The sequence below is a fragment of the Peromyscus californicus genome, unplaced genomic scaffold (genome assembly GCF_007827085.1).
Source record: "Peromyscus californicus insignis strain IS unplaced genomic scaffold, ASM782708v3 Scaffold_15__1_contigs__length_86483966, whole genome shotgun sequence".
Taxonomy (NCBI): Eukaryota; Metazoa; Chordata; class Mammalia; order Rodentia; family Cricetidae; genus Peromyscus; species Peromyscus californicus.
This window is the reverse complement of record NW_026294447.1, coordinates 61,525,061-61,595,354: the sequence shown is the minus strand read 5'-3', so window position 1 is coordinate 61,595,354 and position 70,294 is coordinate 61,525,061. Positions and strand designations below refer to the sequence as shown.

Here is a 70,294-nt window from a genome sequence, read left to right as displayed (position 1 = left end):
ACAGGAATAAATGAGGCCTCCTAGATTGGGACCCAGTTCAGTAGGAGCCTGAGCAGAGAAATGGCCTCAGGACAGCAAAGACAGCCAGGCTGCCTGCCTGCTGACCTCATGGCCACTGACCCTAGCCAGACCAAGACCCAAACCACATCAGGAAGCAGGAGATTCCAGGTAGAGGGAAGCACACTGCCTCTGCCTCTGCCCTGGCATGGAGCCCTCATCTAGGCCATGGCCTTGCTGGACAGTGACTGCGAGCCCTGCCCACCTCCGTCCCCTGAGAATGGACAAACGACAGAACAAGAGACAGAATCAACTAGAGAAGTATGCTGGGACACGCACAGCAGGCTCTGCCCATGAAGAAGGCCTCTAGCCCCTTGGAACTCCCAGGGATACCAGCTCAGGACATGTGACTATTGCTCAGCAGGGTCGACCTGCCGCAGCACAGCTGGTAGCTACCCACAAAGACTGCAATGGACACCTGCCTGGACTGGCTTCCCCACAAGATCATATGGCATACAATAAACAGAGGGCAGATGCATCTATGACTCCTGGGATGAGTTGGCACCTAGTGAGTCCCGTGGCCAGACACGTCCAGGGTTAGCAGCCTGGACCAAAGTGAGTACATGTGGCTGGTGTTTCCCCTCCTGAAGGAGGTATCACATATCCCTCCAGCCTCCCTTACACCGACTGTCATCCTCCCCAACACCGTCCCACCAGGTCATTGCCCATTATCCCCACTTCTTGGTCAGGCACCCATTACTCCCCTCTGCCATGTCCAGCCTGCACCAGGGCCTTCTCTGCAGCCTTCTGGCCTCTGGCCTCCCATTCTAATGGCCCAGAACTCCTCTTTCTAGAACTGTATCTGATCCCTCGCCTTTTGCTAGCATGGAGGGTGCCAGCATCTTCTATACCTACCCAAACTCCATGAGTCCCTGAAGCCCGGGCATCCCTGGTTTTATGGTCCAGCCAGCACCCCAATAAGGAATGAGCTCAGGGTTCTCTTACCCATCTTTTGTCTTGGATGGGACACCACTTGGTGAGTCCCCAAGTGAGAGGTGATCTGCCTCATCTTCTGCCTGTCATCCACTTACATGTCTTCATTCAGCTTACATGCACACTCTTACACACATCCTTGTCCTGATTTAAAAACAAAACAAACCAAAAACAAACAAACAAACAAAACCCTCCAATAGTCTAGGAAGCATCCAAAAACATGGTTACCTGCCTCCAGGTGAGTAGCATCAAGCACTCCTCCAGGGTAGTCATCAGGAGGTGTGGACAAACCAGTACTGGGCCTAACCGATGCAAATCAGGCCCTTAATGGTTGGGCTGGACCACCAGAATGCTTGGCATTCAGCAGGTGCCCATGAACATGAAGCCATGTGGTGGTGAGATCTGCCTGCCTTGGCCAGGAGCCCCATGAATGGCTAGCAGCCAGCTTTCCCTTTCTCTGGCCAGCTCAACAGGAGAATGCAGAATCAGACCCCATAAAACTCACACCTGCTGTGCTGCTGTGCGACGCTGTATATGTGCTGCCCCACTCATGGGGCAGCTGTGTGCTAGCTGGATCAGCTCATATATTGGCCTTGGGAGACCTGGGGAGTCTCCCAACCAGGAGTCTTCAGACTGGGCCCACCTCCTCCCTGTCCTCCTGATATCCTCACCTCCCAAGGAATGCTGTCCATTTAATAGCTAAGGAGAAAGCTAGGGTGCAGGGAAGAAGGAGCAGAAGAAATCTGTCCGGAGAAGAAACAGTGACAGTTGCTTTACGATGTACCTGGGGAGAATTTGTTGACACCTCAGACAGAGATCGTACATACCCTCTTCCCCCTCTGTCCTGGGTTATCCAACAGTCGTGTGCCCACCTCCCCTACGTTTCCCAGGACAGACCTGCCCAGCAGAGTTTTGGGCCAACAGGACAAGAGATGAGGGTCCAAGCCGAGAAACAGGTTTCAGCAACTTCTCTCACACTATGTCTGAAATGGTATCACCACGGGGTAAGTGGCATGGTGAGGCCCCATGACCAGAAAGGGACCCTCCCTGCCCATTGTATGGGTTTCTGTCACCTGTGTCCCCTTTCTAGATACTGGCCTGTACAGTATGAGGGATGAACCTGAGACTGGTCCAGGTGGCCTGTCTTGCCTTTTGAGCCAACATACATCTCCAGTAGCTGCCCAGGGGGCCACACACATCCCCAAACTCCATCAGGTGAGGCCAGTTCAGTATGTCCAGAAGGAGGTCACTGTCTTGAAGTGCAAGGCCAGGTCCTCAGATGTGCCAATCTGAGTGATTATCTGTGACTTCCCAGGCCGTCCCACCACAGGGACCATAAGCCACCAGGGCCAGGCGCCTGGAACCTGCCACTGCACTGTGGCTGGACTGAGACTGTTAAGAGTGGGACTCAGATGCAGGCTAGGGTACAAGCAGAGAGCTTGGGGGCTTCCCCAGCCCTGCTGCCTCCTTCTACAGGGCTGTAATTAGAGGCCCTGGGGACCCAAAGCACCCACCGGCTGATCCCCCAACAAAGATGAGGCTGAATGTGTCCTTCTAATCCATATCCCCGTCCCTCGGGGGGTGCCCAGGTGCCTGGGCTGGGCCGGGCCTCACTAACAGACTCTAATTGGAAGGTCTGCATGGGGCGGGTCCCCAGAAGCTCTCCCTGAGGTGCTGAGGGCTGGAGCGTAGGTGGAAGAGAGGAGGGGTTGAGGGGGCCTCACTCCTACCCTGGAGTGTGGGACGCTCAGGGTCTGGGATCCTGCGTCCACCTCACCTTTGAGGCCCTGCCTTCTATGCCAGAAATCTATGCCACTATCACCACAGAGCCCATGACAGAGGGGTCAGGAGCCAATGGACTGAGCTTTACCTGCCCCGCCCCGCCCCACCCTGCCCTGAGGAGGTGTACTGTTTTCCTGTCTCATGGCTGTGACAACGTACCAGACAAAATCAACTTAAGGAAGGATTTGGACTCATGCTTGGATGGGTTAAAAGCTAGCACAACGCAGAAAACATGGTGGCCGGAGCGTGAGGCACCCAGTCAGGGCACTCTGTTGTTTTTCTCACTAGAAAAGCAGAGGGATGCACGTCACTGCTGCTTCCTTCTATTCAGTCTGCGACTCCAGCCCACGGTGCTGCCCACTGAGTGGGGCTCCCTTCCTTGGCTAACCTTTTCTGGAGATGCCATCAAGTATACCCGGAGGTGTGCCTTAATAATGCCCTAGGTGTTTCTTTTTTTTTTTTTTTTTTTGGTTTTTTGAGACAGGGTTTCTCTGTGTAGCTTTGCGCCTTTCCTGGGACTCGCTTGGTAGCCCAGGCTGGCCTCGAACTCACAGAGATCCTCCTGGCTCTGCCTCCCGAGTACTGGGATTAAAGGCGTGCGCCACCACCGCCCGGCTTCCTAGGTGTTTCTTAATCCAGTCAAGCTGGTGGTCAGAATTAGTCATCACGGAGTGTGTGTGTGTGTGTGTGTGTGTGTGTGTGTGTGTGTGTGTGTGCAGCAATTCAGTGCCATCTGTATGGAGGACCCGGCTTTGGTCCCCTTTCTGGCCCGCAGCACACCTGGCCTACCACTTGGGGAGGGGATACTGCCTATGTTACCACAAAATCCTGCGCTCCACTTTGGGGGAACCACAGAGGACATGTTGAAGGACACCTGAGGGGAGAGGCCCTCTCTTGACCCTGATACCTCCCTCCAGCCCCCATTCTGTCAGAAACCCGGAATGCTAGGGCTTTCCTTTCCCATAGGGTCCAGTGTCCTCTCTATTAAGGCCCTGGTCCGTCTCTTCTCCTGGACCCACTCCTCCTTCCCAGTGTCTGTACCCCAGGTCTCTCCCAGCCCTACATCCCAGAAGCCAGAGTTAACATTCTAAAGTGAGTCTGAGCAAACCACCGAAGACCACCTCAAATCCTTCACTCCCTCCCGCACCCCCAGCTGAGATCTCCCGCCTGCTCTACCGCTGGCCACACTGCAGAGTGTAACCCCTGCCAGCCCCAAGGGAAACTCCAGACCACTTTTGCCGGTGCCGGTGCTGGGGAGCCACCCCTACCAGATCCATCGAGAGCAGAGCTCCTCCAGGCAGATAGCTAGCACACACATGCACATAGCTTCACACACATGTACACATGGATTCAGATACCTGCTCACGAGAGCAAAGAAGGGACAGAGCCCCGGCAGGGTGCTCGGGGCAGCTCCTCACTGAAGCCCTGGACAATTCCTCCAGGGTCTCTACATGGACCAATGGCTGATCACTTAGTGTCCCAACAGGGGGTTCAATGGGCAGTATCGCTGCAATGCTCCAAGAAAGATGTCCACAGCGGTCATTTACGGTCTCAGGGTTGCCAGGGAGAGGCTGGGCAGAATGTGAGCCTGAAGCCTTAAGTGTGCCTGTTGCTAACCTGGGCAGCCCTTGCACAGTGAGACAAAGGTAACCCATTCCCCTTCGCAGGCATAATTTAGCCTCCCTTAATGTTCAAGACAACTGACAAATTAAATCTCTTTTAAATTTAATCTGTCTCTAATAGTTAGCAGAAGAAAGGGGGAGTCCTACACGGTCTTTGAATATTTAAACCTCCCTGTAAAAACCTCAGACCCCAGGAGCATGGTGCACGGAGGAACTAATACTATCGCAGGGAAGGAGGGCTCAATGCCACTTGCTTCTTCAATGCAAATGCCCTGTTTTTATCTGTGGCTTACAGGCTTGTCACAAATAGGATTAGGAAACCATTCCATGAAATGGAAGCAAACAGGACTTAATGGAAAAACCAAAAGATGGCCCAAGACCCATTTGCTTTAATGGCTTTTCTGGCCAGGAGGCTCTGCTGAATGACCTCCCAAGATATGCCCCCAGGATACCTGCCCCCCCCCCCAGACACAAGCTACAAGAGCAAAGGGACCCCGATAAGAGGGCACACTGAGATGGGAGGAGAAGGTCTAGCTGCCAATTACACAATTGATCCGTCAGTAAAATTCACTTACTGGCTTTGCTGGGAGCTTGATTACCGTCAACAACTTAATCCTTCACTCTGGAAGTCCATCCTGGGTCCAGGGGGACAGCACTGCAGTGTGGGTGCAGGAACGACCCAGCTGGGCACACTTGAGCCACCAGATGGGATGTGGACACTGCTACAGGCCAGCCACACAGCCGGGACACAGGGGCCATCGCTGGTGACATCCAATGACCCCCGCAGGTCTACTGGTCCTGGTCTCTGGCCCTAACTGCCAAAGGCAAAGCAGGCAGAGATCCCTTGAGTCTGTTACGGCAGGGCCAGGGAGCCTCGGGCCTCATTCTACCACAGCCGTGCTAGCCATGCCCTGTAGCTAGAGTTTTCCTGCCTGGCCCACAGTCAGGACAAATCTCTCTCACCTGCCAGTCCCACAGCCACTCAAACCCGATCAAGTAAACACAGAGACTTATATTGGTTACAAACTGTATGGCCGTGGCAGGCTTCTTGCTAACTGTTCTTACAGCTTAAATTAATCCATTTCTATAAATCTATACCTTGCCACGTGGCTCGTGGCTTACCGGCATCTTCACATGCGACTTGTCATCATGGCGGCTGGCAGTGTCTCTCTGACTCAGCCTTCCACTTCCCAGCTCTATTCTCCTCCTTGTCCCGCCTATACTTCCTGCCTGGCCACGGGCCAATCAGTGATTTATTTATTGACCAATCAGCAACACATTTGACATACAGACTATCCCACAGCACTTCCCCTTTTCTTTTCTTAAAAAGGAAGGTTTTAACCTTTACACATCTCCAAAGTCAGCTTGGTATATTTGGGAATTTGGGCGTAGCTTCTCTTACTACTTCCTGCTGGAGGGGGGCGCTGTATCTTATGGGGACACAAAGAATATTTTAGGATTATGGAGTAGTCCATGAGGGTGTATTGTCTGAGCCAGTTGCCTGAAACCATTCTGGATGTTGGATCATCTGGGCCATGGTGTCATCGGAGACCTTTCAGGGGGTCTTGGCTGGTCAAACCTGATGTATCTTAATCTGGAACAAATCCATAGTCTCTTGCTTTCTGTGGAAACAAAAGCAGAGTCTCCTTTCCAAAGCAACATATCCTTACATCCAAATTTTGAAGTCAAGTTACCTTTAAAATACACATTTTGGCATAACTCAACAGCTTTTGTAATCAAATGTTTTTCTTTAGCTACGAATATCAAAGAGAACATAATCCAGATTCTCTGTGTGGTAGCCATCTTTACGTGGCTTATTTTTTTATATTAGCTTGAGCCTATTGCTTTGAACTGTAGCCTTCTAAGCCTGAAACGGCACTGGCGCTGCTGGCTCCGCCCACTTCAGCTTCCCAACATGGCGGTGATACGTTTTCTGCCAGCTCTGGGAGCCATCAACTCTCAGAAATAGTGGGTCTATGCTTCTATCAAAGCAGCGTGTAGCCCAGAAACCTCCTTTTTTTGTTTTGTTTTGTACTAGCAAAGGCTAAATCCACCACACAGCTTAATGTGCCACTTGCAGAGGCCTCATTCCCACCATACTGTAGGTCGAGCATGCACGCACGCTAGGAACCTGCCAGTAGCTCAAACCGCAGGCTGACGCTCATTTGAGAGAGACAATTAGGAAGCTGTTTTTAGCTCCATTTTAGAATCTTTTCTCAGGTTTTTAGGTGGAAACTCTTGCCACCACGTTGGACGCCATTTGTAGCTAGAGTTTTTCTGCCTGGCCCACAGTCAGGACAAATCTCTGACACCCGCCAGTCCCACAGCCATTCAGACCCAACCAAATAAACACAGAGACTTATATTGGTTACAAACTGTATGGCCGTGGCAGGCTTCTTGCTAACTGTTCTTACAGCTTAAATTAATCCATTTCCATTAATCTATACCTTGCAACATGGCTCGTGGCTTACCGGCATCTTCACATGCTGTTTGTCATCATGGCAGCTGGCAGTGTCTCTCTGACTCAGCCTTCCACTTTCCAGCTCTATTCTCCTCCTTGTCCCGCCTATACTTCCTGCCTGGCCACGGGCCAATCAGTGATTTATTTATTGACCAATCAGCAACACATTTGACATACAGACCACCCCACAGCAATGCCCTGGCTCCTAGCTTGCTCTCAGGCCTCAGTTCCCATAGTGTATGTGTGTGGAGGGGTACTTTCACCAGGAGGTCACAGCCACCCCATTCCATGCCTTGCAGAACTCCGGCTTGCCCTTGGCCAGCAATGCTCCTGGGTCCTCTTTTTCTCAAGCCCTGGCCAGCTCAGCAGACCCCCAAAAGCCTCCTCAGGCAGCCTCTTTCTCTTCAGCAGTCTCAGGTTCTCAGATGTACTCCTACACTCCCTACACACTCATCTCCCTACACACTCAGCTAGGCAACCCTCCTCAGTGTGAGGCCAGAACCGACACTTGTCTGAACACCATATACACCATAGAGAAGGTAGCCATCCTTGGACCTGAGAGAAAGGCCTCAAGAGAAACCAGCTCTAAGGACCTGGAGAGATGGCTCAGCAGCTCAGAGAACTGAGAAGAAGGCTTCCAGAAGAAACCAAGCCTTCTCGCCTTGGTTTCCCTCAATGAAAGATCATGATAAGAATGTGTAAACCAGCCAGGCGGCAGTGGCGCACACCTTTAATCCCAGCACTTGGGAGGCAGAGGCAGGCGGATCTCTGTGAGTTCAAGGCCAGCCTGGTCTACAGAGAGAGATTCAGGACAGACACCAAAACTACACAGAGAAACCCTGTCTCGAAAAACAAAAACAAGAAAAAGAATGTGTAAACCAGCCCCACAAAGGCTCGACATCTAGGCTCAGGCTACCCAGCAGTGGGACTGGTTTGCTCAACAGTAGTGCTCCGGCCACACACCTCTGCCTCCTCGGTACTTGCTGCAGATAGGTGCGCAGAGGGAAGTTTTATTCTAGGTGTAAGATGGCCACCTGGGCTGGATGCTTCCTGATGTCCAGGAGGGCTCGCAGCTAGCAGAGTCATCCAGGCCTGTTCTCTCTGTCTTTAGGTAGCTGTATATGGTCAGGGGAGTAGCCACACACTGAGGCAGTGGCCTTGGGATGCACACACAGTCAAGCAGAGTTCCCACAGGGCAAGGCTGTGGGTATGGGGCAGACAGAGCCCAAGTGTGCCTATGGTCCTGGCCAACTCCCAGGTGTCTGTCACAGGCAAGAGGCAGGCCCACATTACCTCCACCCCGACTCATGAGACCACAGACACTTCTAACCCAACAGTGAGGCTGGAAGGATCAAGACAATGGAGGACAACACAGGTTTCCAGTAAGAGTAAGAACAGTAAGGAAGTCTGTGTACCCCATCACACCCCAAAACGGCCACTTGCACATCTATCCTTGCACTTAGTGTACTGGTACCCAAGTGAGGCAGCCTGCCCTGGTCCAGCCCCCTCAAGAACAGCTCCCCAGGCTGTAGCAGGAACTAACAGAGAGGTTGTGGCTCCCAGTGAGCATGTCCAGGACTGAGGCAGGATGTCAGGCAGCGGGCTGTGGCCAGCAGAAACTCCACCCCTTGGGCCTGTGAGGGCACCAGTGGGACAGCAGCTTCCTGCCCAACATGCGGCCCACTGTTTGCTATTCAATAGCCTCAAGGCTGCACCAGCTCAATGTTTATGTAATTAACAGTTCACAAACATCTCAGCCCGAGTGGCTTACAGCATCCAATGTTTTACACACATGTGCACACAATGTGTGCCCTCCCTGGGACATCCCACCCCTGAGGGCTGAGAGAGCCAGGGTAGAGAGAGCTCTCTGCCACCAAGGCTCTAGAGGGGCCCCTACACCAACCCAGCACCCTGTCCTATGGGGGTGAGGAAGCAAGCTCAGAGTGCCATCCACAAGCCTGTTGGCTGTCTCTGAAAGACCGGAGTTAGCGCCAACAGCCACACCCGTGTGGCTTTCCACACTTTGGGACACTGAATCTGTACCTAAGTTCAGAGTTCTTTGTGTCCATGAACTTCTAAGCAAAATGGGGAGGCTAGAGAATGGGCCCCACCTTCCGCCCCAACTCAGCCTCCTGCAACTGCATTCAATCATCTGCTCAGCTTCACCCCTCCATAGCTCGCTGTGAGAGCACTCCTCCCCTGCAAGGGCTATCCTCAGCTCCCCTCCCCTGCAAGGGCTATCCTCAGCTCCGAACTGCAGGAGGCCAAAGGGTTGAATCCCAGGCAGGGCCTCTGAGACCCCAGGGCTATTACGTCTGAGGACTTGTGCAGGGGGCCAGCAGATGAGCTATGGGTGGGTTCTCAGCACCTCATACACCCCCCTCAGGGCCTCAGACTAGCACAGAGTGGTCCAGGGGAGGTCCCCAGGAAAGGCCCCACGGCCCCGCCCCAGCCAGTGCCAGCAGAGCTCTGCCAAGATAGACTCATTACGGAAGCAATTCGCTCGAACAACTTTGAGCTGGAGCTGGGTGGCTCCAAGAGAAACGAACCCTCATTACCCACAATCACGGACCCTGCGCCGCTTAGTCCAACCCTAGGCCTCCAAAGAGAAGCTTCAGAGTGGTCCAGGTACCTTCAGGATGGCCAGAGGCTAGCCCTCTCGGACCTTACTTTCCTGAGTGCTGACAGTCCTTCCGGGTGCATGAAAGGCTCCTCCAGAGGGGCCAGGAGGACATGCTCCTGACGAGCTAGGTCCGTTGACCCCGACTACTCTGTGTGCCTCCCTGTCCGCCATCACCCACATCCCCACGTTAAAGGGCCATCCTCTGCCCACGGCATCCCGTCTGTCTTAGCTAGGGTTAATATATCTATGATGAAACACTGGGAACAAAAGCAAGGTTATGTGGCTCACACTTTCACATCATAGTCCATCACTGAAGGAAGTCAGGACAAGAACTCAAGCAGGGCAGGAACCTGGAGGCAGGAGCTGACGCAGAGGCCGTGGAGGGGTGCTGCTTACTGGCCTGCTCCTCATGGCTTGCTCAGCCTGCTTTCTTTCTTCTTCTTTTTCTTTTTTCTTTCTTTTTTTTTTTTTTTTTTGGTTTTCCAAGACAAGGTTTCTCTGTGTAGTTTTGGTGCCTGTCCTGGATCTTGCTCTGTAGACCAGGCTGGCCTTGAACTCACAGAGATCCACCTGGCTCTGCCTCCCGAGTGCTGGGATTAAAGGTGTACGCCACCACCGCCCAGCTCAGCCTGCCTTCTTATAGAACCCAGGACCACCAGCCCAGGAGTGGCACCACCCGGAGTGGACGGGGCCCTCCCCCTTCAATCTCTAATCAAGAAAATGCCCTATGGGCCTGCCCACAGCCTGATCTCACGGAGGCATTTTCTCAGTTGAGGTTCCTTCTTCTCTGATGCCTCTAGCGTGGGTCAAGTTGACATAAGTTGACTAGGCAGCACACCATCCTCATATCCACCTGCGCTTTGCATCTTGGGGATCGTCTCTCTGGCCTTAGACAGGTATAACTTGAGACACAGAAGCTGCAGTTGCACCCCACTTCTGGTCTTGGGGAAAGTAGCCTTAGACAGGGCCTGTGACAACTGGCCTCTTCAGTGGCCAGAGACTTTCCACCCACAGAGCTTTGCTACCCTGCTGTCAGGTCCCAGAGACCCAGGAAGTGAAGCACTTAGAGCCTGTGCCCTGGACTGTCCCCCTGCCACCAGAGGGAGCAGCGTGAGGCGTGGGCACAGAGGTCCTCCGTTCCCACAGGACAGGAAAGAGTCCCGGTTAGGATGCCTTGTGGTTGAGATCACATGTTGAGAACCAGGAACCGGATGGAGGTCCATTGAGTCCCTGGATCAGAACTTTGAGGAGCATGCTTGGCTGGATAGCAGCTCCTCACCAGGAAGCTGGATCGTCCTGTGGTTCTAACGTTAATTCTGACAGAGGTCCTGAGAGCGCAGGACGCACAGGCTTGGTTAGTTCGCAGGGGAAGTGGGGAGCAGCTGGACCTCCTGTGAGGGGGGCATGGTTCCCACAGTCGCAACTGTAGAGGCCACCGAGGAGGCCAGTCAGAGGGTCAGATGATGATTGAGGGTCTCAGGACAAACCCTCCCAAAGGTTCCTGTCCCCAGGACCTCAGCACGAGCGTGTACTGAGAGATGGGGCCTTTAAAGAAGTGACTGAGAGAGCGTTCAGGCTGGTTTTGTGTGTCAGCAGAGAGGAAGGAGCCTCAGCTGAGGAAATGCCTCCATAAAATCCAGCTGTAAGGCATTTTCTCAATTAGTGATCAGTGGGGGAGGGCCTAGCCTGTGGTGGGTGGGGCCACCCTGTGTTGATGGTCCTGGATTCTATAAGAAAACGGGCTGAGCGAGCCATGGGAAGCAAGCCAGTAAGCAGCACCCCTCCATGGCCGCTGCATCAGCTCCTCCTTCCAGGATCCTGCCCTGTTTGAGTTCCTGTCCTGACTTCCTTCAGTGGTGAACAGCAATGCGGACGTGTAAGCAGAAATTAACCCTTTCCTCCCCGTTTGCTTTTGGTCATGGTGTTTCATCACAGCAATAAAACCCTAACCAAGACAATGGGCTGGAAAGATAGTCCTTCCTTCCCTAGGCTGGCAGGGTTCAACACGACGTCCTGTGGGGCAGGGGAGCTCCAGAGACTCTGCCTTCCAGGGGGAGCCCTGGAGCTGTGGGAGCACAGGGAAGCTATGGGTCTGTCTGTGGGCCAGTGAGAGCAAGGGTTGGCTTGATTGGCATCAGGATGATGATAGAAAGGGAGAGGAGGTCACTCAGGAGGGGCACTGGGTCCTCAGCCAGTGGGAGAAACAGAGTTGTCATCATCATCATCCTTCCTCTCTGCCCGCCAGCTGGCTTTGGCCTCAGCCTCACCTTTTAGAACCAAAATCCTACTTAGTCCCTGGGACTGCCCCAGCAAAGCGCTCCCCACGCCTTGCCCAGCCTGCTTTCTTATAACACCCAGGACCACCAGCCCAGGGATGGCACTGCCCACATTGCTCCGGCCCCTCCCCCATCAGTCACTGTTTAAGAAAATGTACCACAGGTTTGCCCACGGGCCAGTCTGATGGGGGCGTTTTCTCAGCTGAGGTTCCCTCTTCCCAAATGACTCTAGCCTGTGTCAAGTTGACACAAAACTGACCAGCATACCACCCAAACCTGGCTTTTGCCAAATAGCCAATAAATTATTCAGTTTGCAAAATGCCATTATGTGTGAGTTTACTTAATTGAATAGAATAATTTATGGTAAAACCCAGGGAAAGGAAGATCGATGAGGAATGGCACAGAGGAATGATTGAGTGTCAGTGAGGCAATTTGATTTTTATCCCTCATTATAATAATGTTAAAGGGAAAACATCGGCTTGGGTCAGAATCAATATTTGCAGAGTGTCTGGACCATGAATTTTAACTGGAGGTGGCGAGGAGGTGGCTGGGCGCATCAATAATTAATGCTTTGTCTGCTGCCACAAATAACGCCTGGGTTTGGGTACAGATGCCCACTACCCACAGATTTGCTGGTGATCGTAAAAGGTAATTTAGGAATGAGTCTGTTGGTGATGCGTGTTCAACACGCCCAACATGATTCAGGACGTGGCTTCGTACAGGGTCCCCACAAATCACTGAGACAGATGAAGTGCAGCTCGGCTCCTTTCCAAAGTCTGTGTATCTGGGAGTCACGCAGCCCACCTTCTGTGCAGCCCAGGCTCCCAGCACTCTCACTGCACAGGCGACACTCCACTGTCCACCCCACGCCCCTTACCTCAAAGGGCAGTGGACAAGCAGCTCAGGGGACAGCAGGTTCCAGATACGAGACACACACAGCCACCCCCTGAGTGGAATCCTGGGCACATCAATTCTGCTTGTAAAATTCAGTCACCTCCCTGGTCATAGTGTATCCTTGGAGAATCAGAGCCCACAGGCTCTGCTGAAGGTGCCTTCTTGTCTGGTGCATTCTCCTAAGACATGCCCACCACTGGCAGGCATGCGTGCACACACCTACACGGAAGGCTGCTGACTCTGGTCCTGAAGGTCTGGGAAGCAGAGTGTCCAGGTTCCCTGAGAGTGCCTTGCTGAGCCCAAGTCCCCAGCTTCCTGAACCCTGGCATCAGAGGTATCCTGAAACCTCCAGGAAGCTCTTCCTGCCCACCGCGGTCAGCACTGGGAAACTGGGCTCTCTGAATGTAGACTTCATTCCTGGTGCAGCACAGCTGGAATCCCACGGACTCAGGAGGCTAGAGCTGGAGGGGTCTATGTTCAAGGCCATCACGGATAATTTAGTGTCAAAATAGTGAGGCTGGTGGCATGGTGTAGGACGGGCTCTTCCCATTATATCAGAAACTGAGGCAATAGGCACTTTCCCAGTTTACACTTGCAGGGTCTGAATTCTCTCAAGACCCTGTCTTTATTCTAATACCTTTTACATTGTGCTGTTGGGCCACAGGAAGAAATGTCCCACTGAAGGGGACATCTGATATACCATGATTTGGAAGAGGAAAAGGGTCATCTTATGCCCATGAAATAGGCCACCCACCTCATAAATACTCATGAAAATTCCCTTGAAACCCACCACACAGAACCCCCTGTATTATTACCAGTCATCCTTTGGTCTGTCCAGTTCAGTCTTTCCCTGGCGTGCATTAGTTAGTTTTCTTTGCTAAGTAAACTGTTCAGACTGTGTCTCTCAGCGGAATTCTTTCCTTCAAGAAGACAAAGGCCAAAGAGAAACCTTTGCCCAATAACAGAAGGCTGACTGGACGGTGGACAGGTAAGAGTACAGAAGACTGGAAGGAGGAGAGATGTCTGGACAGAGGCGCAGACGTCATGTGAGATTGAGCACCAGCCCTCAAAAGGCCAAAGACCACCCTTGTTCTTTCCAGGAAGAACGAAGATACCCAATGGATATTTATCAAACGAATGTGTGGGTACTGCTCCGTTGTGGAGCACATACTTTAGCACGCACAAGGTCTTGGGTTCAATCCTCAGCACCAAAGATGGAGGTGGGGAGAGAAAGGAGGGAAGGAAGAATTAGGGAATTGCAGCAACAGTCTCCACCCCTTGCGCCCACCACAGCCTCCTGATTGACAGCGGAGGCCCAGGCGCTGACAGTTTGTTTCTCCCAGGCTCTCTCAGCCTAGAAGGAAGCTGGAAGTGACTGTTCTGAAGTGCAGCCGCTGTCCTGTGGACTGACACATGCAGGAAGGTCCCTCACAGGGATGTCCCACCCACGCTGGGTTCTCAGCGGGGCACCTGTCAGCAGGGGTCAGGTGAGTGCCTGCTGAGGCAGGCAGGCGCTAATAAAAGCCACTGTCACCTGTCACAAAGGATGGAAACAAATAGAAAGGGCCAGAGGGAGCCAAGAGACAACAGAATGAGCTGGCCTGTTTCTAAAAGGAAATAAAATCTGCTAGAACAAGAACCTCTGGCCTGAGGCACCCTTGTGACCTGACCAAGGCCTACCCTGGCCTTGCCTCCTCTGCCTCCCTCTCTAGCCAGCTCCTTAACTGTCCATTCCCTCCTTTCCTTAAATTGGCCTCTCGCCTTGGTTAGCTCAGTCTCTCTAGGACCTACCCACTCTTGCCAACTTCCCTGCCTATAACCATCCTTTTAGTTTATCCCACCCACCCCGTGGAGGCCTTCCCGGCGAACAGTGTACAACTGACTCTTTGGGGAGACACAGTGTTGCAGAAAGCTATGTTCAAGCGTCCTTGCTAGAGAAGCTGTGTGCACACACTTCGTGGAGGACGAGAACCACACAGATTGCAAACTGCACCTGGCCTCCATACAGCCAGCCAGCCCTATGGCTACCATTCACACGATCTGACACATGAAGCCATGCAGCTTTTCCCGATGAAATCAGTTGTTAAGTGTGACGTGTAATCTACTGTTCAACTGCCCTCCCCCTGTGTAGATTTAATTCATTCAACAATAACTGCCAGTTATACAAGGCCAACCCCACAAACTTCAGCAACTTCTTTATGGGGCAGGATCAAGACGAACTATTCTGCACTATTTAGTGGCTCATGTTTGGCGACTGGCTCAACCAACCTCTGAAAGCTGAGCCACTGCATTCTGGCAGCATTAGGAGAAGTAGCCAGTTGGCTACTCTGTAGTACCTGCTTGCCACTGTAAGTGACTGGCTAGATGGATGGGATGGGTAGGTGAGTGGGTAGATGTATGGGTAGAGAAATAGATGCGAATAAGTACATATATAGATAGATGTGTGGGTGGGATGTGGGTAGATGGATGAATGGGTAGATGGGTAAAAGGACGGTAGATGAATAGTTTTGTGGATTGATGGGTGGGTGGGTGGCCTAATGGGCAGGTAGATGGCTGGATGGGTAGATGGGTAAAGGGATGGGAGATGGGTGGTTAGATGAATAAATGGAGGGGTGGGTAGATAGGTGGATGGGTGGAGGGACAGAGGATGAAACAAAGTCTCTCTCAGCACGAGACACTGCCTCCAAGTACGGAAGACGTCTCAGGCTAAGCAGGCCCTCTCGCAGGCCGCAGCCTCACACTTGACTGTTAAACCAGAACCACTGTAGCATCACAGGACCCACAGCCTCCTTCAGTCCTACACTGACTGGTATTCTACTGCTCCATCCCAACCTACCCCCCAACACACACACGGTCATCACCGTGGGACTGTGCTACCTCTGCCTGCCCCCAACACACACACGGTCATCACCGTGGGACTGTGCTACCTCTGCCTGCCCCCATCACACACACTGCCATCACCGTGGGACTGTGCTACCTCTGCCTGCCAACATCACACACGGTCATCACCGTGGGACTGTGCTACCTCTGCCTGCCCCCATCACACACACGGTCATCACCGTGGGACTGTGCTACCTCTGCCTGCCAACATCACACACGGTCATCACCGTGGGACTGTACTACCTCTGCCTGCCCCCATCACACACACGGTCATCACCGTGGGACTGTACTACCTCTGCCTGCCAACATCACACACGGTCATCACCGTGGGACTGTACTACCTCTGCCTGCCCCCAGCACACACATGGTCATCACCGTGGGACTGTGCTACCTCTGCCTGCCAACATCACACACAGTCATCACCGTGGGACTGTACTACCTCTGCCTGCCCCCATCACACACACGGTCATCACCGTGGGACTGTACTACCTCTGCCTGCCCCCAACACACACACGGTCATCACCGTGGGACTGTACTACCTCTGCCTGCCCCCATCACACACCGTCATCACCGTGGGACAGTACTACCTCTGCCTGCCCCCATCACACACACCGTCATCACCGTGGGACTGTACTACCTCTGCCTGCCCCCATCACACACACCGTCATCACCGTGGGACAGTACTACCTCTGGGATCAAAGTCTTCGATGCCTCCCTCAGCACCGCCTACTACTCAGCCATGCCAAGAAACCCCAGGAAATTCTGGCCTTTGGAGTCCACGATGTGCTAAGCATGCAGGGTCATTGTACCCAGCTGTCTGTGTCATACTCCAAGAGGCAGGGATGCCTTTTCCATTTTGTAGAAAAAATAACTTCCCAGCCAGGACAGGACCGAGGGCCCAGCCCACCGTTCACTCCAGTGCTGTGGGCCTGCTGCCAGAGGCCTGCCACCCAGGACCCATGGCACACTCCGTCCAGGACAGCAGTAAGACAGGCACCCACTCCAGGGCAGCCTGGCCTTGCTCCCACCTGAGGGCTCTTTGTTGTTCTGTGATGGCCAGAGCCAAAGCTCCGTCTCCCCTCCATCAGATTCGACCCTCTACCACCTACCCCTGATAAACGTCTGTCCTTGGCCAGAAGCCTCCCTGGCATAACTGATTTCTGGGCATATATTTGTTTCCTTAAAAGAAAAAAATGTCCTTGTGGAGCCAGCAACACGGCTCAGCAGGTAAAGTGCTGACGGCCAACCCTGCTGACCTGAGATCGATTCCCGGGACCCACACAGTGAAGGAGAGCAAATCCCCTCACGTTGTCCTTTGACGCTCACGTGTACGCAGGACCACACACATACACCAGAAGTAAATAAATAAAGCCTTTGTATATCCACAACAGGCCTAAGGCAGCCTCGCTGTGAACCCCAGGTGGGACTGCCAGACTGTTCGAGACTGGAAGCATTCGGAGCACACAAGCCAGGGATGACCAGAGGCGAACTGATATGGGTCACATGTGATGTCAAGATAAATCGACAATTGCGTCTTTGTGGGTGGAAAACTGGATTTTAAGCCAAGAGGAACCTTTGGACCCGTAGGAAGACACCCTACCACCCCAACCCACCTCCAGCCCACTGTCCCCCTCTCCCTGAGCACTGAATTCTTCCTGGACTTGCCCCTGAGCCTGGGGGTCCTGACTGAGGCAGTGGGGCTGGACATGTCAGCCCCAGAGATGAAGGTGAGGAGCCCTAGCCCTAGGGTAGGGCACATGAGTGACAAGCAGGTGAGATGTCTAGAGAGTCCAAGGGATGGAGGGCCAGGCACCCAGAAGCTTATGGAATCACAGTCCTGGGGTTCGGGGAGAAGGGAGCCATGATGCCTACAAAGGTAGTGTAGACAGAGAAGGGGCCTTGGAGCCAAACCAAAGGCCACCAAATGGACTGAAGAGTCAGGAAAAGGAACAAGGGCAGACGCTGAAGAAGGGCATCACCCTCCCCTGATGGCTGCAGAGGTCTCATCCTCGGAGATGAGCAGGGCAGTGCACTGCCTGGGTCCAGGGTACACTCCTGACATTGTGGGGGGTGGGGGCCGGCACCCCAGGGAGGCAGCACTCTCTCTGCTTCAAGCTCATTTGCAAGTCTAACTGCCCTGTGTAGCTCTGGCATTCACACCCCATATGTTAGCACCCAAAGCTGTGATGCTGACTGGGTGAACTGCTTCAGTGAATGCTCAGCTAAGGACGGACCCCTGCTTACAGCATAGGATGGAGGTGGTCTCAGCAGGGTGTCTCAGATGGGGCAAGGCTTGGGCACCAACCCACCCCAAGTGCCTCAGGCTAATGCTGGCCCAGCTCCAAGAGCTGCGGTGAGGACACAGAAAGACATAAGCAGCCAGGCCACTGGGCTGACCTCTCAGTGCTGATGAGTCTCACGGGCAGGAGCGGAGTCAGGGATAAACTGACCCAGAGTCCTTCTGTCTTCACCTTGCACAACTAGAGACACATGGGGCAGGGCCCCTGACCCTCACCTGACCTTGGAGTCATGATGATTACCCCAGTAGAGTGCCACAGGGGACCATGCCCCAGCTTCCTCACCCCAACAGGGGGCTTTCCAGGCAAGCCTGGCACTGTCTGTATTCACATGCATGTGCCCACGTGCACAGTAGTGCTCAAACAGATATCAGAGAGGCAGCTGACCCTGAGGATCCTGGCAGCGCCAGGCTGGCTAGGCCTCATAGCCAAAGGGCCCAGGCTTGCAGACCTGCCTTTCCTTTGGACCTTGGGCAGGCCCAGGCCTCTGGATCTCACTTTCCTGGACTATGAAGTAAGATGACTAATAGGAACCAGGTCTGAACAGAGAAGGACCCTGACTAAAGCCCAAGGTGATGGCAATGGAGAGCCACACAGGGTCACACAGGGCTTCCTGATCCCCACCAGGTCCTGCTGTAGGCGGGACACTGGGAGACAAGTTCAGAGAGTGTTCTGGTTTTGTTCCTATTGTTATGATAAAATCCTGTCCAAAAGCAACTTAAAGGAGAAGAAAGGTTTATTCACCTTACAATTCCAGGCACATGGCCGTCATTGAGGGGAAGTCAATACAAGTACACAAGCAGCGAGTTACATCACATCCATAGTCCCGGGCCTCGGGAAACAAACGTGCCTGCTGCCTACCGCCGCTCTTTTTTTTTTTTTTTTTTTTTTTTTTGGTTTTTCGAGACAGGGTTTCTCTGTGTAGCTTTGCGCCTTTCCTGGAACTCGCTTTGGAGACCAGGCTGGCCTCGAACTCACAGAGATCCGCCTGGCTCTGCCTCCCGAGTGCTGGGATTAAAGGCGTGCGCCACCACCGCCCGGCTCTACCGCCGCTCTTATCTAGAGCCCTCCTGTCCTATACAGTTCAGGACCCCTTTCCGACAAAATGGCACTGCCCACGTGGGCTGGCCCTTCATACATCAATTAATAATCAAGACAATCCCCCTGTGCTGGCTGGCTTTGTGTGTCAACTTGACCCAAGCTAGAGTCATCAGAGAGGAAGCAGCCTCCGCTGAGGAAATGTCTCCTTGAGATACAGCTGTAAGGCAGTTTCCTAATTGGAGGGCCCAGCCCATGGTGAGTGATGCCGTCCCTGGGCTGGTGGTCCTGGGTTCTACAAGAAGGTGGGCTGAGCAAGCCATGGGGAGCAAGCCAGTAAGCAGCACCCCTCCATGGTCTCTGCCTCTGGGATCCTGCCCTGTTTGAGTTCCTGTCCTGACTTCCTTCAGAGATGAACAGCAATGCTGAAGTGTAAGCCAAATAAACCCTTTCCTCCCCAGCTTGCTTTTTGGTCATGGTGTTTGGTCACAGCAACAGAAGCCCTAAGGCACCCCCATAGGCATGCCCACAGACCAAACCGATAGACAAATTGCTCACTTGAGTCTCTCTTCCCAGACGACAAGTTGACATTTAAAATTAACCGTAACCGTGGGTAAGCAGCCAGCCCAGGTCACACAGCCAGGGAGGCTGTGGCATCTTGCACTGTGCTCATCCGTGCTGCCCCATCCAGCCCAACTCACTAACACTCACTGTGTGCCGGGCCCCACGGAGCCCCTTCCTAAGCCTGGAGCCCTCATGGAATCCCCACTGATCAAGTGCAGCTATGTGTGTTCATCTCAGACGAACACACGGAGATGTGGCTTGTAGGAATGAGGACACAGACAGGCCAGAAAGTGAAACACACATGTGTTTCAAAAGTGCACCTGTGGGGACATGTGTTTCTGCTCCCGTGCCTGCCTGGATGTGCACCTGTGAACACCTGTGTGAACACGTGTGTGCTCTGTGCTCTCCTGCGTGTACACCTATGCATACCTGTGTGAACACGTGTGTGAACATGTATGCTCTGTGCTCTCCTGTGTGTGCACCTGTGCTTACCTGTGTGAACACGTGTGTGCTCTGTGCTCTCCTGCATGTGCACTGTACTTACGCATGTGCACGTGTGTGTTCTGTGCTCTCTTGCGTGTGCACTGTACTTACGCGTGTGCACACGTGTGTGCTCTGTGCTCTCTTGCGTGTGCGCTGTGCTTACCCGTGTGCACACAGACTGGTGAGTCTGGCCCCCTGGGAGTCATGCTCTCCCCGGCAGCCTCTTAGCCAGCACCCAGACTGACGCCTGCAGCCCTGAGATCAGCATCTTGGGAAATCACCAAACGCTGCGGCACAAGCCGCCAGGCAGGCCCTCTGGCACCCCTGTACTGGCTGAGCCTCGCCAGCAGGCTCCCACAGCCAGTGGAAAGGCCCTGGCCACACCCCAGGTCTAGTGGGTGAAGCCAAGTCTACCGTCCCCGGGACTGTCCCCTTGGCTCCTATCACACAGCTTCCAGCTCTGAAAACTGTCCTCCCCAGGCCCATCCACTGGAGAGCCTCCGTCCTGTGGAGACCTCCCGAGGCCCAGACGGTAACAGACAGGGCCTGATGGATGAACCCCATCCTCCCAGGGTGACCCCACAGCTGCCTCCCAATCCAGCTGCCCCAATCCCAACTCCCTAAGGTGGCCAGATTCATCTGTCTGTGTGCACATGCGTAAATACACACAGGTGCACACACAGGCGAGCCCAGAGCACACACGTGTTCACATAGGTGTGCACAGGTGCACACAGGAGAGCACGGAGCACACATGTGTTCACACCAGTATGCACAGGTGCACACACAGGCAGGCACAGAGCACACACATGCTCACACCGGTATGCACAGGTGCACACACAGGCAGGCACAGGGACAGAAGCATATGTCCACACAGGTGCTCTTTCTGGCCTACCTGGGGCCCGATTCCAACAAGCTACGTCACTGTGTGCTCTTCTGAAATGAGCCCACATAGTTTCCCTCCAAGGGCAAGAAAACTGCCAGTGAGAGGTGACCGGGTCCCCCAGGGCCTTGTCAGGAAGACTGGTGTGGATCGCTGCTTTCTGCCATCTGAGGTTGAATGGGCTGCCTTCCTGACTGCAAGCACACAGTAGGTCTCTGCTAGAGAGGCCATGGTAGGCAGAGGCTAGGTATTAGGGATAGGATAGAGAATCGTTTCCTGCTTCTCTCTCCCACAGAAGCTTCCAGACTCCAGGGTACATCCTCAGGCCGAGGCTAGCACCCCAACAGCATCCAAGCCTGAGGCAGAGCCTGGAACTTTCTGTCCTTGGGAATTCCCTGACTGTAGTGATATATTGTGTAACCTAATAAACTTGCCTGGGGATGGAGGACAGAGCCAGCCACTAGATTAGACATAGAGGCCAGGCAGTGGTGGTACACACCCTTAATCCTATCACTCTGGAGGCAGAGATCCATCTGGATCTCTGTGAGTTCAAGGCCACAACAGAAACAGAGTCAGGCAGTGGTGGCACACACCTTTAACCCCAGGAAGTGACATGGCTGGGCGGAGAAAGGTATATAAGGCATGAGGAAAGAGGAACTAAAGCAGCTCAGCTGAGATCCTTTCTGGGTGAGGACTCAGAGGCTTTCAGTCTGAGGAAACAGGATTGGCTGAGGAGTTGGCGAGCTGAGGTTAGCTGTGCTTTGCTCTGCTTCTCTGATCTTTCAGCGTTCACCCCCATGTCTGGCTCTGGGTATTTTTTTATTAAAAGGCCATCTTAGATGCGAGTATCACCTGGCCTCTCATTCCCAGTGCTTCTTGGAGAGTACTGGCAGAGCTAAGCCAGAGCAGCAGACTGTTTGCAGCCATGCCTGGAGAGCCACAAGAACACTGAGGTAAATGACCTGGAGAGGGGTCCTATCCTGACCCCAGACCCTTGGATCTACTGGGCTACGATGCCGACCCATAACTTGCAGAAGAGATCTGAAGCCCTGGAACATTTGGCTTTTTGGAAGCACAGTGTCTGGACCCAGATAGGCACCACAGGTGTTGGCTGTCCTTCTCCAAACAGCACAACATACTCCAAAAACCACAGACACCAGAGAAGTTGACATGAGCATCATTTCTCTCCTAGAGACTTAGAGCTGTCTCTAAGAGTGTGGAGGAACCGGACAGCACACCTCTTCTGTCCTGTGCTCAGGTGACAATATTTTCCTGGCTGCTGAAGGTGTGTCTGAGACCCAGGCTTTTGCCATAGGCTCTGCAGGTGTGTTGGCTGATCTTAGATCCAGCCCGAGGAAAGGCTGGCCCAGAAACAGTGAGGAGAGTGAGGCAGGGTAGAAGATCAGGAAAGTTACAGGAATGTGAGACTGTACCGACATTTCCCCCAAAGGTGCCGACTGAAGCCTCTCTCTACAGAGACAAGAATTCCACCACTGTTAATAACTGCTAGCTCCTCTCTCTCCTCCTAGCTGAAAACCTACAATTTTCTAGGAATCTCACCAGAAACCCCTTACAGTAAAAGGCATGTCCAAGCCCTCTTGTGCAGCCCTAACGGCTCCTGGTTTTACCTTCTCAGATAGCAATCACCCCGACACCCAAAGCCCCCCCAGAGCCACCTACAATCTTACTTATCAAAAAGAAAGCAAGGAGACAAAAATGTCCCCTAGCAGTCCTCTGAGGTGTAACTGGAGAGCCACCGAAACGGTAGATATGGTTAATGCTAAGACAATTATGACTCTCCCCTGAGGAGCCCATACCCACACTCGGTCTGATTTCCCCAAGCATCTCTTTCCTCTTACCCCTACGTTTAATATCTAAGTTTATGGATGTCTTTAGTAGCTGTGGGTCTTCCCTGAGAGGCCCACATCCATGCTCCTGTTCATTCTTTTCCCGAGCACCTCTCTTCTTTACTACAACCCCAAGGCTGCTTCATACTGGCTAGTCCTGTAATTCTCTTCAGCACTAAAACCACAAGTCCGTGTTCAGCCTGAGATGAGGTCCCTGAAAGGAAGCTCCTCAGGTTGATGAGGGTGACAGTGTGGAGCTGTGCCTCTGTCCCCTCACCACTGACAAGAGCATAGTCTCCCCACAGGCCCAAGTTACCCGGAGGGAGAAGCCATGACAGGCCCGGGGGAACTACAGACCCCTTCCATCTTCCTTGAAGCCGTGCAGGCAGCCAGCCAGCCATGCTGATAGCCAATAGGACTAAGATCTTCATAGAGCCCATGGACCTAGTCATGGAGGCTTCTGTGACCGCAAATATGCTCTGGCTGCGACAGTCACTGGGGTGCTGTATCCGGTCAAGTGTGAGCCCCAGGGGTGCCATGCCAGAGCCCTGAAGTATGTGGAGACAGGTGCACCACAAAGACCGCCTCCCACAAAAGGCGAGGCTGCACTCTGCCTCTAGGTGTTCCGCAGGAGGTGGCCGCTCGTATCTCACCAGCTCCAAAGTTGCCAGCCCAACACAGCCTACCCACCTTCACCTCCACCAGGCTCAGGTTCAGGAACCAAATCCCAGGCAGTTCCTTCTAGGAGGCTCTCGGTTCAGCCTTCATTACTTCTGCAACCATGTCTGAGGAAACCGAATCTCTGAGAGATGACCCACCCGAAACTCAAGGCTTGACCTGGGAAAGATGCAGAGATAAGGGAGCAAAGGGGGAAACTCCCTGGGGAGCCACGTTCTCTGTACGCAGGCGTGGATAGCAGAGGCCGGCACAGGCTGGAGGCAGCCATGCATGCTACAGGAGAAACTGTTCCCAGGAGAGCCACTCTACATCCACCCTTTCTATAGACAGAGGGGGCTAGAACATTGGTTCTCAACCTGTGGGCCACAGCCCCCAAGGACCAACGGAAAACCCAGATATTTACATTGCAATTCATTGCAGTAGCAGAATTACAGGTATGAAGTAGCAATGAAAATAATTGTATGGTTGGGGGTCACCACAACATGAGGAACTGTGTTAGAGGGCCACAGCACTGGGAAGGCTGAGAACCACGGGGCTAGGTGAAGAAGCCTGGGGCAGGTGACAGAGCTGGCACTGGCTCACAGAGCTGACCTCCCTGGTGTGTTGGCTATCTCGGAAGCACAGACGAGCCTCCCTACAGAACACTGTCAGCTCCTGCCGTCTCCCTGGGCCCCTAGGCTCCCTGTGTGGTCCTGAGACTCACTCCTTCATCTCCCCCGATGCCAGCCCAGAGCCAGGCTCGCACAGGCTGGACGGGGTGAGAACTCCCTGAATCCAAGTGTCAGGCTCCCGGGAAAAGTGCAAAAGGCCAGTATCTTCCTGCCTCAGCCTGGGATTAGATGGAAGCCCTGCCCAGGACTGTTCTGGGAGACACTGGGGTGAACGGTGGAGGGACGGGTTAGGCAGTCAAGCCGTAGTTCATGCCAGCTCGTCACAGTTCTCAGTGGAGCCCCTTCACCTCATAAAGATGTCCAGAGCTGGCACCAGCATAGCCAGGACCACAAATCAGTGAAGGCAGGAGCTGAGCGCCTCTGCCAGGCGGACCAGCTCTGAGACAGTCACGAGGCCACAAGAAATACAGCTCGTCATCCTCGGTGTAGAGGGAAGGAGAAATTTACTCCAACCACAGCCCTGTGTGTGATGTTGAGGACAACTCGGCTGCAGCCTGGAGCCGTTTCTTCTACAGGAAGGGAAATTAAGGCACTGGGTGGGGAGAGCCGCCAAGGACCCACAGGCCAGTGGCTGTCCTAGGCCCCACACCTAAAATCCTCAGGATTCCCTCTCTGGTCCCCATCAGCACAATGATGGGTCCCTGTGGGCTAAGGCGTTTTTCTTTCTTCCACTAACCAACCTCTTCTCCATAGCTGTGAAGGCAGGCCCCTCAGTGGGAGGAGCTGCTTTCCTGCTTCGGAAGGGCAAGGGCAAGTGGCAGCCTCGCTGGGAAGTGAGGACGGCCTGGCCACCTGCCCACCTCAGGCCTCCCGCCAGCCCAGCCTTCAGGATGCTCTAGGAAACGGCCTGGCCAACACCCGCTGATGGCAGGTGGCATCAGCAAGCCAACCACTGGCAAGAGGCCCGGCTCCCCAGGGCAGCGCACCCATTGTGGCCTGCCTCCCAGGGTGACAATGACGGCAGTGGGCAGGCGGCTACAGGGTGACTTCACCTGGAACCGCCCTGTGGGTTCTCAGGGACGTCACTGCTCTTTCTCTCAGCCCCAGGGACAGGCTGGGCTGTCCGGGCCACACTAGTAATTAAAGTGGCATCACCTTGCCCCAGAGACCAGCAGTCACCTCCCACCCCACCCCTCCTCCAACTCTGGGCCACTGAGTTCATCGTGAAGACCAAGCCTGGGACTGGGCTGCAGCCAAGAACGGCCCAGTCAAGTCTTGGACAATTCCTAGGACTCATCGGTGCGTAAACATCCCAGGGCTGGTCTGAGGCCTGGGGAGGGGTCCTGCTTTTCACCCATGGTCTCTATCCCTAGAAACTCTCCTTTCCAAGGAACCCAGACAAGAGGGACAAGGAGGGCCTACACCCAATGTCATGCCTACCTGGGTCCTCTGAGAACTTAGCTGCCCCTAGGGTCCTCATATGCCCTCAGATCTGTCATTCCTGTGGGTCCAGGGTATGATACGGAAGCCTGTAAGGATGCTGCGGGGCAGCTGGAGCTGAGGGCGTCCACCCCCAAATAAGCATGTTGAAGTCGGGATGGCCAGCGAAGTCTCAGAGCCCAGGCACGGGATGACCTCTGGGCGGCCAGCAGTGGCCCCAGTGCAACAGTCTGGGACCGAGAAATTGTACCAACTGGTTGCAAGGGCTTACGGCACCACAGCTGGGTTTCAGCTACAGATTAAGAGGTTGGACAGAACCCACAGCAGAAAGCAAACAGCTGCAAGTCCAGATTGATGTCAACAAAGAGTTGACTAAAGAGGACACACCTTCCCAGAATCCCGAACTATCCATGTGAGGGCTCCACCCTCCCAGAGGTGCAGAATTGTTGCCCTACTGTGCCATCCTTGGTGGAATGTTGGGCCGGAAGAGGAAACTGAGGCAATGAACACAAAGGCCATGTCACTGTCATTCATGGTTCAAAGGCTGCAGCAAGCATTACCATAATGGGGGACAGAATATCAGGGAAGCGATGTGGGGCATGGGGGTGCTGTGTCACCCTCAGCATTGTGCCTAAACATAAATTAATGTTAAAGATGGTTCTATCTAGCTGGGTGTGGAGGTATACAACTGGAGGTTCATGAGTTCAAAGCCAGCCTGAGCTCATCTTAAAAAGTAAATAAAATATAAAAAATAAAAACAGGATGTGGTGATTTTTATTATACCTGTAATCCCAGTACTTAGGAGGTGGAGGCAGGAGGATCAGGGATTCAAGGTCATTCTCTGCTACATAGTGAATTTAAGGCAATCCTGAGCTACTTAAGACTTTGCCTTTAAAAAAAAATCAATAAAGTGGGGGTTGGAAAGATGACCCCATGGTAGAAACACTGGCTTCTCTTCCAGAGGACCCAGAACTGTGTGTAACTCTAGTCTAGAGGAACTGGATGCCCTTTTCTGTGGGCACTGCAAGCGTGTGGTACAGACACAGGCAGGCAGAACACCCATACACATAAAAAATAAATTTAAAACACAATAAAATAAGTAAGGAAAACTTAAAAAGACAATTCAGAAACAAATACAATACAGAGCAGGGCTAAGCTGCTGTCTCTAAAGCTGGGGATTGAACCTGGGCCTCACATGCACTCAGAAGCCCCACTGAGCTCCTCCGGAGCCCCCCCTTCACTTCAATTTTAATTTTATATTATGTGGGTGGGTATTTTGCCTGGGTTTACGTCTGTACACCACGTGTGGGCCTGATGCCAGGCCTCGAGAGGGCATGGGCTCCCTGGAAATCCAACCTGGGTCCTCTGGAAGAGCAATCAGGGCTCTTAACCTCTCAGCCCACTCTCTAAGCCCGTCTTTTTACTTTTTAAATTTTGGGACGGGGTCTTACTCTGTAGTCTAGGTGGGATTTGAATGCCAGAGCCTCTTACCTCTGTCTCCCCAGTACCTGGGATGGCAGGCCTGCACTTCACCACATCTAAAGGCTGTGGGGGACACTTCAAAGGCCTTGGTAAGGAAGGCACCTGAAGAGGACCCTTGGGCTGCCCAGGGCAGAGCACTGTCCTGGAGAGAAGGGCCAGGGAGGCCCTGAACTCTCCTGCGTCTCCTGGAGGCCTCAGCCCTGAGACAACAGATGTTCTCTGCTCAGCTCCTGCGCATGGCCTCCCTGGACTCTGCAGAAGGGGAAGCCCTCTCTCTGACCTACCCTCATCTGAAGGACTGACAGACTCTGGGGCTGGGCCTCACTGTCCCTCAGTGTCCATCTCAAACTTGAGAATTTCTAAGGCCACCAGTCTGGGGTTCTGAGAGGGTCCCAGCACTGGGTAGCTCTTGGCTCCCGACCAAGACCCCACCATACCTCATCCCACCTCCACCCTACAGGAAAGCTGGCCTCTTGGCAGCTCAGGGAATTCCTTCCCAGCCCCTCCCAGCCTCCAGGGCTTCCTGTGTGGAAACAGCCTGGATCCTGCCTTGTTAAACACAATATCAGGAGGGAGAGATCTCCATGTGAGCTTCCTGTTTGCTGGGAGCAGATCCCAGGGCCTGGTCCCAGTGCTCCTGGCCCAGGAGGGGAGCAGCCAAGCGGGGGTAGGGGGGGGTGTTGGGGGGAGGCGGGGGGTGGGGGTGGGGGGGTGTCTTAACCCAGTTCAGGGCTGTGGGGTTTCTTCTAGAAAGCTCTGGCTATGGCACAGGGCCTTGTGGTTCCCCTAGGACCATGAGGTAGACTCCCTAAAGCTGGGGCCCCTTCCAGAGAGCTCAGAGTACTGTGAGCCCAAGGCAGCCAGGGCTGGCACTAGTGAGATCCCAAAGGGTCTGGCAACATGACAATGTACATGTAACTGTGACATGGGCAAAGGGAGGGACACGGTATTGGAGACAAGTGGAAACTGGCAGAGCCTGCCCTCCCCGCCACAGACCCCACTAGCGCACAGGGGCAAACCTTGGCTGTTTACTTAAGCCCTGTCACCCACAGATCCTGGCCACGGGGCCTCACGGTGCTTCCCAAGGGCAGGTAAGTTTAGGAAAGGCCCCTGGCCATCAAGCTGGGCCCTGCTGGGGCTGACTGACCCAAAGACAGGTGAGAAAGGAGCAGGCAGGCAGGGAGGGAAGACCCAAAGCACCTGCCACCCAGATCCCTGCCAACCAGGCTGGAGGCCTCTGCCGCCGTGCCCTCTGTCACCAACACCTGCCACCCTCCTCCCTGACGGCCAACGGTGTCACCAGTCCACCCTGTGTCCCCTTCCCTTGACCGCTGCTGTGGGTCACTTCTGACCTCTGTGATTGTGACCACAGGGGATGCTCACAGGAACCTCTGAGAGCCAAGTACTCCAGGATCCTTCGGTCCTAGAAAGCGCCATGGAGCCTACTCCCTGCCTCTCTACCTCACAGCAGGGCTCTGGGGTAAATATCCCTGTAGCTCCTTCTCCCTGCCCAACCCGGTTCTTGGAGAAAGGGTCCGACACACAAACATGGATGGTAGCCTCTGGAGGCAGCAGGCCTGGCCCTACACAGAGAGTTAACACCACGGTATCTCTCCAGGGGTGCAACCACGCTGCTTAGTCACTGTCCTGCCTACTTCTGTCTCCGGCCTCTTCTGAGTCCCCTACTGTGCCCTGGAAGCCCCTTGCCCCTCCTACCCACTGGGCCTTCTGTGCCAGGGTGGAGTGGTTAGGGCGAGCAGACAGGCCCCAACTTGTAGCCTGAGTCAGGCGGGCACCTTGCCTTGGGGAAGCATGTGGCCAGGTGCCAGGCCAGCTTCTGAGCCTGTGGGAGCTGATGCCTGAGCTGCCACAAGCCTGTACCCCCACATGGCCCAGGCAGGTGCCCCAGCTTCTCTGGCTTCAGGTCCCTGCTGACTACTCTGGTCTGCAATGCAGCCCTATTCCAGGCTTCCGTGCGCTGCATGCTCTCAGAAATGCTCCTTTCAGGATCTCAATCTGCCCTCATCTGAGAGATGGGAATAGGGGCTTGAGTGGCCCCTTGCCCTGGGCCTCAGTTTTCTGTCCCTAAGGAGGATATACACAGACCCATTACAGGAGGCATGGGGCAGACTGCCATCGGCTCAGATTCCACTACAGAGCTGGGTTCTGGGTGACTGCTGTGTTCCCATCCATAAAATGGGCGTAGTGGGACTCACATTGCTCCCCACGGGATTCCCAGCCCTTAATAACAGGGCTGAGGGCTTTGATGTCCCAGATGAAAGGCCACACAAGGCTCCCAGGCTGGTCTCAGGACAGTGAGTTCCTTATCCAGAAAAGCAAGTGCTCCTCCAGCCTGGACTGTGGGCAGCAGGCTTTACCTAGGAGACCGTCGATGTTTGGGCTTTGCCTATAGAGGAATCTGGCAAGGACAAGCTTGGGGCTCAAGGCTGGGGGATGCCTCCCTCTGTGGAGGAGGTTCTGGCCCACGCCTGTGATGGACAGATGGAAGTGTAGCTGAGGTGTTCCAGTGGCTACCCACCCTCACACAGTCCAGATTGCACAATCATGATGGGAGGCAGAGCCCATACCAGGGACCTGCGGGAGGCCTTTCCCAGCATCTGTGTGGGCCCTGCTTGGATGCTATGTTGCCCTGTTCTGGCAGACAGCACCTCCATGCAGAGCACATGGGCACCGGGCTGCAAGAGATAAAGTGAGCTTCTTGCCTCTCCCGTGAGAATCTCCTCTATCCCCAAATTCAACATACCCTGTGCAACACAGCCCTCCAGATCCAAGGACAAAATGCCTTGGATAACACAGGGCTGACTGAAAACAGCTTCCTCCCGAGTCTGTGTGCTGCTGGCCTCAGAACAGAGTAAGAGACATGGCATGGGCAGAACATCTTCCCGACTGGCCTGTGATCCCCAGCCCCACACACCTGCTGCAGCAGAGGAAGCAGGCAGTCCCAGGACAGCCCAGAGGCCTGACCCACAGTGGCCAGAGAACAGTGTTAGAACAACTGTTAGGGTTTCTGCAAACGGTGGAGCGCTCTCCGCCCAGAGCCTGCTTCTACCCCAGCCAGGGCGTCTGTGAGGAGACTCGTTCCTTTGTTCATTCATTTACTTTCTTCAGCAAGGGCCCCCCAGGGCTCACTGGGGCCCAGCCCTGTGCCATGCAGAAGTGTGATGATGACTCAGACCCTACCCCACCCAAGGGCCCCACTGAGGCTAGGAGATAGATATACAGAGACCACACAAGGTGTGACTTGCCACCAAGGAGGGGCCCTGGAAGCAGGGCCACCACGGAGAGGCCCCCACCAACACTGCCAGAGGCCAGAGAAGGGGGCATCCCCAGCACAGGGGGCTGCTGGGAGGGGCAGGAGTAATGAAAAGCAGAGCATCCCAGGGCTCGCAGGGTGGTGGGAGCCTGCAAGAGGACTGGGCACAGGGACAAACCACAGGAGACAGCCAATTAATGCAGTAGGTAACACGGAGTGTGAGACCACAGAGGGGACCCAGGCTAGACCGCCCTATCACAGGAGGAGCTAGCCCTGCTGGACAAGGGCTCCCAGGCTCAGCCCCTGAAAGACAAGCCGAGAACAGAGGAAAGGAACCAGAGCTTTTCTGGAGCTGTTCCCGAGTTGCGGTTTTGTCGTTTTGATTTCTCCAAATAAGACCCTCCGTGGGGAGGAGCTAGCAGCCACCACAAAAGGCTGCTTCCCTCCAGCCTGGCCCCCAAGGCTGGCTCCCAGCTTCACCCTTAGGTCTTGGGGCTTAAAGAAGAAGTATGGGTTTGAACTCAGGCTGCGGCTAGCCACCTGTTCGGCTTCATGGCAGCTCAGACAGAAACAGTGGGCAAAGCGCAAGTCCCCAGCACGGCTCCCTAAAATCCTCAGGTCCCGCGGTTGCTTCCCTCCGCCCCGCGGTCTTCTCAGCCCCACACCAGGGGCCAAGGGCTCAGGGGCACCCAGTGAACTCAGAGCCACACGAACAATCAACACATCTTTTATTCACAAATAAAAACTGTCGCAAGATGTTATCTACACATTTGTACAAAGGTCTGGACGCCTATAAAATACACAACGGTCAGGAGGCACGAACCTGCGTGCGGGCCACATCACAGGCTGGCAGGCTCACCCCCTCATCTGCATCTGAAAAGAATCACCTCCCACAGACCCCCCCCCCAACACTGCCCTCAGTGTACCCCAGAAAAAGCCTGCCCCGACAGCTGCCAAGAGCCCCCGACCTAGGAATACCTGTAGAAAACCATAAAAACTTAGACAATTTGTCTTCAAATTCCCACTGCAAATTCTGTTTTTAGGCAAAATGATACAAAAATATGAAGCTAACAGAACTTTTACAAAAACTCACACCCCGTCTTTGTTGGCGGCGGCTTGCTTCATTGTGTTTTTGTTTTTTTGCTTGTGGTTTTGGTAAGAATTCCTGCCGTGGAAGAAAGCATCGTGTGCTCATGGCCCAGCCCTCGCTTGTGGCCTCTGGTGTCCTCAGAATAGAATGGGGCCCTCAAGGAAAGGAGGGGACTCAGGCTAGCTGTCCGCACCCAGAGGACACCACTGCTGTGGACTGGCAGAGACCACTCATGTGGGCTGTTGAGGGAAAGCTGCTGGAGAAGAGAATGAACCCAATCCTAAAGGAGAGCTGGCCCGAACAAGCCCGCCCTGCTACACAAGACTGCTTAGCGGTAAGGAAGGCAAAAATCAGAAACAAACTGGCTTTAGCTTGGCCTGGGTGGCCGCAGCCACCCAGGCTGAGACTGTCTGCTGGTGTCTGGGTCCTGTCTTGAGTCCATAGCACCAAATTAGAAAAGAAGAAAAGGCCTACTCAAGGTTAAAGGCACTTGCGTGGCTGTCTGGGTGGTGACAGTCTTTCCATCCCCGTGCTCTCTCTGTCCAGTGGCTGGCCCTCCCCTCCCCCACTCTCTGTCTCCTCTCTGAGACCCCCACATCCTGCACAGACCCTGTGTCTTCAACCCTCCAACCCCCTCCACATCCTCATTCCATCCCACATCCTATCCTTGCACCCCTGCCCTGCAGGCCCCCACCTATGACCTGTGCTCAGCCTCAAACATCCACCTCCTGCGGCCCAGGTACAGCAGCGGTGGCAGCCACACCAATGTCAAAGCAGGTGACCATCATGACGTGGGCCTTGCACAGGTTAACGCACTGCTCCAGGGCAGCTGTGGCTTGCTCCAGGGCCGCCAGATACTCAGCTGATTCCGGCTCCAGCTCTGGGTCCACCTCGACTGGAGAGAGACGAGACAGGGTCAGGGCAGAAGCCAGGACAGCAGCCAAGCTCCTCAAGTCCCCCAAGGAAAAGTGTCAGCTCGGTGGATCCTCGCCCCCCTTCCGCCACCTACTGTATGGGAACAGCTGAGGGCAGAGAAGGGAGAGACTAGGGCGTAGGGTCTGGGCTCCTGCACCCGCTGGGTCTCTATCTCAGTGTCCGGCCACAGAGGGAGCGGGGCACTCACACTGCTCCAGCCAGCGCCCAGGCTCCACCATCAGCCGGCCCTGGGTCTCAGCCAGCTCCTCACAGAGGTGGTCACGTTTGGCCTGCACTTCCTGCAGCCGCTGCTGCCTGCGCTCTGCTAGCCGCAGCTTGGAGCTGATGCAGACCGGGCCCTGTTGGCAAGGGACAGGTAGAGTAGGCTCAGGTATAGATGGCAGGGACTCTCTCCAGAAGGCTTCTTGGCTCCCTGGCTTTGGCCATGGCCTCCCTCCCACTTCAGGCCCCGCATAAACACGTGGCTAGCCCTCCAAGGTATGAAGAGTAGAATCTGCAAGGGGTCCACACCAGGACTTCCTGGACTGTGGGTCCAGCGATGTGGAAACACAATAGTAGCCTCAAGAGTCCCTCCCGTCATCCACCCCGGGCAAAAGCACCAAGGACTACAAGCTCAGGGATGGTGCAGACTGCTTCCTACCTTCTCCACATCCTGAGAGGGCTGTGGACAAAAAAAAAAAAGGTAATGTCAGGGGCTGCCTGGCTGAATCTCCAGGGGCCCAGAGAGCTCATCAGATGGGCCTCCCTGACACCCCAGGACTCCCAGCCTCTGACTGACTGTAGCCTCCCTTACCTTGGCTTCCTCCTCCCTCAGAGGCAGACGGTGCCGCTGCAGGCGCTCCACGTCATCTATCTCATACACCTTGATCTCAAAAGGCTCCTTCAGAGAGCCAGCCAGGGGCGGGGGCAAGTCCACCCATTGCCCAGGAAGGCTGGGCTTGCGGCCTAAGGCAGCAGCATCGGGGAGTGGGGCCGGGATCAGCCTCCGTCGCTGTAGACCTGAAACAGAGCCAGGGGCACCTCAGGCTCTAATCATATCACCTGCACAGCCACACCAACTGCTCTCACAGCAGTAGGACTTACTGCTCTAACCGACATCTTCCCTGCCCCTCTGTCAACCGGGAGGGGGCCAGAACAGTGCTGGCAGGAGCTCTCGGGCAGCTGGGACAGTGGCCAGGGAGAGCCCAGCCCAGAGCCCAATGCCTACTGCCTAGCTTGAACCCAAACCCTTGCCATACTACTTTGCCAGGGTTAAGAACCAGTCTCTGGGGTAGAGTGGGGGTCCGGGAAGGGAATACACCGGGAGTGCTTACAAACTAGAGTGGGTCATGAACCTCTGCATGCAACCAAGCCCCAGGAGTATTTAACAAAGGGTCTGCTGCTGCTCTCATGTGCATTCACAATCTGAAGGGCTGTATGGACCCATGGCTTATAAACTACCAAGGGCTATGCACACCTGGCACTTGTAAACTATCCCAGAGACCACACAGGGTGAGGTGTCAGGGTGGAGAGCCCAGGCCCACCGCCAAGAACCAAGAAAAGAGCACCCCACAGAGCTGCAAGGAACCCGCAGGGCTGTAAAACCCAGTTTTGGGGGAGATCAGGGTCCACTAGGTCCCAGTGCACTGTCAAGGCTCTCTCAGGTCTACAAACTGTAGAGTGCTGTGCCCGGAGACTGTCACTGCTACCCACCTGTGGCCCTTTTCTTTGGGGACTTGAGGCTGCGGGAGCGGGCACCCGGGGAGGCAGTTCCGCTTTCACTCATGGAGTCAGGGGCCGAGGAGGCGCTGCCGGTGGCCTCGCTGTCGCGGATCATGCTCTCATAGCCGCTGCTGCCACCGCTGTGGTAGAAGAGCGCGGTGCGGCCCATGGCCGGGGGGAGCTCCCCACTCAACACACTGCTGTTGTCGCTGCCGTGGCCGCTGCTGTAGCGCTGGGGCCTCCTTGGTGCGGTCACTTTGCTGTAGGGGGAGGGCAGGGCGGGGCTCACAGGCTGCCGCTCCTCGGCCAGGTTCACACCGCTGTCATTGCCGCTGTCCGAGTCGGTTGAGCCCCAGGAGAGGCCGCCTCGACCAGAAGATCCACTGGCTGCCAGCTCATGGACACGGCTATGGGCGGCCCGGAATGCCTGCTTAGTGCCCATGATGGTGCCCCTGCCTGCCTTGGCCCCAATACCAGGTGCAGGCCGTGGAGCCATCCGGGGTCCTGGCACAGGGCCACTAGTTGTCTTGCCTGCCACGGGGGCCAGTGGCTTCACTGGAGCGCCCAGTGCCCGAGACGTACTAGCCCCTAGATTACGACCCTTGGCCCCACCAGCTGGAGGCTTGGATGCTCCAACACCCTTAGCTGGGCTGCTCCTACAGGCAGGAGCTGCTCCAAGTGGGGGGCTGGTGGGTGGTACACCCAACCTGGGCACAGCCCTCGGTGGCCGTCCTGGGACTTCCCTGACCTTGCCACTACCATGTGTAGGGCTCTCGTACCGCTCCAGGGACATGTGGCCAGCGGGGCGGTGTGCCGCCTCCACCTTGCCAGCTCGGGCTTTCAGGCTGGATGTGGCCTTGGAAACAGAGTAATCAGACCTGCCACTGGGCCTGGCCTCGTCTTCCCCGCGGAAGGCAGAAGTAGCCCCCGCCCGGGTCAGCCCCAAGGCCTGGGTAGGGGTGAGGGTCGTGTTCTGCTCCAGGCTAGACTTGCGCACAGGTGGAGCTGGGGGGCCGGCCCCACTAGGCCTTGGAAAGAAGGCCCCCTTGGGAGACACGCTCTTCTTACTGCTGGAGGTGGTCTTTAGGCTTCCTGAATGGACTATTGCCTCTGCTGGGGCGTCCCCACAGGATGCAGCAGGTGTGGTCACTCCCAGTGTGGTGGCTCCCCTCCGCAAAGGTGGGATCCGAGCTACAGCTTCCGGTCTCCGGGACCCTCTGGTTGTCACCTCACACCCGTCCACCACTCTCTGGGCACAAGTCAGCATTATCTGAGCCTCAGGTAGTCGAGGGGAGCCTGGAGTTGGGCTTGGAACCCCGCCTGCGGAGGCCATCTGGTGTGTGTCACAGTCCTCTGCCCGGAGTAGCCAAGGGTCCTCAAACAGGCCTCCGGGACTGCACGGACCCCGGCTGGGACGAGCACGGCTGCTGTTTGAGGTAGTCCTGGGTTTCCGGGGGAGACTGGAGTGGATGGTCTGGGCTGAGGCTGCCTCACGCGGAGACCCGGCCCAAGGCTCTCTGCTGGGTCGGGTCTGAGTTGCTGAGACTGCCTCCGCTGGGTGGAGGCCCCGGGCTGAGCCAGGATTGTCCGGTCTTCCACACTCTGAGGACCTGAACTTGCTGTCCTCCAGGGAGCTGCTCGGGGTAGGGAACTCTGGTGGACCGGGCCCTGCTGCCGAGTCAGGGCTGAAGGGAGGCTGTGGTGTGGGACCACGGCTTTCAGCCAAGCAGACACCAACGTCGCTCAGCCAGGAGCCAATGGATGAGGCTGGACTGCCACCAGGCCACGCCGTTCCCTCTAGGAGCTCCCCGGGGTCTCCTGGGCCCTCAGGCGCTTGTGAGGTATAGGCATCAAACTCGTCATTGATACTGCTGATGATGCTGACCGGTCTCGAGCCTGAGGCCAAGGCCTGCAGGGAACAGTCACTGCCCAAACTGGCCAGACTGGAGGGTCGTGTGGCCCCTGCAAGTCCCCCCAGAGGTAGTTCCTCTACCACTGTGAACACCAGCTCGTCCTCGCCATTCAGCTCCACTGGCTGCTGTAGGGTGACGGTGGTGGTCAGCAGGCCCCGCTCCAGATGGCGTCCACGAGCAGACGTGTCTGAGAGCAGTGGGGACGAGGCCATCTGCCCACTCATGCCCACGGGGGCTGTCCGCAACACACTGTCAGGGCCCTCTCCCCCAGGCTCTGTGGGGACACCTCGAGCTTCCGGTTGCCGAGGTGGTGGAGGGGCTGGACTGGGCAGCGGCCTCCTGCCGCCACCTCCTGCAGTCTTGTCTGGGGCAGGTGGCTCAGCCCGGGCACCATCGACTCTCTGCTCACCCTGTGGACCAGTCTTAGAGGGCTCTGAGGTGCTCCGGTGAGTATCTTGCCCAGGGCTGCCTCGAGGGGAGCTGGTAACCATAGGAGGGCCCACAGCCTTCCTGGGGGATGTGGCCTCGGGTAGTGAGGCTTTCCTGCCTCCTCTGGCGGGGCTGGCTTGGGCTCCGTCAGAGCCACCCTGGGGACCAGGGAATCCCTCGCTGCCATCTATGCACTCTAGGCGCTCCTGCAGCTCTGCAAATGTACTGCAGCGGAAGTGGTCGGCGTCCCGGGGTCCCTCGGAGGGCCTGCGGCGGCTCAGTGCAGGGATGATGGGCACAAAGTCAGGTGGGCCCTCATTGTCAGTCAGCTCACGGTCGGACAGTGCTGCCCCGCCAGGACCAACGTAGATGACTGTGTCACAGGACTGCTCGCTGCTGGATGAGTAGTCAGGGTCGCCGGACAGGCCAGGAGCCGAGCGGTCAGGGTCCAGGACCATGGTGCGTGGGTGGAAGGGCCGCAGGTGTGGGGGACGGCGGGCCCGGCTCTCCTCACAGGAACTCTCCCCTCCTGAGGAGCTGGATGCGTACTGGGGGCAGCACAACAGACCCTTGTGAGTAGACCCACCCCTGTCTGCACACACCCCTGGTCCCCATCTCATCTCTTCCTTGGACTCTGCCCTCTCAGCCTAGGAGTGTGGACTCTGCGAGACAGGAGCAGCTGAGCAAGGCCTGTAAGTGCTGGGAATAACACTATAGGGTACAGAACGTAAGGAGGCTTCCGAGGAGCTTTGAGAGGTAATCAGCATGGACCATGTCACAGGGTGGGGACAGAGCTCAGGCAGAAAAGATCATGCTACACCAAGTGCAGCATCCAGACCCAGAGCAGTGACCTCAGAACACCCAGCATTCCTGGGAAGTCTCCTGCTGGGATGGTGTTCATTCCCCTTACAACATAAACCCTATTGTGAGCAGCTGCATCCCTGCCCAGCGCCCCAGGGACTTGGGGCTGGGCTCTTCTCTGGAGACATAAGAGACCCACCTACAGCTGAACACACCTATTGCCCCTTCCCCCTGATGTCCAGAGTGGGGGGCTATAGAGGATATGGGAGCCTGGGGGCCCTTGGGAGGCCGCAGGAGCTGGGGCTTACCTTGCCCTTCTTCCTGCGCAGGCGGTGGATGCGGGCAGCCAGCTGTACAGTGCTGAGGGTCTCTGCGTGGTGGGCCGGTGAGTCTGAGATGTGTGCTATCATAGTGGTGCGGCAGTTGGTAGCAGCCAGGGACTCCCGCAGCAGCATGGTGAGTCTGTGGTCCCTACAAGCCAAGGATTCGCTCAGAGGCTGGGGGGAGGGGCCATCCAGGTGGAAGACCAGGTGAGGTGTAGACCACTAGCCTGGGGGACAGGGCTAGGTGTGGAGCTCTCACTGTGCCCTTGCACCTGTCCCTGCACCCAAAGCTCCAGGACCCCCTGCTGGCCCTGAACCGAGGTCCCCAGAAATGCCAGACATCAAAACAGCCAGTTTCCCAGGTCACCCTGCTGGTGCCTACTCCCATCCTCACCTGTAGGGCACATGCTTGGCCCCGTTGACTAGGGCCAGGATGACACTGCCCAGAGCTGACAGAGACAGACACAGGGGTCCTCCAGAAGCCTCTCCGCCTCTGCTGAGTGCTGCCTCACAGCTGCCCAGGTCGATGAGGTGCAGGCGGCTGCGACCTCCAGACACTGAAAACACAGTATAAGTAGGTGCTGGGGTCTGGGCACCCAGACCTTGTTCCACAGCCCACCCAAGCAGGCAGAGAAGCCCACAAGGCCCCCCTCAGGGGGCTGGCAACCCCATGGACATGCCCTCCCACCCCGTGCACCTACTTCCTCCTTGGCCACACTTCTCCACACGATACTGGTACACATGTAGGGTGAAGAGCATGTGGGAGCTGCGTCGGGTGTCTTCCCCACAGCCAGCGTGACTTGTGCTGCGGGCCGCCAAGGCCGCATCCAGATAGAAGGCTGCCTTCTCTGCTGTGGGTGCCCGCAGCTCATTCTGGTTCTGGAGCTGTGAGAGAAAAGGTGGAGGGCACATGCATTTAGTGGCCTGAGGCCAAACACAGTGCTCCCTCTTCCCTCCTCCAGTCTCAGAAAGGCTAAAAGCATTGGTGTACCTGTGCCCCTCCCACAGGGTCCTCCCGCAGGCAAACGCCTGGAGACTGGGTGTCCTGAAGGCTGCCCGAAGCCACCTCAGCAAGCAGGTCCCGGAGACTCTGGTCATGGCCGCACACTTCCACAGCAGACACACGGATGGAGAAGCGTGTGCCCATCCTTTCCCTGCGCTCATCAATGAGCCTGAAGAGCCAGGAGATAGCACAGGGCACGATGCCCAGGCTCTGGGGTGAGCTGTCCTTCCCAATCATGGTATACGACTTGCCTGGGAGACAGCGGCATGTGAGAACCACCGCTAACCCTCCACAAACCGCCCTCCAGAGTCCTTCCAGGCTCAGGAATGTGCCCAGGGTCCTCAGGGCTAACCCAAATGGCCTTGACACCTCACCCAGCCACTCTGAGGCCTCTGCCTTCTGGCTCTGCCTGCCTCAGCTTTGCTGTGAGACTCCCCACTCCCACATCCAGGCCTACGCTCAGTGATAGCGACAACCAAGACGGGAACAGTTAGACGGCATCATGGGTGCACAGGAGTGACAGAGCACTTACCAAGGCTCATGTGGCCGAAGGAGAAAATGCAGCCATCAGCTCCACCAACCACAGACTGGAGCACGTCGGCCACGGTTCCTGAGCAGACCTCAGCCTGGGGAGGAACCCAGTGGGGATTAGGCAGGTGCCAGAGCTGACGGGCTGTGGCTAGTGCCTCTGCTACATCTGTAAACCTAAGGCCCATTAGTCCTGATCACAGGCAGGCAGGCAGCCCACAGGGCACATGAACTGACAGACACGTAAGTTAGCAGACAGGACACATACAATACAGATAGGATGTGCTGTGCCTAGGCACCCGACCCAGCACTGACAGTTGCTGCCCACAACACAGCATAAGGAAGTCATGGTCATTGCTCAGTGTGCTGCGTGGGCACCCAGTGTCCCCAGTTTCCAGGGCATAGCTGCTCAAAAAGTTTCATAGGAGAATGGGCCTGAAGAGCTCAGTGTTTCCCCAACACTTGGCCTGAAGGACTAGGCAGAGACTGGGGAAATGTCCTGGGCTAGGACTGCTAGGGAGGAAGACCTGGCAGGCCCAACAGGCAGCTAAGTTCCCACTCCACAGAGAGTCAGATCTAATCCTGTCACAAGCACCCAGGCGTTCCACTGTACCTGCTCCGAGTCCTGGGGGAAGATGGCGTCAAAAGCAAACATCTTGGGGACCGGTGCTGTGGGGGCGTGGCGGAGGCCTGCACAGCCCGGGGGCCCAGCAGCGGGGTCATAAAGAGTCACCTGCTTCTTCCGAGGGTCCACCTTCAGGTAGGATGAGGACTCAGCGGAGCGTTGGACTCCTTGTGCCGGCCAGATACGTAGCATAACCTTTACCTGGGGGTTGGCAGAAGCAGGAATCTGAGCTCCGCCCTCCACCCAGCTGGTCACTAATTACAGAGCAGGGGAAGCCAGCTCGAGTCAGGACAGCAGACCAGGTCTCAGCATGGGTGCTGAGACCACAGGAATGCTGCCTGAGCGGCTCCCACATGAGGTCAGCCGGATAGAGAGAAAATGAAGCCCAGGGTGGGGTAAGGCTGGTGGGGTGCACAGCCAGTCAGCAAAGCGGGAGACAGAGGCAAGGTAGGGAAGGAGAGGTCAGTTAGCAGAGACAGGGAGCACTCCCTAGGCCCCTAGGTGTTTCTCCTTCAGAAAACCCTGAAGGTGAGCCGGCACCATCACCAGCCTCAGGACAAAGTCCTTGATGGGAGGACTCGCATCCCAGGAAGAGAGTGGGCACACCTGTAGAGTGAACAAATGTGCAAACCCACAGAAAAGGAGAAGGGCCCCAGAAGGCCGAGAGGCTGTGGGGATAAACTCCAGGCTTGCCGCCTGCGCCCTGAAACAACTCAGGAAGCCAGGCTAGAGAAGCTCACGAAGGAGAGAAGCTAGGATGGGCACAGAGTGGAGGAAGTTCCCCGGAACGAGAATCCAATCTGAGAAAAGGCAATTCTGAAGTCTTGCCTAACGAGCCCCAATTTGGAGAAACTGAGGCTGGGAGGTGTGTGGAGGAGAGGGCAGGGGTGGACCTGAGCTCCTGGAGCCCTGCTATTGACTGGTCAGCCTGGGCCCTGGCAGAAACAAAGGAGATTCCAATATGCCCAGTGACTGCCAGGGTCCATAAGGCCCAGAACAATGGACCCCAAAACCTTCCATGAAAATGCAATGGAGGATACAAGGATGCCAAAGAAAGCTGCACTGCGGCACCCCAAAACCTGTGTGGAGGACAGATACTCCCCACAGGCGCAGTAATGCGGAGGAGGGAGGCTGGGGCAGGTGGGAGGCACTATTTCCTCAGAAGCCACCCTGAGTTAGGGCCTCCCTTGGCTGGAGGTCACACCTTTCACTCTCCAGTGAAATCTCTGACTTCGCATTGGTGTAAATCAAATTACCAGAGACTCATTTCAGAACCAATATTTTTCAAGGATTTAATTGTAAGTGACAGATACATAATGCTGCAAAATTGGTTTAGGGGGCAGCTTACGCAAGCACCACGGGCTGGCTCCCAGCGGACAAGGGGCACATTGATATGCAGAGCCTCCTGCGGAGCAGAGTGTCCCACCCTCTGGGGAGAGAGGGGAGCAAAGAAATACTTGGCTATTGTACTACTGAGAACCTGGGCTCCATCAGGCAAGAATCGATTCCTTTATTCCCCAGTGACGGGAACAAAACGATTTCATTTCCACACGCTGCTGCAATGCAGACGAAAATGTACACTTCCAGGTAATTTTTGGCAATTTTTTTCCAGTGTGAACTCCTCACCACTTCAGGAACCAAATGGGCTCTGGAGATGTGAGAGGCTGCCTAGTGGGGAGGAGAGGCCTGGAGAAGCTGTGATTTGGCTCTGATGTCTGCGGATGCCTCTTCAGCAGATACTAATCCCGAGTCCCCAGGCAGGGAGGGGACTGAGCAGGGCATCTCGTCCAGCCTGCCCCCCACTGCCCCCGTCCATTGTCTGCTGGAAAGAACCTGTCATTACCTCAGGGAAATGACAGGGTCTCTCGGGAGACAAGAGCATCCTCACCCCCCAAATGTGCAGATATCACAAAGCCACTGGAGCTGGGGGGAGGGAAGCACATTTTACATAAAAGCCGGGCTTCCAGCTCCCCAGAGGTGGACCAATCTGGGGAGGGGGATGGGCGCCACTCAGCACCCAACACCAGAGATGTCTTTTTTAATACCACGGTATGATGAATTATCTTAAGTAGCACATTAATGTCAGACACTGAATGTAATCTAACTTCTTTTCCGTGGCAATATTAAACGCCTTTCAGGAGGTACTTCTGGTGATGTGACATTAGTGCTGATGACACCGAGAGCCAGGGAGGGGGACAGCGGTGTGGGGGACAGGGCCGGGTAACAGGCAGGTGGCCAGGACACTTGGTCTCTGGGGAAAGCCCTGAATGGTCCAGGGTCAGCAGAAAAGAAGGCTGAGGGCTTCCTCGGACAGCAGAGACCTGGCAGGCCCCCAAAACACAGTGACAATAAAGAGCAGGTGCCATTCTGAGCTTTAATGTCCAGAAAAGAGTCGGAACTCCTCATCCCATCAGCCCTAAGGCAGACACCGTCCCCACACCCACCACAGCCTCTGAGGAAGAGAAGCTAGGTGGACAGACAGGCTAAGAGAACAAACAGGCTGGTCCTAGGCCCAGCCATTCTTCCCCCGGTCTCATCCCAGCCCTGTACCCACACAGCCAGACGGTGACAGCCTGGTCAGTGGGACCCACCTAGAGCTGTGGCAGGCAGAGGAGACTGGGGTGCTCAAGTCACTCAGGCCTCGGTCCAATCTCCCTCCCTCCCTTCCTCACTAGACAGTGCTGACGCCACCGGCCTCATCTACTAAACACTGCCAGTGTGAAAGTGGGGGCAGCCAAGGCCTGGCGGGCATGGGTAGTGGGGGTCAGGGACACCCCTCCTCCCAACAGAATAGGGCACAGAGGCAGGTGACGCCTGTCACCAAGAACTGTAACTGTCCTAAACGAGGCAGGCTGCCTTGGCCCCGCTCGCAGCCCAGCCAACCCGGAGCCGAACAACTGTACACACACAGACCTTCACAGAACGGCCCCATCAGGCCCCAGACAGCTGGGCTGCCCAAGTAAACCCACCACTGCAATACAGTGGCCTGGGGCCAGGAGCAGAAGGTGACTGGTTCAGATCCACACAGCTGGGTCCAGAACGGAGAAACTTTCTGAGTCAACTCTACGACACTCCTGGGCCACAGCACTACTGGCCACAGCACTACGGGCCACACTGAACACGTATGTGGCTCCCATGCCAACTGTCTGCAATCAACCCCAGGCTAATCTATTTCCCATACTCCACCCCAACGGAGGCCACCTCCAGCAGACTGCCTTGAGGAAACCATGGGGTGTGTCCCCTTCCCAGGGGAAGGGAGGAGCCAGGAGTCCTGGCTTCCAGCCACCAATTAGCATTCTGAGAGGCAGCAGAGGGCAAGAAAAGCAGCCCACAGTGCTAGCTAAAAGTGTGCAGAGTGAAGTCAGCTGGGCCTGAAAGAGTCCCAGTCCCTCCCACCCGCCTGCAGCTGCCTGTCTGGGCAGCCCTGTCTAGAAAGTCCTTCCTTCCTCAGGGGCTCTGCCACAGAAGGAGGCCTCCCTTCTGGAAGGAAAGTCTGCAAACACACAGCTTCCTCTCTGGTCCCTGTTTCGGAGTCCACTGCCACTAGCCAGTGCTGACCATGTGCGCAGGACACGGCGCGCGTGCAGGGCTAGTGCCAAGCCGGGGCGGTCCAGTTCCATAACCCCCAGGATGCCTGGCAGGGGACACTGCCCTTGGAGTGGCAAAGGTTCAGTGAAAAACACGTGCCAGAGGTCAGGAACCCCCTCTCCACAGTGGTTGATAGAGTCTGGCTCTCCACCCTGGGGGCATAGGGCCCACTTCACCCATGCATCTGCACGGTCCTGCCACAGGGGCAGCCCACTGGGCCTGGGGTACAGGGACTTCTTCCTCAGCAGAGTACCAATCTTAGGAATCAAATTAGAACTCTTGGAAGAAGGTCTGGAGCCAACCAGCTTGTCTCAACACCACACAGGGTTCTCACCCTTCCTAGATCTGTTTCCCCAACTGAAACCCATCTGGCTGAGCTGCCGGGATCCCCTGACTCAGGAAAGCTGAGGGGTCCCACCCCTTCCTCCTGCCCAGCCCCACCTCAAGGCAGCATCCAGCGAGGAAGAAGCAAGACTGAGGCTCTCCAGCTCAGCCCCATCCTAGGCCCAGATGCCCCACCACATGCTATCTTGGAACATGTCCCTGGGACCTGAGGGACAAGCTTCTTCCCGTCATTTCCCACCTCAGCTCCACACTCCTTATGCCCTTTGGGGCATTGCTTCCCAGAGGCTCAGGCTCCCCATATTTAGCTCTGTCAGCTGTCCTAATGTGGCCCTGGAGAAGAAAGTGGGGCCCTCTATCTCCTACATCTTATTAGATAGCCCTGGCCTCCCACACCCAGGCCATCTGACCTCAGGTAGGATCTACCTTTCCAAAGTTGCTGGGGTTTTCCTTGGCCTTGGAGGCAGCCCTGAGCAGGCAGGGGGGCACTGGGGGAGGCCACAGCTGCAGAGTGCCACTGAAGTCCGTGGGGTAGGTGGACGTGCCCCGAGTGGTGGGCGCAGGTGGTGGGTGGTGCTTCTTGCGCTTGGAGGCCAGGCTGAGCTTCTGGGCAGCCCTGGGGAGGAGAGGCAGGGGGCTCAGAGTATACCAACAACTACCCCGTCACTGTGTCTGTCCATACCACGCTGCTCCACCCTCAGACTCCATCAGCCATACAGGAATCGCTCTGAGAAAACAGCCAGAAACTCTTACAGCTTCACGGCCTGAACTCTATTTTTCTGAGTGGTGTGGCCCCAAGCTGGGACGACAGCCAGGGCAGGAGACAGACGGTCCTTGTAGGCAAAGGACTGCATTCTGCTCTGGGAGATCCCTGAAGTCACAGCCTTCATTCCTACCCTCCATAGCTTTCTTCAAGCTGACTGTACTCCAGGGATACATCTCACGGGTCAGGTCTCTGTCCCGGGATGGGTTTTCCTGAAGGCCCCAGACCCTTTTAACAGTTGTTCCCACTGCCCTCCAACACCCTCCCCCTGCAAAGTCCTCCAGCCAAGGCTTTGCCTCCTACCATAACTGAGGTCATGAGAGCCACACGGCCCTAACCCACACCACAAGGACCCAAGAATATCACCACTGTAAATTCAAACCATGGTTACCCTGGCTGAGCCACACTCCCTGTGCCTGTCACCATTTTCCAAAGAAGAAGACCCGGGTGGGGGCAGGTGACCAGGATGAGAAGCTATCCAACCAGGTCCACCCCTCCCCCATATCCCCAAATGCCCCGGCTCCTTCTCCCCATCCCTGTAGGCCTCCCAGGTCCACTTGGTCCTCCTCAGAAGGATCCAACACGCAAGAGCCCAGAGCCCGGGGCCCTCCTTGGCACCTCCCACCACGCTGCTGGTGCTCTGGTAACTTCTCTCATCTTTAATAGGAGTTGTCTTTTAAGAGGCCCCAGGGACAGCTTCCTCCTAGTGAGGTGTCATCACAGAAAATAAAAGTAATCTACGATGCATGGCGGAGTCCTTAACGGAGCCGCAGCAGCACCCGCGTGCAGCAGACAGGGCAGAGCAGGGAGTGGAGGTCTCCTGCCCAGGAAGAGCCCTGGGCCCCAGAACCTGGGTTCTCTGGTGGCAGTGGTGGCACCTGCACCCTGAGGTGCAAACTCAAACCTCACACAGAGCCTTAAGCATTTGCCTAGCACCTGCCTGAGCCTGTGTTGGCAAAGCTCAAATGAGCCATGCGAGGAAGTCTGTCACAGCACCCTCAGAGAAGAGGCACACAGCAAAACAAGGCAAGCGAGGCCAACACTACCAGACTGTGTACACCGAGAAGTCAAAGGTCAAGGCAAGAAGGATCGACCCTCAGCTACAACCCAAACTACTCCTGTGGGGGTCAGAGGACATTGGCAGTGCCTGGGAAGGGCCACAGCAGAGAGCTATACTGTTCGGCCATCGCTCAGGGGCTCTCCATGCCTCCCACCTCCCTATTTGGGGCCTCCCACTCCAGATCCCACCCCAGCGGCCTCCTGAGGAAAAGCCTCCGTCCAGCCTCAGAAAGCACTGTTCTCTCCAGGTATGATCAGGGCAGGGCAGTCACAACCCCCTTGCCTGGTACTGCCCAGTGCAGGGAACTAATGGAAGAGCTATGCCATCCCAGCTGAGCAGAAAGGGGTCCAGGGATTCCTGGGCAGGACAAGGAGGCTTCCTAGAGTAGCTTTCTTGCCTGTAAGTGGGTGCAGAGACCCAACTACCTCCTGCACACGGCCAGCACCTTGGTCTGACCTGACTTGCAGCACCTCCCAGAAGGGTTAGGAGCCAGCAGCTGCTGGAGCAGGCCCAGCCTCCAGAGTTCACAAAATGTGACTCACAGCAGGTCCCTGACGACTGACGGACGCCCCAGGACAGGTACCTTCTCTCTGATGAAGATGAGACAAATTCCCACCAACCTCCCAAGACTGCAAGGCTTCGGCTTGCAGGGACTTTAGTCTCAGAGGCCAAGCCTGCCCACTGAGGACCCCAGTTTGGTTCTGAGCAGCAAAGGCACAGGAAACATGTGCCTCACCAAGGCTAAGAAAAGATAGGGTACCCTACCCAGGACCATCAAGGCCACCACACTGTGTGGAAGTGGCAGCCCTGGGGCAGCAGGACATGCAGGGAGGAGTGGGCCAGTCTGAGCCATCTGCCCCTGACTGGAAAATTAAAAAAGGCAGGAGCTTCCCAACAGCCCTCTCAACCCCAGGGACACCACCTCCGGGAAGCCTGTCCTGATGCCCCAAGGTAGAGCCCAGCCCTAAGCCTCCTGCTCCATAAAACTACTCTGGCCTGAGATGACTACAGAGACACCAGCCAAGCCAAGCCCGAGCTCACAGGAAGCCCGGCGCAGACCTGAATGAAGGCATGAATGACCCAGTTTGTGAATGCCAGCCTGAACAGCAACCCCAGATTCATCGTCTCTCTGGTCATTGATTCATGAGAACAGAGAAAAAATGTTTTGTTTTTTTTCCCCCTTTTCATAAAGAAAATGTACCTCTTCCAAAGAGGAAGGTACTTTAGAGTTGGATGGACTTGACACTGAGGTCTTTGAGCATCTGAAAGGCAGCTTGTGCCCTTGGAGCGATCAGCGGTTGCCAATCCAACCAACGCTTTCCCTCAGCTCAGAGGCTGGTGGGCATGGCAAGGCCACAACAAGCCTCCTTCACCATAGCAGACCTGCCATCTGCAGGGTCTGCCTCATGAGGACTAAAGTACTCATTGGGAGCTCCTTGGTGGGTCCCACAGGACAGTAATAGGGACTTAAGACATGACTGGAGGGAGCTACCACCTAAGGCCTCCCTGGGCCTGTGGTGCCGCTGTCCCCTGCGGGCCTTACACCGGAGACTGGAGCAAGCAAGAGACTGAGCTGACAAGTCTTCCCTCCTGGTAGCTCAGACCCGGCTTTGGAGCCTCAGCACCTCTGCCGGCTAGGCCCAAACGTACGTCCAGAAAGACACTTGGGGCTCCACAGGGGCCAGGAAGCTTCGAGTACCAGAAAGACATCCTTGCCCCATAGCTACCTGAAAGATGCCTCCTCCAGCAGAGGTTCCCAAGATCTCTAGATTCTGGGTCCCAGAGGCAACCCATCTTTACTAAGGGCAGAAGGATAGCCAGGCAGGTGGGCAGTGCTAACGGGAACGTCAGAGACAGAGAGGAGGCTGCAGGCCGCAGAGCCATCAGAGGGTTCAGGACATGGGTGTCAAGGTCACGGCAGCCCCCACAGAGTGGCCTCAACTGGGGACATCCATCCAGTCAGCGCTCAACCACTCGGGTCCAGCTGAGGGGATGATACTCTGCCCGCCTGGCGCTCAGTTACCCACGCTGGGGACTGCAGTGTACTTCCCTGTAGACACGGCACACGGAAGTGGCTGAGGAAGGCTTGGGCTGGTTGTTCCGCCTGGGGAGGGTACTCAGAGAAGTGGCAGGGCCCAGACTCACCCCATGACTGTGAGATTTGAGAACCTAAACTGCTGAGCCCACCGCCACTCCGTGTGCACAGCACAGACGCACCTGCCAGGCTCCTCCTCAGGCCCTGAGGCCCACCCCCAGAGCACACAAGGGCAGCGCTCTGATCAGGCCTCCATCCCAGGACACCTTCACAGACTCCAGACTCATCCCCTCTCCCATCATGCAAGCCTCCCAAGGGCAGGGATGAGCAAGGATATTTCCACCCATCCAGGTCCAGAGAGTGAAGGTAGGAACACACCATCTACTCCGTATGAGCCAGGGGCCGTGGGGTGGGGCCAAAGTTCTACTGCCTCCTGGTACACTCTGGGCAAGCCCCTCCCCAACTCCATGCCTCCCCTTTATCCACAGCGCCAGGCAGTGGCTGCATAGTTTCAAAGCTCATTGGGTTGCGCCTCCCACTAGCCATCTCAGCCCTGTGGGACACCACCTGCAGAAACACTATCACCCTTAACCCGGCCCTCAACAGGTCTTCAGGAAGCCACTGAGATTCAGAGTGACCCATATGCTGGAAGGAACGGCAGCCAGGAGCGCTCCCCACCCCCACCCCCATACATAGACCAGCCTTGGGAAACCTGCCTCCAGCCCCTAACCCAAGTCCACTTGTTTCTTTGTTTCTATGGTAACTTTCCAAGGTCAGGGTGTTGCTCAGGCAGAGGAGCCTCCATAGCCAGGGTTGAGACAAAAGGCAGCCAGCACCTGCTGCCCGCTGCCAGGCAGGGTGGCTAATGAGCCAGTGGGAGAGGGCCTCACACACACCGCAGTCAGTGTCAAGATTCTCCTCAGGCACCAGGGGCCTCAGAATCAGGGTGCTGGGCGCTACCCAGCCTCAGGACCAGTGGCCAAGTAAACTCTTTTCAAAAGATCTGAGCGTTTCTAAACCTCCTACCAAGCACCATGCCAGGAATGTAGCTGCCCCAGAGGCCACCAAATCCTCAAGGCAAAGGCCCTTGAAACCAGAACTAAGCAGGATAAGGACACAGACAGCTACCTGCCCCTCATGCCCAGCCGCCTAGACACCACCTTGTCTGCTGGTGGTACACAGAGGCTCCCAAGCAGGCTGAAAAGGACTCCTACATGTCCCCATCTGGAAGGTCCTAGCCAGGTTCTCTGCACCTAATTGGGGTGGTGGCTAAGGCCACATCAGTCACGGGAGGTAGTACCGCACGGCATGACAGCATTCATCAGCCAGGACCGACAATACCCTAATCACATGCCCCGTCACGCCCCCCATCAGGCCCTGCAGTCCCCCCGGACCAGGGCTGATAAGACGTCCTCTGCACACTGCCCAGCATGATACAGACAAGCTTATCAGCGCCCATGTGTGCTGTTAATGGGACAGTGACCCCCAGCTGGCTGCCATTACCTCTCATTATGGCGATTACATCCTGTAATCCCTGTTCCTCAGGCAGCTGGAAGAGGGTAGGACTCCAGCCTGGAGTCTGCAGAACCTTGGAGCAGAGGACTGTTCTGTTCCCCTACCTATCCACTGCCCAAGCTGGGGCGGGGGGTGGGGGGGCTGTGTTCCCACCTCCCACGTTGAAGTACATTGTTCCCTCTGGTCAGACCATCATGCTACCTCACATCTTCAAGCGAGGCATCCTGAAGGGAAGGAGTCAAGCCACGGCACTGTCACTTCTATGCACCTGAGCTCTAGGTCCCAGACAGGTACCTTTGAAAGGTGCCCTGGGAGGCCAGCCAGGCCATGAGCTGAGCTGCTCAGTCTGATGTTCTACTCCCGCACTACTCATCATCAGTCTGATGTCCCACTCTTTCACTGACTGAGCCACAGTTCTCCCAAGAATAGGCCACAGGCCACCAGGGACCAAGAACTCAGGGCCTCCATTCCCCAACATGCTGCAGCTTGCGTGACCCCAGAGACATACCTTATAAAGAAAGAGGCTGCAGCCGATGGGCCTGTGGAACCCCCTGCTGAGGAGCCTGGGGCTGGAGTAACCAGGGCTGTAGTGCATGCTGCCCCTCGGCCCCAAGCCTTAGACATACCATCAGGGCCTGCAGCTGGAGGGCAGTCTCGGACTGTGTCGGCCACGGCAACGGCAGCCACAGCCGCCTCAGCCTGGAGGAAGGAGAAATCCACATGAGAAACCATCAGGAGACAGAGGAACACTCACTGCCCCAGGCTGAGTACTCTCATTTACCCCTCAATCCCACCCACCCACCCATCCACCCACCCACCTACCCACACACTTGCAAGATCCTGCCTGTGTGACTGGAAAGTCATAGCTGAAACACTGGGACCCCGCAAGAAAGGCCTAGCCTCCGAGACAATCTGCAAGGACCCAAGTCCCACGCTCAGGGTACACGACAGGTTTGTCCCAGGCACAGAAGAAAAGGCAGACCCCACCAGGAACAGACTCTAACGCCACCCTCATCAAGGCCTGTAGTGACCACAGAGGTCAGGCAGACAGACCTTTGCCCCACATCCCCGGGCCATCTGGGATCACCGAGAGGCACAATTATACAAGACACCACAATAAATACTTGGCATGAGTGCTAATTGTCCCCCATGTGATAACGTATGACACTCCACTGCCTGAAATACAACTCTGGCATTTCCAACTAATTAGCTAAAATAAATTCTAGAAAGGGAGAGGCCTCGTCGTGGAGCACAGATATAATTAAATGCTCCCAGGACAGCTTCCACATGATGTTTACCTGGCCCTCTGGCTCTGGGGGTGGAGGGGACCCAAGCCCTAGCAGAGTAGGACAGGCTGCTGGTCTCTTCCTGGAAACCCCCGTGCCCCTCACCCTCCAATATATCCTCCCCACTCAGCCTGAGTGGGGAGGTCAACATTCCAGCCAATACGGCCTGTGTCCCAGCTGGCAGAGCCCGGGATCCCCAGGCTGAGAGGGCACAGGCCTGGTCTGGGGACCTTGGGCTGAGCTCAGTATTTCTAGGGTCTCTCAAAGGATGCAGCCCTGAGACCAGATGTGGCACCTCTGTAGAACAAGCCACCTTGTACCCAGAGATGGCACTAACCCAGGGCAGTTACCCTCCTCACAGAGAAGACTTCACATTCTCAGTCCCTGAAGAACCCCAGCTTCTAACACCCTCCCCCTTGGGAGAAAGAACAGTCTCTCTGCCCGTAAAAGTCCAGAGCCCAGCCCAAGGCTTCGGCCAGCGCAAGCCCAGCACCTTGACAGTCCCCAGCAGCATCCACTACCCCAGGACTGCAAGAAGGGAGGGTCAATAGCAGAAAAGGTCAAGCCCGGAACAGTTTACCAGACACGGCACCAAACACCTTGTCAGCCACCTGACCGTAGGTGTGTAGGACTACACTCCTAAACATGCCTCAGAACCCGGCCTGGCCAGCCCCCTTCTTCTCTAAGCCACTCCCTCACATCAAATGAGAGTCCCTTTCCCTGTCACTTAGTGTGTTTTCCTACAAGAGACTGAGCTGCTTAGCTGGGAAGAGTTCCACAGGAAAGCATAAACGTTCAACCTGCAAGGTTGACATCTGTAGTCTGAGCCATCGGAGCAGCGCTGGATTTGGCTGAGCACCTACTGGGCACAGCAGCCAGAGCCCAGGGCCAGGAACGCTTGGACAGGCTCCAAGAGGAGGGGTGTCCAACCCATGGCCCCCAGTACCTAGAGTTAGCTCAGCACTCTGTGACGGCAGTACTGAGGGCCCAGGCCCTGGGTCCCATAACACCCTGCCTGACTGCCAGACACTGAGGACTGAAGGAGTCACAGGGGCCAGAATTGCTGCCCCACACCCCACGTGGCCCTTCTACCCACTCCCATAGGCCCAGCCACCCTGGGGCATCTCCAGAAACACCAGGGCCTCTGGCCGGCTGACCCACCTGCACCACTGGTCCTCCCCACACTGACCTGTCTCAGGAGTCCCGCATGTGACTTGGCTCCACCGTCCCACCAGCTGCCATGACACGGCTTTGTCCATCGGGACGGCCACTGCCAATTCCTGCCAGAAGCAGAGCCCGGAAATGCCAAAAGAAGCCGTCCCAAAGCGAGTGCAGAGCAGTGGTGGTGTGGGCAGGAGGAGGGGAGCACAACACGGGGCAGGGGGAGGTGGACGGACAAACAGAAAGTGTGATGGAGGCACACAGCAGCAACGAAAGGAAAAGCGTGGAGAGAGGAGAGCGTGAGGCCAGCACTGGCCAAGGGACAGCTAGCAGAGCCCCGACGCCATGACCTCACAGCCAGATCCTGCACCCACACACAGGCAAGACAATGCAGAACCTACCTACGCCGTCACCCAGTGTCAGCTGACCTCTACAGAACACCAGGGTTCTGTGGAACCGAGTTTAAGAAACGCAGACTAGCCCACCTCAGCAGCCCTCTAGGCCTGATCTCTCCATCTACAAGGTTCTGGCATGAAGGACAGTGCCCTCTAATAAATACCCTACCAGGTGCTGAGGGACTGTGAGGGACTGAGAAGCAACCTGGAGGCTCGGTTGAGGCTACACTTGGGGCAAGTATATAAAACGGAGGGGGTAGTGTCCTGCAGAGAATGTAGGACCCTCAGTGGGACCTCTTTGCCTGCTCCCCTCCTCTGGCCTCACCGTCCAGAGGCCTCCAGGGCCTGGCCCAAGGTTGGGAAGTCCCATACCTTTAGGGCATTGTCCCCACTCATACCACAGAAGCAGCTTCACTAGGACTTCTCATGGAAGAGGAGGACATCCTACCAACCCCCACTATGTGGGTGGGTAAAACAAGGCCTGAACAGGGAAGTCAGCAACAAGTTAGAATCATCAGTGGAGGGCCAGACTGCAGCAGGAGCTCATCCACGCTCCAGTATCCACCTACGTCTGTGAATAGCAGACAGCAGGCTCCCCGCACAGCTTGAAGTGGGAGGCAAGCAGGCACCCCCAGGACGGTGCTACCCAACAGCCACCACGCAGTGGAGAACCGAGGCGTCCCTCGATGTCAACTGTGCCATCTCAAACTAACTATAGGATCAGAAGTCCTTCCTATCCTGCAGCTTCTGCTTCAAGATGACAACAGGTTTCTTGACCTCCATGAGGGCTTCTGACTGCAGGACATGCCACAAGGCTGGCACTGGGGAAACGTCCTCATCTGTCACAGTACCAGTGTCTCCACCTGACAGTCTAGAGCAGTGGTTCTCAACCTTTCTAACAGCTCCTCATGTTGTGGTGACCCTCAACTATAAAATTATTTTTGTTGCTACTTCATAACTGTCATTTTGCTACTGTTTTGAGTTATGATGTACAATATCTGATATGCAAGATTGTCTTAGGAGACCCCTATGAAAGGGTCCTTTGACCCCAAAGAGGTCACGCCCCACAGGTTGAGAACTTCTGCTAGTCTAGAAAGACTAGTAGGGACAATCCCCCAGGAGCTCCAGAGTAACAGCTGGATGCTCCATAGGCAAAATGGCCAGGAAAGGGCTCCTCTTTGATCAAGGGTTACAGGGAGCCAGGCTCTCACAGGGCTCCCTGGTGGGAGGGGAGCTTTGGAGGTCATCCTTCAATGTATAAAAGTCAGTACCTCACTGTGTACTCCAGGCTCTGTCATCCATCCCTGGGACAAGCTTATGTCACCCGAGCTGTTCCCTGAGGACAGCCTGTCATGGCACACTCCTCCAAACCCAAATGAGATGTGGCTGTGGTTTGGGTTCAAGCTGTGGAGGCCCATAGCTCCTCGCTCCAAAGGAACTTGGGGCCATGAGGGCAGCTGTACCACAGTAACACGCACATAGAGGGATCAGGTCAGCTCTCAGCCACAGCACCTAGAATGTTCCAGGCCTTGCCTGTGGCTCCAGAGAGTTTACGAAGACATAGGTCATACCATCTTCCCTAAGGACCAACTGTCCAGCCAGAGTCAACCACTTTTCCTCAGTCAAAATGAAAGTGCCCATGGGACCCAGACCTGGCCCTCCACTCCTCATTCCACTATGGTGGGGGCCAGGCTGCCTTTCCCACCTATGGGAACCAATCCACCTAATCAGCCCTCACAGGCCACTGCCCATCTGTGACAGATTCACAATGCATCTCTCTAGAAGTGTTTAATACCAGAGCGCCCAGGCAGTCCCTGATCATCAGCAATTGATGCCCTGCTTCGGGGGACATCGCCTCATCTGCAGCCTAAAGTCCTGTTTATGGTTCTAATAATCTCCCTATTGATTGCCAGGTCTGTTCTCTAATTATAAATCCATTCCCACCTTCCCAAACACAATCAATGTGCACACGAAATGAGGAGTGGGAGCCTTAAATGCCCACATTTTATGGCACTGCCGGCCCCAGTCAGACTTCCCTAACTAAAGGCCAGTGACCCTCCCAGCATCCTTCCCAGCCCTCATCACCACACCAAAGCATGAAGACCATCAACGTCAGCCTTGCTCAGACCTAAGGCCAGTCAATCAATGCGGCCACCCAGACCCCTTTGGACCAGCGTCTTAGGTCTGAGCACATCACCTGAGCTTGTCTTTGGGGTCCAGCTTAATGCCAGGGATTAATTAATTCACCTGAGCAGTCAGTAGCATCTGTACCCTACACCTGGGTTCTGTTCCCCATTCCTCAGGCAGCCCAGCTGTTGGATCAAAGCCTCAGGAGGACAGAGCAGCTGACCTCCCTTCAGTATGGTAAGGGGAAGAGTGCTGGGCCATGACCAACATGGCACTCCAACCCTCAGGATAGATGGCCTCAAAAGACCAGCCCCCGAACAAACCCCAGAGACCAGCTCCAGCTTGGGCAGAATTCTCAGCACACACCACATCCAAGAGCAAAGTCCTGCCGGCAAGTTTTACCCACCTCACAGAGGTACCTACAGTCAGAAAACGGGAGATGTCTTCCTTCCATGGGAGCTTGTATCAACAATGCCCAGTGGCTCGGGGGTCCCTCAGCCTATCTCCTTGAAATGCTACACACAGAGCCCACCAGCCCACACCAGGGACTTTGCAAACTTCCCAGGCCTGCATGGTTGGCTGCTGTGTGCCTGGAATGCATACCTGAAACTCCACCACAGAAGCACGGTTCCTTGGAAACACCCACAGATCCTCTACAATCAGGACTCCAGGGAGGGGGCTTCTCCATGTAGCCAGGCACACATGATCCACAGCAGCCTGCCCCCCTTCACCTCCTGCCTCTCCCCGCTAAGCTACCAGTACCTCATTCCTGTAGATCTATTTACACCTTCCCTGCCCAGAGGATCCCTCCCACTGGGTCACCAGGGGAACTCAGACCAACAGTACAAAGTACACTGCCCTCCCCGCTAGAGTCCTCGAGGGGCAGTTGGCTGTGCCCTCAGCATGGTGCCCCTGGAGAAGGGCTAAGTCAAGCAGGGCTCATGTAGAGTGCTGGCTGTGTCCTTGTGGTGGCAGGCCCTCTTCCAGGGCCCAGAGATAACCTCTTATACTCCCTAAATCCGAGCCCCACCTTCCAGCACCCGAGGACACCTCTAGGCCAACGGCACTGCTCTCTTAACTCCCACCCTGGGATTCCCTGAACCAGGTGGAAAGCTGGGGACATGGGGTGTTGGAGAGACTCCAAGAAAGACGCTGAGAAGCACCCATGCAGGCAATGCCCCAGACAACTGCTCCTGGTCAGGGGCTGTAGGGCTGGATTAAGGGGAGCCAGGCCCTCCCAGGGCTCTCTGGCGAGAGGGGAGGCTTGGGGGACATCCTTTAACCTATGAACGTCAGTGCCAGCAACTGTGGGCCTCACTGTATTCCAGGTTCTGTCAACCGTCCACAGGGCAGGTCTACGTCACCCACTCTATGCCCCTGAGGACAGCCTGCCACGGAAGTGCCTCAATGGAAGATGCCTCTCTAAACCCAAGCCCAGATGAGGTCATCCCAGGAGACCTTGGGTTCCTCCCTCAGCCCACAGCATCAGATGATCTGAGAGGCAAGCTAGCCAAAAGCATCCCTGACCTTCCTGGGTTTGCATTGCCAACACCATGCTGCACAGCACCCAGATGTGGTCAGGAGCCCAAAAGGGATCCAGTTGGGATCCAGTAGCCCACCTACGCAGAGCACTCACCAGGCAGGTGGGCGGCAAGAAGCTGTTGACCCTTGAGAGGCTCCACACACCCTCAAGGCACTGCTGGGCCTGGATGGTAACTGTGCTCAGTGCTCCCCCGAGGCCCGCTGGTGCCACGGACACCTGGACGCTGGGGCCGGACGGCCAAGCTGTTGCCTTCCTCCTGTCAGGTCCCACAGGGGGCTGCCTCCCTGTGAGGCCCACTGGTCCAGGTGGGTCCCTAGGGCTGGGAGCCACAAGGCCTCCTCGGGAAGCATCAGGGTCCTCGTGGCTGGCGGGAGTCTGTAACAGGCGCAGGGCTTCCCGAGTGAGCTGGTGGAGGTGGGTGGTGCAAACGTCGCAGCGGTTCTCGGCGTCAGGGCGGCACGCTGGCTGAACCCCAGAAGCCGGGAGCTTGTCAAGAAGCAGAGTAGAGAGGCAAGGATCCTGGGGACAGCGAGGGGCAGCAGTCAGCATCCAGGTACACAGGGAGCCCACCACCCTAGCTCATGATGCAGCCAGTGCAACACCATCCATAACATCATTATGGCCCAAACTAGTTCAACCACATGAGCCCAGCAGGAAGATAATTATCAGAGTTAATAGGAGGTTCCCTGTGCCCTTGACAGCCAACCCACCGCCTCACCATCATTAACCACGCTGGTTCACGGCTAATAAGACGCATCTGTAGCTCCGTGACAACCAGCTTGCGGGTAACGGCACTGGGCCAGAGCCTGGCGGGAGGCTAGCGAGAAGTGGCCTCCGGGGCTCCCTCCCTTCCTGAGCTTTCTCTGGGGCAGGGGCTCAGACCCTATCCTTGTCTTTGCAGCTGCCAGCCAGCCGTGGTAGAGCCTGGGAGCACTACTGTGGATGGGTCACTTGGCAACGTCTCCAGAGTGAAGTGGTCATCCCTGCCCCTGATAGCAGCTGGGACAGCATGGCTCATTGTCTCGAGCCAGGGGTGCCCAGGGATCTCAGGCAGGCTGTAGGCCCCACCCAAAGGGGGCATTACCTCCCCAAAGAGACACACCACCCTCTATGGGGACACCCCTCCCACTGAGAGCCTGGGCATGGGCTGGTCTCAAAGTGACCTCATTAGAGGCAAAACATTCACCCTGAGCTCTCCTGGGCCAGCCTCAAGCATTACAGCCCCGTCAACAAACATCAGCCCAGCCTGCCTCTGGCTGTCACCCTGATCAGAGCCCAGGGTCACTTCTCAGCAGTCCACTCCATCAGCTCCAGCTCTGGCTTCCTTCTGCCCCATTTCAGGCAGTTCCTTACACTGAGCTGGCCACACAGCCCCCAGGTCCCAGCGGTTTCCTCGAAAACCCTGACTCTAACGCAGCCATCACCACGGCCTCCCCAGATATACCCATTTCTCAGACTAGGGGGCTGAGGTCAGCCACCCCACAAAAGTGTCTCATTTATCCCAGAAATGCACGTTCCCTGAATGTGCCCAGGGGCCGGTCACCTGTGCCCACAATGGCCAGGAGGTTCAAAGTGCTGAAGGCTGTGGCCTAGGCAGCCAACACAGTGAGAGGTAAGGGGACTGTCATGACTAAGGCCTTTATCCCTTGGCCCCATTTCCACCCAGAGCCCAAGACAGATCAAAGAGTGACCCCTGCCAGACCCAGCATCATGCAGTTGCCTGATTTATGGCTGACTCCGTAAATTCTGGATGGCTTCCAGGCTGAGAAGTGCCTGGCAGAGCAGGTCCCCATTAGCTGATGCCCCTGGAATTCACCAAGCTCAAGCATACAGGGAGCCCTGCAGGGGCAACAGAGGCCCCTAGAGATGAAAAGAGGGTGGGGGTAGGGGTAGGGTGATCCCAGCCAACGACCCAGCCCCAGGGAGGGTGGCCAGGCCTGTTTCCAGTCTGGCTTCCATACACTAATTTTCCACTCAGCGGGAGGCTGCAAAGGGAAGGAAGTGTGGCCTGTAGCGGCCATTAGCTCAGCTTGAAAGGGGCCGCCCAGCCCTAGCTCCAGCCTAGAATCCAGGCCCAGCTACCCTTTGTTCTTGGCCCTCTAAACAGGCCTAGAGGCCTCTGACTGTCTCAGGGGCCACAGTCTCTGAAACAATCCCCTTCACCCCCAGAGCAGGAGACAAGAATGGAAGCTGAAGGCCGGGGCAGAGGGGAAGGGAGCACACTAACCCCACCAACACAGCTAGGCAGAGAGTGGAAGAGAGGCCCGGCTGCTGTCAGGGGCAGAAGAGGTCCATCCAGGCACTGGGCAGGATCCAGAGGTGGAAATGGGGTGGACCATCATGTTCAGGCCCCCCTGCTCAGTTATGCAGTCAGCACCTGACACCCTGGACAAGGTACCTTGTCCCCAACAGCTGCTCTGCACCCCAGGCCTTGATGCACAAGCCTCTGGCAGGCCAGGACCCCTGGCCAAGACCCAGGTTGGGGACAAGCAGTTCCCAGAGGAGAAACTGAAAGTTGGGCCCAGCTAAAAGCCAGGGCCACCTTTTCATCCTTAATCACACAAGAGAGAGGAGCAGACTCCTTGGTGACAAGTTGCTCAAACATGCTAAGCTGCAGGGGGCGGGGAGAGGTGGAGTGGGAATGACATGCACAGTACTGAGGTCCACAAAAAGCAAAACCACTGTGTTGTGCAGCTGGGTCATTCGGAACCACAAAGGCCACTCCAGAGAGACCCAAGACCTCCTTGTTTTGGGGACCAGCTGGGAGACTAGAGGAGACTGAGCAGAGATCAGCTTCCCACAGCACAGTCAGGGCTCTGGAGAAGGTCCCTCCCTACACTCCGCCCCACCCCACACATGCCTGCTGTTCCCTGCAAGGCCCTCAGACCAGACAAAGGCCTTGCAGCAGGCCACCAGATTCCCCTGCCCCCTCAGCAGCCACCAGCAAACTCTGTTTCCCTGAACTTCCTTTAGCTGTAAGAAGCTCCGCACTCGGTGGTGGGTTCAGGAGGAACTGTCGGGACCCTCTCTGCCATGACCAGACTTCCTTTCTCAGCCACCTCGGCAGCTCACAGTGTCCAAGAGCCCAAACCCCCAGGGACCCTGGGCCCAGGTTCAGGATTTTACCTCAGAAGCCCCAGCAACTGAGCCTGTTACCTCCGAAACCCATTGCTTTCAGATAGACAGTAATTACTCCACTGCAAAATATTACTTTTAATTTCCGCTTTATGGTCTAATTAAACAGATATTTTACTTGTGCTTGGAAAGTATTTTTCTTAATTTGATTCAATTTAGCACTGTGCACAACCCACCCATCACGCGGCGGGTTTTAGGGCACCTCCCTGTTTAAAAATGATGACTTTTCAGTTTTTATTTTGTTTCTGGGATCTGTAAGTTGCTTTAAGTAATCCTTCCATTTTCTCCTGTGAGAATGAAAGGCAGGTGCCCAGGCTTCAGTTCTGGTCAAGCTTCACCCAGGGGTCAGGGGAAATAGACTGGACCTTCCCCAGCCATTAGGAGATTAGAGGACCCTGCTCCCAGTTCCTGCCACAGAATCAGGAGTCTTAGCTTCCCCTGTGAGACCCTCTCTGAGTCCTGCCAATCATCCACCTCTGCAAAGGGGACCCCTGCACCCACAGCAGGGCCAATGAGAAGCCAAACAGGCTTTTAGGGTGCCCGCATGTCTGACACCCTGGTGTCCCCCCACTGCACTGCCACCCAAGTACACGGGAGGGAGGGAGCAAGCATGCAGACCCCATGACTACCATGCTGACCCCATGACTACCTCAACCTCCCTTCCCTCCCAAACAAAGCATTCTGGGTTATGACCCTGTACAGCAACTGTTTCCGGAGTTGACAACAGGTCCAGGAAGGGACTCCCAGTGGCCTGCTGTCGAGGACATTCCTGTGTCTCGTGCGGCCTGGCAGGGTGGTCCAGGGCTCAATTTTCCAGCCTGGAAACTGGCAGGCACACCCAGGCTGCCCTGGTATCCCCACCCTCCCAGGCACCTCACTAGAGGTCTGGGTTCTCCATCTTATCGACCTATCGCCCAGCCCACCCAGCACTGACCGGCACGCCACCCATAGCCCTGTGCCAGGAACCGCCCAGCTGGACGATCAGGACAGACCCATTCATTGACAGCCTCCCCCTCAATAGCTGCCCTGTTCTCCACGAAGAATTCCTATAGGATGCTAGAGACCCGGGGGGCACTAAGCTGTGGGGACACAGTGGCTAATCGGGACCTAACCTGAAAGGGCATAAAATATACACTCAGACTCAGAGTACTGGGCACTCATACTACACCAGACGCTGTAGTCACTAGACAAAGCACAAAGCCCCATGCCTCAGTTTCCCCACTGGACCATGAGGCAGCAAAGCATCCCCCAAGGCTGTAACAGGTTAGAGTATACCACCTCCTGAAGCTGGGCTACAGTAGTGCTTACTGGTGCCTCTGGAGACAGCTGAGCACCAAAGAACCTGAAACTCAGCAGTAACCAGCTGGAAGTGGGTGTGTACAGACTCTGAATCAGGCCCCTGCCTCTACCCAGGCCCTGGGCTGACTCCTAAAGACCACAGCCTGCAGGTGGCCACAGATGGGCCCCACCCATTACCCTCCTCCAACAGGAGCAGCCTGAGAGTCCTGGACTGGATCACAGGCACATTCCTGTGGACACATACAGGCAAAGACTTCTTGGGACAACCCAAACTGGATCACAGGCACATGCCTGTGGACACATACAGGCAAAGACTTCTTGGGACAACCCAAACCCCATGGCCCCAGGGCTCGAGTGCAGCTCTGTCCATCCATGTCACCCTGAAGAACTCCCACCTTACTGGTTCCCAACTCTGTCTGCCACCTAGGTCAGTCTCTGAATGAGCTCCAGATGGGCCTCTCTCATAGATAAGATGTCTAGTCCCTGGTTATCCTTGCACCATCCCTACTGGTTAGATTCTTACCTTCTTTGCATGCAGCCGGCCTCACCTGCCCAGAGCTGCCCTCCAGGCCCTCCGCTCAAGGACAAAGACTGGAGGAGAAGGCAGGGGAGGGGCTCAGCCAGCTTTGCTGCCTTTAGCAAGTTAGGTGCCCTGCTCCATCTCCTCCCTTACTGCACAGGAAAAGTGGCCTAGGTGCCTGCATGCTCAGAGATCTGTAGCCTGCATGCTGGTTCTGGCCTCTAGTACCAGGAGTGTAGCGGGGTGCTCTGGCCTTTCCACCCACCATAAGCTCTTCTCCCCACCAGGTCTTAGGGTACCTATAGAAAAGGAGGGGTCCTGACCCCATAAGAGATGCCCTCCTATAACATCAAGCCCAACCTTCCTGCCAGGCAGGACTAGGCCCCTCTCTGCCCATCCATCACCCCACAGAAGTGAAATGATGGGCAGGGTAGGCCCCTGGTATCATCCAGAATCCCAACACGTGACAAAGCCCTCCCATTCCACCTCTACCTCTACAGATGACCATCTTGTCTGACCTCCACCAAGAAAATGCCTTCCTTAGGAAGACCAGAGAAGCTGAGGCAATTACCTCAGGCCACACAGCCTGAGCAGCAGAACTGAGGCTCCAGCTCTAGGGTCCCCACTCCCAGGCCTCACCTCTTCCCTTCTCCTGGCTGGCCACCTTTTAAGGGAGCCCCACCGCTGCCTCATGCCTATCCGATTCCTTGGTCTGGGATCAAGAAGCAAGAATTGGACCTCTGGATGCTTCCTCCTGTGGAAGCAGGCATGGGGAGAAAGGGGGAGAGGCAGACAAGAGAAAGACAGGCCTTATGATTACACTACAAACAAAAACAGTGAGTTGGCTTTAGGACAACTCTGGGGTTCCACACAGGCTGAGCCTATGAAACCGACAGGAAGGAATCCATGGCTGCCAGGAGGCGGAGCTGGGCTGAGGCCATGAGGTGAGGCAACAGGATGGAGAGGAGCCTACCCAGCAGTCCAGGCCCCTGACACAAGATCCAGCGTGGCACGCTCCACCCGGAAACAGGAGGCAGCTTGAACTGACCTTGCTGCCGGAGTCAGAGGTCAAAGCAAGCAGCCTGTAGAAGCATCCATCTAAGTCCAGACCCAGCCAGCACCAGGCCTGGCCCTGGGCCACACAGGACTATAAATCCACTAACACAGTGACCTGTGAAGCCCGCCTACCCCCTCTCCCAGCAGGATGCTACCACAGGGCAGGAACGAGACAAGGCTTGTGGGCCTCTCACAGGGCACCAGATGCCCAACAACCAGCCTTAGGCTTCCTGACCACAGAGGTTCACATCTAAGAGACGCTGTCCTGGAGGACACGGCACATTCATCTGCACCGAGACACCGCAAGGGTTTCCAAACAGAAAGAACAAAGGTGACTCCTCTTCGGGCCTTGTGGGAACAGATGGGGAAACGAAGGCCTCGGGTTCCTGCAGCAGGCTCCCCTTGCCCATTGCTTACTCCAGTAGGGATGGAGAGACTGAACTCAGCCAAGGCAGAGACCAGACCACCCACCTGGCTGCCAGCAGAACCCGCAGGGCCAGGCCAGTCTTGCCCACTTGCCCTGCACTGCTCAAGTTCCCCATTCTGTGAACCAAATAAACAGTGAAGCTAGGCCAAGGCATGCTCGGCTTTGAGGTCCTGCTCACTTACTCGGGGCCTTGAGCACAAAGACTGTGTGGTAGCTTCCAGGAGCTACACAATGTAAACTAAAAACAAAACGATGTGACTAAGATACAGCCCAACGTGAACACACAGGAATGATCACTTCCCTTAAGAAAACAGACCCATGAGGTTGGTTGTCCGGAGCGGAACAGATGTACTGTGAGCTTCCTGGCAGGCCACAGTGAAGGAGAGCAAGATCTTCATTGCTATTTAAGACAAGAACCAGCTCCCCTGACTTCCACCTACGAGGTCCTTCCAGGACACCAGAGGGAGGTTTTGGGAAACCTTACCTACTCCAAACTACTGCAAGGCCCTTCAGGTTGGCTGAGCCGCTATTGCTACCGCTCAGGAGAGGGCGGCGAGGACATTGGTTACTCAGTTCTTGGCAGTATGAAAGACATCCTTCCTGGAGCAAGACATGTACAATGCACACACCCCTCAGCACACGAAGCTTGTACTTGGCACACTGGGCATGCACATTCCAACACTACCCTAGCAGAAGTTCAGAGAGCAAAGAATCACACCCTGAAGCCTAAGTCCTTCTCTGAAACCACAGGCCAGCAAAACAGGTCAGATGGACACTATAACAGACCTATTCATTGCCCCACACCGAGTGAAAGGGCACACATGAGGAACGGGGAAGCCAACCCAGGAACTGCAGAAGCTGGAGGGGAAGGTTGGAGCTACCAGGACCCTCCTGGTCCCACCTGGACCCTAGAGTAGCACAGATCTCTGAGTACCTCCAGTCAGGCCCTGGAGTAGACACCTCCCTGCTGAGTCACCTCATCCCATGCCAGCCAGCCCCAGGGAGCACCAGCCCCTCTCACACCTCCCTAGCTGACACCTGGGCTCAGCTGGGAAACAGTGCTGACGCCAGGGCCCCACCCTGAAAGGCCCCAGGCACACACCGGCCCCAGCTCCAAACATCAAGGAGGATGGCAGCCCATAGGAGTTGGGGAAAATGCTAGCTATCCCAGGGAGCAACTTCCGAATCAGAGGAACCAGCCTCAGTCCTAGATCACAGGGCCACAGCCTGTTGTGGGGGAGCACAGTCTTACCTCCCCGCGGGTCACAACGCAAACAGAGCTGGGCAGCCAGAGCGTGCACGCCCCTGCAGGACCCCCACCCCTCACTCCAAATAGAAGGGGACACAGTCAGAAAGGGCCAAGACACGCCCACAAACGGTGTCATCCCAAGCCACTGAGGCCAAGCTGCAGGGAGGGCAGGAAGGCTCCAGACACTGACCCTCATGGGCTGGTTCCTGTGGGTGTGGAGGCTCCAGAACCAAGACAATGCATCCTGGGCTGCATGGGAATGGGAACTAGAGAGGAACAGGCACCAAGAGGCCCAGCCCTTAGCAGCCTTGTACATCGCTCCACTCAGGCAGGCACAGGCCACAGCAGAGGAACAGGGGCCTCAGGAGGCCATAGGAATGAAACTCTGGCTGGATGAGCAGGAGGCCTGCAAGACCTAAATGAGAGGCAATCATTTTCCCGTTGGGGAATCATTAATTCAGCTCCAGTATTGACAGTCTGAAAGAATGTCACTAGCCCAGGAAGTCACCACCTCTGAAGAACTCTCTAGGCACCATCTGGAATGGCCCCTAAGCAACAGCAAGAGACATCCTTTGTAGGGGAGAAGGACCATCCTCCTCTGGGATCGGGGAGTGGGGGGGGCATCACCTTAGGGACACACAGACCGAACGCAGCCCAGCAGCCTACAGGGTGACCACCCATGAGGTACAAGTGGAAAATTCCGGTCATTCAGTTGTTTAACAAGCATGTCCATGTGACTGAGACCTCTTGAGAGTGGCACCTGGACTGGGACAGAGATGGAGGAAGGGGTCAGCCGGAACTTCGTGACCATGTCACTGCAGCAGATGTAGACACAGAAAGATGGGGCTAGAGGACTCAGACAGCAGATAAAGGAAAGACCTGGGCTTTGGCTCTCAGGTGGAAGGCACTGTGCTACAGCCCCAAACGGATCTCACAGACAGGAATACCTCAAAGGGACCACAGCAGGGGGATGGCAGGGCATCATAAACAGCCAGCTGGATTCCACCCGACAGCCATCATAACCCAAAGGCCCAGGATGAGGGTGACCCTCAAGCCCACCTCAGAGCCAGAGCTCACCCCAATACCGCTCTATGCACCCGTGAAGAAGGCCGGAGGTGACCTGTGTAACAGGTGGAGACTTAGCCGAGCGCTCTCATCGAACCTGCCAGAAGCATAACTGTCTGCTAGTAGAGAGGTGGCCAGAAGCTAATGGGGACAAGCCTTTCATAGTCACAGGACAGCTAGGAAGCAACACGCCACCAGGCTGCCCCCTTGGCCCACAGCCCTCTAATACTGAGATCAGACAGGGACCCTGAAGGACTCTAAGGGTCCCAGCTTCAACTACGACCAGCAGTGAGAGCCTAGCAGGCCTCCTGCCTGCTCTAAGAACCACAGAGATATTTGTGAGATTCAGGCAGACTTCCCTATAAGCTGTAAAATGCTGTCCTTATGGGAGAGCTCCTTTCCCCGTGACCAAAATTAAGAAGTGGACCCCGCGGAGGATCCTAGCTTTCCACCCTAAATTCTTAGCATCATGTTGGCCTTAGAGAATAGATCTAGTGGAGCCCACCCACAGGTGATGATCACAGTGTCCCCCATCTGCCCTTCAGGAGGCTTCTTCCCACCTCAAAAGCAGACCCTGTGTGTGTGTGTGTGTGTGTGTGTGTGTGTGTGTGTGTGTGTGTACACATAGTGGTTAACGGAGGTCTATGGTTACAGCTCCCTGTGGACTCTGAGAAGGGCCTGGCCCACACTGGTAACACACACAACAAGGGCACCTACTGAAATCCTGGGCTGCGGGTACAGAACCTGTGCCCTAGAGCTTTCAATTTTCTCCGGAGAGAAATGGATGGCAGAGCCTTCCTATCCTGGGCACAGCACCCCACAGGTTAGATAGCATTCCCAGGAGAGATCGAGGCCACCCTGTGCGACAAGAGGAAACACCCAGTAGATGGGGGGCGGGGCGGTTCAAAGCCACACAAAGCCCTGGCCAGGACCCTGCTCAGCCCACTGGGCCCAGGCAAGGACAAGTGAGCCTCAACTGACAGAATGGAGCAGCAGCTTGCATCCAAGGCCCCACTCGGGAGCTTGGGGATAGACAGCCGTGTCTCCAGGAGGCCACAGACCTCCACTGATGGCTCTCAACTCCACCAGTTCCCTACTGTGCCTGAGGCTTTCTTTACTATGACTCTACCCACCAGCAGCTGGCCAGCCTGGGGCCTGGGGCAACAGCACACGGCAAAGCCCACTCCTGAGTGGGGAGACATCTCAGCTCCTCTATCAGCTTGCTTCCTGAAGGGCCTCAGGAGCACATCCCCAGAGCCCTCTCTGGGATCCTCGAGGCTTTCTGGCTGTTTCAAAGCTAAGATCCAGGCTGTCTGGGTGCAGAGTGTATCAAAGACTGGCTGCCACTGACAAAAGCCACTAACACCCGTGGTCAGTCACACCCCACACAGGCTCACAGATCTAGCCTCTGTCCTGAGAGGCTGTCATATCCCCACCCTAGACAATGCCAGGAGGGACGGGAGAGGTGCCCAGAACAGACACACCTGACTGGCATTCACCACATCTGCCCTGGCCCGGAGGGAACTCCGGGTCTCACCCTAACCACAGCACTGCTTGGAGGACTGTATTTGGACTGGATGGGGATTTCAGGCGCTTCCCAGGGACTCCTCCACCAAGGCTGAAGGTCGGGAGCAGCTTCCTGTGGAGACCCCCACACCCCTGCCTTGCACACTTCCAGGGACCATTGTTCCCTGGAACAATGCTCCTGCTCTTTACATGCCTGGCAAGACGACGGCCGGAAAGCCCAGTAGACTCCTCTCCCATGAGCACTTGCCAGCCAGGCCGAAGCCTGGGAAACCCAGAAGCTCAACAGTCACTCCCCACACAGAAAGCCTAGGCCCAAGAAGCGGAGATCTAGGGCAGGACACGGGCCCACAGGACAGAGATCTAGGGCAGACGCTGGGCAAGTGTGGGGCAAGGACCCCACAGCTGCAGAAGGGGGCCCACTGCCTCACCTTTTATGCTGTCTGTACACAGGCATGCCAATGCCCAGGTGCCCACAGTGTCACACCATGACCAGCCCTGCTCTGAGTGAAGTCCCTGTCTTCTCCTTTTTCTACCTCTCCCAAGCAGTATGGCTCCAGCTATGGGACTTCTGTACCTAGGAAATAAATCTACCCACCCCCCACGACATGCAGCAGCAGCCCCCTAGCGTGGGGTGCACCAACAGACACTCTTGCAGACTGGGAAGCTGAATAAGACAAGAGGGCCCACGTTGAACCCGCCACGCTCCAAGCCCCAGCCCCAAATTCTCCCAAGTTCCAGCTCTGCCTTGTCTGAGGCACGGCCTGAAGAGGAGTCACTTACCCGGAGGGGAGTCCCGGGCCCGCTGACCAACTTCCAAGCCTGGCGTTTGAGCTCCACAAGCTTCGTGTGGCAGTGGCGGCACCAACCGCCCCCACCAGCCGAGTGGCCCTGCTCTGCGCTGGCCCCGGCGCCCTCCGGAGCGGGGCGGCTGCTGCATGGGTCTTGGTCGAGCCCGGCGGGCAACCTCTTGCGCGGAGATACCTCAAGCGGCTGGGGTTCTCGAGCGGGGCCACACTCAGCTACCTGCAGGGGGTGGGGGGTGAGAAAAAACAGTAAACCCAAGCCTTTGGGCAGCGCCACTGCAGGACTCCACGCGGCCGACTCCAGACCCAGGCGCTCACGCCCCTAAAGCCACGCTTTTGCAAAAGTTAGGGTGCTGGGTGCAACGCAGAGGTCCCTGGCGAAGAAGCCCTAGCCCGGTCCCCCACCGCGCTCCGCTCCAGGCCCCACCCCTAGAGGGCGCCGCACACCCCCTCGAGCATCCTTGTTGTCTTGAGCTCTGAACCTGGTGCTCGCCGGTCCCTGCCGCCCGTTCCTTGCCCAGTCTTGCGTACCGCGGGCTGCACCGCACACAAGGAGGCTCCGCGGCCGACCATGGCCCGGACGCAGGAAGGGATGCGTTGGTTCTCGGGGTGCAGTGGTTACGTGATCTGCCCCGGGGGCACCCCCATGGCCCGGCCCGCGGCTCTGAAGTTGGTTGAGAAGGCGAGTGGTAGAGAGCGCGTTGTGGCCGCGGCAGGCTTGCTCCGGGACAGACTGGGCGGGGGCGGGGGCGGGCCAAGGCCCGTAGAGGGAGGGAAGGGGGCGGGACGCCAGAGCACCGCCCCCACCCTGAGCAGAGCCAGGTGGGCGGGGGTCCTGCTCCTCCTTGCGGCCCCGCCCACTGCTAGGACCCCAACCTGTTAGGTGAGTGTTGACAGGGGTGGGGCGGTGGGGGCCGCCGAGACACTAGTTACGCGCACGCATGCGCCTCTGTCCCTCCTGAGCGACGATGGGGTTTGCGCGCCTCCTGGGAAGCACCTAACCTTCTCATCACTTTGCGGGCGGGAAAACTGAAGCTTTTGCCCAGGATCGCATAAGCAAAGAAGTGGGGGTGGGGGTGGGGAGTGATGGAAGGGGCTGGATCCCAGCCTCCAGCTTCCCCAGCACACCCAGTGCACTTCGAGTGTGGCTGACCACCCTTAGGCTCCCACTGTCTCGAGTGGGTGAGGGTCTGCTTCTCAAGAAGTGCGGTGTGCGGCTAGGAGCTGTTTGGAAGTATCTTGGCTGCCGCGTGTGTGCCTGAAAGTGGATTGCACGCTGCGCCGCCTGGCATGTGGGAGGAAGCAGTGCGGCTGGCCCTGGGGGTGTGCTGGACCTGTTGTCAGCAGGCCTGGCAGATGGGAAGTTAGCTCCGGAATTAATTGCCTGTTTGTCTCCGACCCGGAGGTCTCCCCCGCTTCCCCAGCGACCAGTTGCTCTCGCCTAAATCAGACCCCAAATGTCACAGCCATCTGAAGTCGCAGGGGGCTCAGACCCCAGCTCGGGATCAGCCCGAAACCCTAGTTGGGCGCTGCGGCGGGGCTCTCCATGACACAAGCGCCACCTGCCGACCAACGTGAGCACATGGTTCGAGGGCGCAGAGACACAGGACGCCACGCGTTCTGAACGTTGTGGAGCTTTTCGCTTTAGGCTGAGACCTAGGACCGCTGAGCCAGGATGATTCAAGGAAAGACCCTGGCCGGACACTCCCAGAACAGTTAGACCCTCGCACAGTATAGGGCCTGTCAAGAGACCCCTCCTTTCCGTTTAACCCCCCTTCCCCACCCACCCTCACCCTGCTTTCTTAGCCTTGCACTCCTACGCACTGTTGGTCAAGAGTAGGATGAATGATCCGGTTTTCCTGGTCATCTGTGACTTAAAGGAGTCTGTAAACACGACGAGGAGTCATAAATAACTGGGAACGGGCTCCCCACTTTCTGCAACCCCCAAGCCTCCAGGCCTTTTACTTCTTCTTCTCCGCTTTGCAAAGAAGACAGGCAGGCGTCGGCCCACCCTGGGATCTGGATAGCCTCAGGCACCACCCTCCCCAATCCATCCCCGCAAGCTCTGCAAACAGCGTCACCCCGCCCCTCTACGGCACTGAGACAAACAACCGCGACCCAGGAGGTTCACACATCTATATCGACCCCCTACACACACACACACACACACACACACACACACACACACACACACACACACACACACGCATACACCCACTCTCCTCACACGCACACCCAGAAGCATCACAAGGAACCCAGGCCCTGCGCTCGTGATGGGCCACACCCGCAACTTCACTTCCCTGCACCAGCGCGGCTCTCCGGGAAGCATACTCTACACTCGAGTTCCCAGAGGACACAAAAACACAGCTCCGCAAGACTCCGGGATGCACCAAGCAACTGGAATCACCTCAGAAACTCAGATCCCCTCCCTCCTAGCCTTTTCCTCCCCATCCTTGCAAGGTGAGAACCCGGATCTCTGTGCTACGCTCTCCTCCCTGGGTGCCCGCTGCTCAAGGCTCAGGTCCCAGCGCAGCTTGGACTAGAGAAGAAGAATCAAGCAGCACCAACACCGGAAAGTGCAGTCTCCATGCGACAAGCCGGACTCCGCCCGGGACCTGCCGCGTTTTCTCCGTGCTGCGCAGCAAAGTCGCGGGACAGCGTCACCGCTGCCAGCTGGGCCCCGCCAGCTCTCACCTTGCCTCGCCGCCGCAGGAGGTGACTGGTGAAACCCAGGATGATGTCCGAGTCCAGGCAGAGCGCCCCCATCTCTAGCAGGCTTGGAACCTTGCGGGGCGCGCCGCGGGGCGGCTCGGGGGACCCCGGCAACGCCATGGAGGAGTGGACCGTGGGCAGCGGCCCCGAGCGTCTCCCGCCGTCGCCGCAGCCACCCCGCCCACGCGCTCCCTGGCCGCGCGCCCGCCGTCACCGAGCCCCGCACGGCGCAGGCCGCCCACCAAGCCCCCAGTCCTCGGCGGCCGGCGCCCCCCAGCCCTGCGCTTGCTCCGCGCCGCGCGCTCGCGCGCTCCAGCCCCGCCCGCCCGCGCCGACAGCGCCCCCTCAGCCCGGGCGGCGAGCCGGACATGCGGACCCGAGTTGGGGAGTGATGTGTATCGGAGAACCGGGGACCAAGTCCCCGGCAGGTCCGCACCTAACGGCCTTCCGTGCCCCAAGAAGCCAGGACCTTATCGGGTGGGCCCTGGCACCAGGCAGGGGCACCACCAAGTTGGGCTCCTGGAAACCTCTGCACATAAGGGGCATCTTTCCAGCTTCACTTTGTCCTAGGCATCTTGGGGTCCGAGCCTCAGAAAACACCCAGGCAGATGACCCTGTGCTCCCCATCCTACCCATGCTCCAAGGCACCCATGCCTGGGGCAGTGCTGAGGAACCCTCGCTCCCCAACCCAGCAGCTTTGCTTGGACACAAATTCTGGCACTCCAAAGCCTTGGGCGGGGGGTGAGATCACGACGTCTGGGAAGGCAGTCAGTCGAGGGGAGAGAAAAGATTGCCTAAATAACTTAGATTCCCCCGGGGATGATCTTCAGAGGTAGAGGGTATCGGAAACAAGAGGCACAGGAACATGGAACAGGACCTGGAAGATCACCAGGCAGAGGAAGGAGAAATCTTCAGAGGCCCGGTTAAGGTGCTAAGACATCCTGCCCCCTCCACACTTCACTAAGGAGAACCTTGGAATCTCTCCAACCCCACTTCTCCAGCCGGAGACCATCCAGCTCTGGGGTCCCTGGCTTGACTCCCCCTGTGGCAGCTGGAGATCAGAGCCTCAGTTGGACAAACCAGGGACCCTGTGCTTCTTCTAACACACTAGTCTGAACACCTTGAGCAGGCCCACAATGACAGCCGCCCGGTGTCTTCTAAACAGGAAAAAAACAAGAAGAGCTGTGGGGCCTTCTACCCCAATAGCCAGCATTA

General features: G+C 56.3%; 1 protein-coding gene across 3 annotated transcripts; it reads right to left on the bottom strand.

The window, feature by feature from the left end:
- Window positions 1-30,833: 30,833 nt before the first annotated feature.
- Kif26a (kinesin family member 26A) lies at window positions 30,834-69,287 on the bottom strand. Of its 3 annotated transcripts, none has more exons than XM_052739115.1 (16): window positions 69,062-69,287; window positions 66,345-66,587; window positions 55,380-55,805; window positions 49,283-49,473; window positions 43,828-44,017; window positions 39,460-39,672; window positions 38,851-38,944; window positions 38,307-38,569; window positions 38,017-38,200; window positions 37,710-37,872; window positions 37,301-37,463; window positions 33,841-36,739; window positions 32,942-33,147; window positions 32,789-32,809; window positions 32,336-32,486; window positions 30,834-32,107 (listed from the first exon to the last, which is right to left on the bottom strand). In XM_052739115.1, the coding sequence occupies exons 1-16, from the start codon at window positions 69,197-69,199 to the stop codon at window positions 31,926-31,928; spliced, it is 5,727 nt and encodes a 1,908-aa protein (XP_052595075.1). In that variant the 5' UTR covers window positions 69,200-69,287; the 3' UTR covers window positions 30,834-31,925. The 3 variants fall into 3 exon arrangements, with proteins under 3 accessions (XP_052595075.1, XP_052595076.1, XP_052595078.1); XM_052739116.1 differs by lacking the exon at window positions 69,062-69,287 and adding an exon at window positions 66,899-67,121; XM_052739118.1 differs by lacking the exons at window positions 55,380-55,805; window positions 66,345-66,587; window positions 69,062-69,287 and adding an exon at window positions 51,250-55,366.
- Between the last annotated feature and the right edge of the window lie 1,007 nt (window positions 69,288-70,294).

Coding starts and splice junctions, on each gene's coding strand:
- Kif26a (XM_052739115.1), bottom strand. CDS start 69,199: ATGGCGTTGCCGGGGTCCCCCGAGCCGCCCCGCGGCGCGCCCCGCAAG. Junction 38,570..38,850: donor CTTCGGCCACATGAGCCTTG/GTAAGTGCTCTG, acceptor GCTGTCTCCCAG/GCAAGTCGTATACCATGATT. Junction 32,487..32,788: donor CCTCTCAGGATGTGGAGAAG/GTAGGAAGCAGT, acceptor CCTTGCCAACAG/GGCCCGGTCTGCATCAGCTC.